Source organism: Amblyomma mixtum, chromosome 1, assembly GCF_055824585.1.
Source record: "Amblyomma mixtum isolate Tamu chromosome 1, ASM5582458v1, whole genome shotgun sequence".
Lineage (NCBI taxonomy): Eukaryota > Metazoa > Arthropoda > Arachnida > Ixodida > Ixodidae > Amblyomma > Amblyomma mixtum.
Genome location: NC_143012.1, coordinates 136,505,917 through 136,578,005, shown reverse-complemented (window position 1 = coordinate 136,578,005; position 72,089 = coordinate 136,505,917). Strand labels below are relative to the sequence as shown.

At 47.5% G+C, this 72,089-nt stretch overlaps 2 protein-coding genes and 1 pseudogene across 2 annotated transcripts; 1 reads left to right on the top strand and 2 right to left on the bottom strand.

The window, feature by feature from the left end:
* Window positions 1-29,299: 29,299 nt before the first annotated feature.
* Window positions 29,300-69,516, bottom strand: LOC149367689 (uncharacterized). Its single transcript, XM_089556905.1, has 10 exons — window positions 69,381-69,516; window positions 58,310-58,470; window positions 56,720-56,848; window positions 55,601-55,712; window positions 47,202-47,304; window positions 46,988-47,112; window positions 44,075-44,155; window positions 36,369-36,440; window positions 31,210-31,331; window positions 29,300-29,537 (listed from the first exon to the last, which is right to left on the bottom strand). The coding sequence occupies exons 2-10, from the start codon at window positions 58,466-58,468 to the stop codon at window positions 29,409-29,411; spliced, it is 1,032 nt and encodes a 343-aa protein (XP_089413031.1). The 5' UTR covers window positions 58,469-58,470; window positions 69,381-69,516; the 3' UTR covers window positions 29,300-29,408.
* Window positions 51,703-54,109, bottom strand: LOC149367691 (uncharacterized; annotated as a pseudogene).
* LOC149367690 (uncharacterized protein B0403.1-like) lies at window positions 63,275-64,221 on the top strand. The gene has a single exon (XM_089556906.1). The coding sequence runs from the start codon at window positions 63,275-63,277 to the stop codon at window positions 63,983-63,985; it is 711 nt and encodes a 236-aa protein (XP_089413032.1). The 3' UTR covers window positions 63,986-64,221.
* Window positions 69,517-72,089: the final 2,573 nt, after the last annotated feature.

The following is a 72,089-nucleotide window of genomic DNA, read 5'->3' as shown; positions in this document are numbered from 1 at the left end:
TGCGGCTACAGAGATGGCGTGACATTCGGTAGTGAAGATGGATGCACACTGCCGAAACCTTACTATTTGATTCCAATCCCTTTGTACCACTGCGCTTCCAACATGAACACCTGTTTTTGAACCATCTGTATAAAGCTGTCAAAGTACTGTACGTTTCCTAGAGTGCAAAGAATACTTGCATTGTAAGTTGTGGACTTTGTCTTTTACGGATGTGTGTAAGAGCGAAATCACAGATTGCAGGAATATTGTACTATCACGGCAGTGGATCTCATATTTTCACAATACTAGGTAATGTGTTTAGTACGCCAAGATCCTGGCACATATCTTCAAATCGCAAGAGCAGTGGCCTGGCAGCCCCCTCTTGGTCGGTAAAGAGTGTTTTAGATTGGCATTTGATGGCTGTAGGGTAACAGAGATATTTCTGCAGTGACCGGATTTTTATAATGTACGAGCATGTGAGCATGGCTCTTCTGTCTGTAAGCGATGGTTCGTTGGTTTCTACGTAAAAGCTGTTTATGGGTGACGTCCTGTATGCACCAATGGAAAGACACAGACCTAAGACCAGGGAAAATCTTCACCTGGCTTACGCAAAATCATTACGTCGACTGGTCAAAGCTACATAAGCTGCATCTTAATGGGCCGGTTATTCGTTGTGAACAAGGAATCCGTAGTGGTTCTGAAACGTCAACTAACCCCCTTTTTGACACGGTCAGTGACCCGAGTTTACATTCTACTGTGCCACTACCTGACCAGACAGGATTCTGTCAAACCCTGGATTACATCAGACTGTGATGCCACAAGCGCCCTGCATCACTAGCGACGGCTTGACGCTCGCTTGGAAAAAGAAGAAGAAAAGAAAGGAGAGACACGAGGCGTGGCGCAAGCGGCGCGAGGAGACGAGCTCGGGGAACGGAGCAGGCGAGGTCACGGCTGAACGGCTTCTTGAACCCGGGTGACCAGGCCTGGGGAAGCTGTCCTTACCCTGTTCAGGGCAACCAGGAGCCTGCTGTCTCCTGTCTCCTGCCTGCTTCTCGCTGCCTCGGAGAGCGGGCGCCGTGCCGGGCACAGGCAGGTGCTGCCTGCCCGGGGATCCTACCGGCCTTGCTGTCGGGTCGCGCCTGCCGTCCCGTGGCTGGAACCCCCCTGCGGTGAAAGGGTGCCTTCCTGGCCGTGCCCGGGTGTCCAGACCTGGGCGGCCGTCTCCTCTCTGGCGCGTCGTCAGCGCCACTGGTGCTGGTGCTCCGCGCCCGACTTCCGGCCGCAGGGAGAACAGCCCCGCGGAGGTACTTGGCCCCGGCGCCTTTCTGGCCAGCGCAATCTCACACCGGAGCCACTCCTCGACCCTCGGCCACACAGCTCCATACCCATCAGTGACTGCTCCCCCGTATTAAGTAAAACTATTTTTGTTACAGCTACGGACGTGCTCGGTCTGGGACGATTTTTCTGGATCCTCCGGGGCCCCACCTCGGAGCACGCTCGAACCTGCTGGGGGCCTTTTCCCCTCACAAATTTGGCGTCCGCTACGACAGGACCAGGCCGAGCAGCGTTAGCCAGTTAACGAAGTCTGTGAGACAGAATGAGTGCTGCGGATTTTCTCGCGGTAGGAGAGCGCCTGGGTTTGCAGGGACGCGAGTTGCGCGAGTGGGTAGAGGAGGAATTGCGCAAGGCACGAGAAGAGAGAGTTGCCGATCGGGAAGCCACAAAGCGGCGTTTGGAGCTCGAAGCACAGAACTTGGCGCTAGGAGCCCAGAACTTAGAGCGAGAAGCACAGAATTTAGAGCTTCGAGTTAGACTAGCGGAAAGAGAAAATCCTCCTCCTAATCCTAACGCTGAAAGTGCGGAGCGCAGTGCCTCAACCATTTTTCCCATTAGCCCACATGGCCTGATACCAACGTTTAATGAGGGACGAGATGATTTGGACGCGTATTTGAAGCGTTTTGAACATGTCGCCACAGGGCAAGGGTGGCCGAAGGAGAAGTGGGCCACGGCCTTGAGCCTCTGTCTCGGCGGGGAAGCTCTTAGAGTCTTTGGTCGACTATCTCCAGAGGACTCCATGGATTATGAGAAAGCGAAACTTGCACTGCTACGAAGATTTCGTTTTACCGCGGAAGGCTATAGGGAGAGATTTCGGCAGAGCAAGCCTCACGATGACGAGACAGCCTCCCAGTACGCCACGAGGCTTTTCAGTTTCTTTGACCGCTGGGTAGAAATGCGGGGAGATGGCCGCACCTTTGAGGTGGTGCGCGATATGATTGTTGCTGAGCAGTTTATGAACAACTGCCACAATCGTTTAGTATTGTTTTTACGAGAAAGGGATTGTAAAAAGGTTGAAAAGATTGTTGAGGCCACCGACCATTTCCTGGAGGCTCAGAGACAGAATAACCTTGCAACTTTCAAAGACCGGAGTGAGCAGGGTTCAGTGAAACCTACCAACACGGTTCCCAATCCCAAGTCGCAAATTCGATGTTTCATCTGCGAGCAGGTCGGACACAGGTCTTCCGATTGCCGTTCGAAGCCGAAGGCCCCATATTGCACATTCTGCCGCAAGTCTGCACACGACTTAAAATCATGCCGGCGCAGCAGTTCAAGTAACCGGGAGACATCCGCATGTTTCATGTCACCCCAAGGTTCTTGCCCTGATCAACAGGCGGAAAGAGAACGTTTGCATGTCCAAGCGGCAGATTCTGTTCACAGACCCACTCCGCCGATTGCCAGTATGCCGGTGGTGCACGGGGAAGTGTTTGGACAAGGAGTGTCAGTGCTGCGGGACACTGGAAGTAACAGCATCGTGGTGCGCCAGGCCCTCGTGCCCGAGGCAGCTTATACTGGGAAAAGAGCGACATTGATTTTGGCGGATGGTTCCACCATCGAAGCTCCTGAGGCGGAGGTGATCCTCACATCACCGTACTTTACAGGGAAGGCCATTGCAAGGTGCCAAAAGACGCCTTTGTGCGACGTGTTAATTGGCAATGTCCCGGGTGCACGTGTTCCTTTCTTGGAGGACTCAAATAATTGTTCAACAGTCTCGGCGGACCAGGGGACCAATTTTGCACCGGCTACGCAGGCCAACGCTCCATGCACAGCTGTGGCGGCGAAAGCTTCGGAGCCTATCTTGGATCCCTCTCAGAGCGCGATCCACGTGTCTCGACCGGCGTTCCGCAAGAAACAAGAGGACACTAGCTTAGACGTGTGTCGGAAGAAACTGGGGACAGCCTTTTCTAGGAAAGCAGAGACGACCCACAACTTCCATCTGGTTGACGGCGTATTGTTCCTGAAGTATCAAGTGTGTCCTGGCAAAACAATTGACCAAGCGGTGGTTCCGAAGAGCTTGCGCCCTCAGGTCCTTGTGCAGGCGCATGAGAGTGCTCTCGCCGGCCATCAGGGTGTGAAGAAAACTACAGCGAGAGTACTAGCTGACTTCTACTGGCCAGGGGTACAAGCCGACATCAAACGTTTTGTGAAGTCATGCGACGCCTGTCAGCGGACTGTGCCGAAAGGAAAACTTGGCAACGCTCCATTAGGACGTATGCCTATTATTTCCACACCTTTTGAGCGGGTGGCGGTAGACATCATTGGACCTTTAACTCCCACCTCATCTAGAGGGAACCGATACATCCTCACGTTGGTGGATTTTGCCACCAGGTTTCCCGATGCAGTAGCCCTTCCTGCCATCGATTCAGCCACTGTGGCGGAAGGCCTTCTGGAAATGTTCTCCCGTATTGGGTTCCCACTGGAGGTTCTTTGTGATCGGGCTTCGTGCTTTACATCTGCACTTATGCGAGAAGTGAACGATTTGCTAGCTATAAAACATTTAAGTTCGACACCATACCATCCCATGTGCAACGGGCTTGTGGAGCGGTTTAACGGGACCTTGAAGAGCATGCTACAGAAGTTGTGCCAAGAACACCCCAAAGCATGGGACCGTTATCTTGCTCCACTGCTCTTCGCCTACAGAGAGGCACCACAAGCTAGCCTGGGGTTTTCCCCATTTGAGCTCATCTACGGTCGCCAAGTCCGAGGGCCAGTCACCATTCTAAAAGAGCTCTGGACTGCCGGAAAACTGACACCGTCAGAACAATGTATGGTTATGTGCTAGACCTGAGGGAGCGTCTAGAAGGCACGCTGCAGCTCGCACACCAAAATTTAATGAGGGCGCAGAGGTCGCAGAAGATGTATTACGACAGGCGCGCCTCTAATAGGAAACTGAAGGTTGGTGATCGAGCGCTGATCCTTCTACCCGCTTCCCATAACAAGCTGCATTGGAAAGGACCTTTTGTGGTCACAGGCAAAAAGAGCGAAGTCGACTACTGGCTTGACGTGGGCTCCAGCAAAAAGTTGTTCCACATAAATATGCTGAAACGCTATGAAGAGCGCCAGCCAGTTAATGCTCTCCAAGCGTCATCGTTCGTGGTCGTTGAGGAAGTGGAGGCAGAAACTCCAGTGCCATCCTTCAGTGCGAATCCTGGTCCTGGGATTGGAGCTATCAAGCGAGCTCAAACTTTGAATGAGACGCAGTTAGCCGCATTAGATAGATTGCTGGAGGCTCACAGCGACATTTTTTCAGAGGTTCCGGGCCATACTAATTTAGTTGAGTGCCACTTGGAATTAACGACGAGTGCACCCGTCAACACCCCGCAGTATCCCTTAACATTCGCTTTGCGTGAGGTTGTCGAGAAGGAGGTTGCAGACATGTTGAGGCTTGGGGTTGTCGAACGCTCCCATTCCCCTTACAACTCTCCACTTGTCTTAAAGAAACCTGACAAAACGTATCGTGCGTGCATTGACTTTCGTCGGATTAATAGCATATTGGTGGACGATGGCGAGCCCATTCCAAGGACTGATGTTATGTTTGACGAGGTCGGCACCAAGCCGTTTTTTTTCAAAACTAGATCTCACCAAAGGTTATTGGCAAGTGCCACTCAGTACTGCGTCCACGCCAGTTACAGCATTTTCCACCCAATCAGGCCACTATCAGTTCGCCTTCATGCCCTTTGGGATTAAGACCGCGTCCGCAATCTTTACCCGCCTTATGAGAAGCCTTCTGGCAGGTCTACCTAATGTGGTCCATTACATAGATGACGTCTTAGTGGCTACCTCAACGTGGGAGGAGCACTTGAATACTCTCCGCGAATTATTCAGGCGCATCAGACAGGCCGGCCTCAAAGTAAAACCTCAAAAATGCGAGCTTGGTATGAGCCGCGTGGTCTTCTTGGGACATTTGTTGGGCGACGGTGTGATTCGCCCAGTAGAGTCAATTGTCACCAAATTGGAACAGGCAGCTAAACCGGAAACTAAGAAGCAGGTTAGGTCTTTTCTAGGTTTGGCTGGGTACTACCGGGACTTAATACCTCACTACGCTGCCAAGGCCCAGCCTTTGGTAGAACTTAGGCGGAAAGCAGAGAGTAATCATGTGTATTGGACTCCCGAGCGCGAAAAGGCATTCGAAACCTTGAAACAAGCTCTTGCATCCCGACCAGTTGTGCGGGCGCCTGATCTCGCAAAGGAGTTCATTCTCCGTACCGACGCCTCTGGGAAGGGTCTAGGTGCAGTTCTTTTGCAAGAACACGACGGTACGCTTCATCCTGTATCGTATGCCAGCAGGCAGCTTCTTCAGCGCGAAACACACTATTCCGCCATCGAACGGGAATGCTTGGCACTAGTCTGGGCGGTCGGCAAATTTCATATTTTCTTGTATGGTCGCACTTTTACTATCCAGACAGACATTCAGCCCCTTCAATGCTTGACGCAGGCGAAGCATTTAAATAGCCGCGTGCTACGATGGAGTCTAGTGCTACAGGAATATTCTTTCCGGGTTGAACACATTAAAGGCTGTGATAACGTTGGTGCAGATTATTTAAGCCGGTCATGGCCCTGTAAGAACTCTGCCGCCGTAACGTTTTTTTGACTGGTCCGGTAACCAATCTTTATGTGTGAACTTCCTTTGGTGGTGTCTGTGCAGTTATGTTTTGTTGTGTATTTTGTGTGTGTGAAACACTGTCGACAGCCAGTGAACGGTGGTGCGCGTGAGAAAGTGTTCTGTGTGGTGTGGTGCAGTGCGCCGAACAGTGTTTTGTGCAAATTTTTTTTTTTTTTTTTTAAAAACTTCTCGAAGAGGGGTCATATTTGTGATGCCACAAGCGCCCTGCATCACTAGCGACGGCTTGACGCTCGCTTGGAAAAAGAAGAGAAAAAAAGGAGAGACACGAGGCGTGGCGCAAGCGGCGCGAGGAGACGAGCTCGGGGAGCGGAGCAGGCGAGGTCACGGCTGAACGGCTTCTTGAACCCGGGTGACCAGGCCTGGGGAAGCTGTCCTTGCCCTGTTCAGGGCAACCAGGAGCCTGCTGTCTCCTGTCTCCTGCCTGCTTCTCGCTGCCTCCGAGAGCGGGCGCCGTGCCGGGCACAGGCAGGTGCTGCCTGCCCGGGGATCCTACCGGCCTTGCTGTCGGATCGCGCCTGCCGTCCCGTGGCTGGGACCCCCTGCGGTGAAAGGGTGCCTTCCTGGCCGTGCCCGGGTGTCCAGACCTGGGCGGCCGTCTCCTCTCTGGCGCGTCGTCAGCGCCACTGGTGCTGGTGCTCCGCGTCCGACTTCCGGCCGCAGGGAGAACAGCCCCGCGGAGGTACTTGGCCCCGGCGCCTTTCTGACCAGCGCAATCTCACACCGGAGCCACTCCTCGACCCTCGGCCACACAGCTCCATACCCATCAGTGACTGCTCTCCCGTATTAAGTAAAACTATTTTTGTTACATCTACGGACGTGCTCGGTATGGGACGATTTTTCTGGATCCTCCGGGGCCCCACCTCGGAGGACGCTCGAACCTGCTGGGCGCCTTTTCCCCTCACACAGACCTATGTTATGTACTGGATCCAGTTATTTAAGATACGATGGTCTCGCTGACCCATAAACTATACATCCATAATCTAGGTAGAGCGTACTACAGAGCTATGAATTTGTAAATGCAATGTCTTAATGGAACGCTAGTGTTTTCGGGAGAGTACTTTAGGTATGCGCAAGGATCGGGAGGCCTTCTTTTTGAAAGAATTAATGAGATCATTGAGAGCAGGCCACTAAACATATTGTGACGAAGACGAAGCTGGCAGTGGCGCGGGACGGAGCGCCCGCGCTAGGCTAGCGGCCATTAAATCATCTCATAGCCATGGTTCACCACGTCTCGTTCTTCGGCTGGCCGCCGCGTAACATTTGGTGTGAGGTGCTGGGGTCCCTTCATCGGCATCCTGGTCACGGAGCTTCGGCGTCCTGGGCCTGCCGTGGACGTCGGCCGTGAGTACCTGGTCAGCCGTGCCCCAGCCCGCCCGACCTGAACCGACCTCGACGCTCACCCCAGCCCCGTCCCCCGCCCGGACCACACTACACGACGACCGAAAACCCGACGGACCCAAGACCCCACTGACCCAAACGTGAAGACACCGTCCCCCTGCCTCTGCCGTTCGGTGCGTCCAGAGACCTCGGCCGTCAGCTCCTGGCACCCTACGGCCCGGATGCTTCGTGGACCGGGACTCATTCTCTCATCTTTCTCATCGTGGCGGCCAGCACTGCACCATCTTCTACATATTGTTCGATCCTTCACTTAAGACCATCGCCATTTCGCCGTCTGTTCGTCACCGATCGGTACGATCACTCGGAGGCCCCGGGTAGTGTGACGAAGACGAAGCTGGCAGTGGCGCGGGACGGAGCGCCCGCGCTAGGCCAGCGGCCATTAAATCATCTCATAGCCATGGTTCACCACGTCTCGTTCTTCGGCTGGCCGCCGCGTAACAATATTTATTACAAACGGAGGTTTCAAATAAATATCCGCGAGAGAGCCAGAGCAATCAAACACCAAATTATTCACCGCGCACTGTCGTAGATCGACATCTGGAGAGTCACGTTGTGGCCGTCCCGAAGACGTGCGCCACTCCCTCGCAGATCTGTGGGTTTGCCGAACAGCGGGCTGAGATGACTCGCTGCAACGTTAGCTAGGTTCCCGAAGCGACGTTAGTGACCTCAACTTATAGCGCAAGCCGCGTATATCTGTTGCAACGCGCCAAAGCAGGCGCGCACATACACGTAGCATTTACAGCGCAAGTGTCCTCTCTCCCTCCTGCCTAGACGCGCGTCGTCATTGGTCAGGTGCGGCGGAAACGTGCGGAACCTTGTAGGGGCTTCTCCGCCGGTGAGTCACCAACGCCTCCGAGGGACGAGGAGAGGATGAAGCGAAGTGCGCGCAAGGTTGCACACTCTCAACGCGTTAAAGGGGGGAGACTTCTCCAGGATTCTCGGAACAGTCGATGCTGTGGCGCGCGCACGCTTCCTTCGCACCGCGCCGGCTTAACAAATATGTCGCCGATTTTCGTGGCGCATGAGCTCCTCAACGCGTTTCAGTATTCTCCAATGGTTTCTACGGAGAAGGGGGGGGGGGGGGGGGGGGGGCGCACCAAAATTCGCCTTTTTTTTACGATTTTAAATCTGTGTAGCGTCGTAACACGGATTGACATCGAAAATGTTTCTCGGTTTTAGATACCCTAAATATGGTGTTTAAGAAAGTGTGTCACGCTCTGGCATAGCTAATATTGCCTAACATATTAAAATGGCGCTTGGTAGCTAGTTAGGCTGGAGAAATGGATAGGGTGATTTCACGTAAGATCGAAGAAAGCGAGGCTGTTCGATGGCTTAAATTTATTTCAATTTTTATATATTGTTGCATGATGACTGGACAGAAGAGGTCTGCAACTGGTTTTGCCCCATTTTTTTTCTAAGCACCCAAAATTAACAATGGCACCCCAGTCGCCGAAGCATTATAGAGGGGATTGGGTTTTAATAAATCGTAAAAAACAAACTGCGGGAACACAAACGCATACAAACGCAATACGATACAAAATTTACGAGCAGTGAGCTACCACATATTACAAACATTAGCAATGCTGATCATTGCGCAATGAATAATTGGTAATCGCTCTGTCTCCGGGGGAGTTAAGCCCTCCCGGGCTTAGCCTCCCGGATGGAGGGCTCGAGCCCTCCATCCCCCCGCAGTAGGCCCCTATGCTAAGGCAGTAGAGACTGCATGTCCATCAGTAATGCTCGGAATCCATAACTTCTCGCATACGTCTGGCAGGAGTATCAACAGTGTATACTACGTACTGGAACTTGACATTCAGTTCCGGGTCCGGCTCCAAGGCGACATTCCATTCTAGTTCGAACAGGTTCAAATGGCTAAGGACCAAAACAATTTGATTGGTTTTTGACAACCTTTTTACGCTGTTTGCTTTTCTGTGTGCTAGTGGTGTGCAAAAAATGAAGAATTTGTTTAATGTGAGAAGTTTTCACTGACCAGTTTAATTCACTGTCCTCGGCAAAGTATGAAGTAAAGTGTAGGAATTTACGCCAAGAGCCGCAAAATTAAAAGAACGCAAAATTATTGTAAATCGGCTGTGTATATGCCATAATTCATCTGATCAGAGTCACAAGGCGAAAATTTTCTGGATTTTGCATCTGTCGCAAATTGGTAACACGTCCCCGACTGCCGAAGGGGAACGCCATCGCGTGCAGGTTCTAACAAGACAACAAACAGATCAAACAAAACAAAACAAAACGGAGCCGTAGTTATAATTTCAGTTCAGTTTATTTTCCTTAAAGGCCCCCTTGTATCGAGGGTATTACATAAGGAAAGGAGCCAATAAGAAACGAAAACACCAAGAAAAACACACACTCAACACGCGTACAACACTACACATTAAAGCAAAGAGTTCACCAGATATGGAGCGTCCCAGGTGAAGCGGGGATGCCTTGCTGGCAGAAAGGACGCGGGTTGATGAACTGCGACGCGTCGCTGGCGTTGCGTCGAAGGAAGCGGCGGAAGGGAGCTAGGTGGTAAGGAGCGGAGAGGAACACAGGAAGGCGCCGATGGACTCCAGTCAGCCGACCCAAGAACTTGGCAGCAGCAGCAGGACAAGCGTAACCAAGAACCGTCGACGGCGTCCCGAAGTGCCATAGGCTTATGCAGGCTATCCAAGGAAGCCTCTCGGCAGCAGGGACCCTCAATCTGTCAGCTGCCACCTCCAAACTTGAAAGCGACGCAGGAGGCTTACGTCGGTGATCCAAGGGAGGTCCCCAGCAGCACGGACCCAACGTCCGACTGGCACCTTTCCGCCACGTAAAAACTTGCCAGTCAGCCAACTCACCCCACTAGCACACCTCCACATGTATCTTTTGCGCCCCCCCCCCCCACCCTCTACCACAAGGTGTAAGAATGGGCACGCACCCCCTTCACCGGCCAACCCCCCACCCAGCAACAGACTCGAGGGAACACTGGCTGTCTATCACCAGGAGCTTGCCAAACATAGTTTTTACCCATAGCATTAAAGGCCCCGTTACTCCCAATAGCGTGATCCCCCGGAGACGATGACATTCTGCATATGTGGGAATTCACACATTACACTTGGGCCTCAGTCAAGCTGCTTGAGCAGCTTTTAGCCCAGGAGACCATCGAGCTTCTTTTCTTACAAATAAAATTGATTGATTGATTGATTGATTGATTGATTGATTGATTGATTGATTGATTGATTGATTGATTGATTGATTGATTGATTGATTGATTGATCGATCGATCGATCGATCGATTGATTGATTGATTGATTGATTGATTGATTGATTGATTGATTGATTGATTGATTGATTGATTGATTGATTGATTGATTGATTGATTGATTGACACTATCGCGTCATATATTCAAGGCGGAGCTTATGTGTCCCCTCCAATTTTATTATATCACCTCTCCAACATTGCCTTTGTAATTCTCTTTTTATAATGTGGCGGACCAGAAGACGACAAACTGTGCAGTGTCATGGGCGGCAGCGGGAGCGCCAGGCCATCACCGCCATAAAAGTCATGTCATCATCATCCTTCATGTTCCGTCTTCATCGGCTTGTCGCCACGAAAAAATATGTCGGGCCCCTGTAGCTGAGTAACTTTAAAAACACAGCTGATCGTGGCTTTTCGCTAGTACATTGTGAAATTAAGATTTTGGCCTATGCTGTTGACGTAACATTTTTTGGTCTGTAAACGAGTGAACCCATCTATGACAGAGGAAGATAAAATTCGCCACGTCATGAAGGGCATCGATGATGGCGCGTTCAACATGCTCGTGGCTAGGAGTCCGACCACCATCGCAAAGGTATATGAACTTTGCCAGTTTCGACGAGCTACGGAAGCAACGCGTTTTGGTTCGCCACCCTGCTGACGCGTCACTCGCTGGACTGGCCGCGGACCCCGACTCCTCATACCTCAACGTCGAAATCAAGAAATTTGTCCGCGAGGAGGTTGCCCGCCAGCTATCTCTCCTACCCTCTCTACCCGAACCATCATGTTCTCTGGCGCCACAGCTCAAACATGAAATCCAGCGACAGGTCTCGGAAGCTCTTCCTTCCGGCCATCCTCCAGCTCCTGTCGCTGTCCCGATGGCGCTTTCTCAGGCTGCCCTAACTCCACCTGCCCCGAGTACTGTGCCGCTGAGTTATCCTGACGCTTTCGCGCCGCACCCCATTGTGGCGGTGCCTCGCACCTACGCCGAAGTTGTGGCTTACCCAGCACCTCCACCAAGTGAACAGTGGATTTATTAGTTGGTCACGGCGACCAACGCACGCAGCGGTTAGGTCGTAGCAAGACGGCAGAACCAGCCGAAGGAAGCAGCTCCAGCACGAGCCTCGCGCCCGAACCACCAGCGATGACGACGAAGTGCGGCACCGCGGAGACGTCCTCTTCTTCTTCTTACAGTTCTGATAAAAATAGTACGATAAAAAAGCAGGCTTGGATGTGTTGGGAACCCTTCGCGTCTGCATGGGAACAAATTTGCAACATCTTCGTTCCGACAATATCGCAAATGCTGCATTGTGCGGGGAAGAAGGTGCATGCGCTACAAGAAATTTTGCAACTTTTCTGGGGCGCTGCAAAGGAAGCATGTGCAGCAGCAGCAGCGGCCTTACGCAGCAGGAGCAGCACCAGCCGTCGAAGACGATGACGCCGAAGTGCCGCCGAATTGAGCTCCATTCAGCCTGAGGACATCATCATCATCATCATCATTGAGCTCCATTCTCGTGCCGGCATCAGGCGCCGTTCGGCCGCACGCCATCTGACAGTCTAGCACTCCGGCCAGTAAATCAATCATTTCCTTCATCGAGCCGGCCCCATAATTTTTGGGTGCGACAAACTGGTGGCTCTGGACGTCCGCTGGAACACCCGCTACCACCATGGCCAACGCCGACGACAACGCCTCCGCCATGCCCGGTGACGGACCTTCCACCGCAGTCTCTGCGCTCTCCCTTCGCCTCGCCCAGTTCTCGGCAGCCGATCATCAGCTCTGGCTCACTCAGGTCAACAGCTAGTTCACTATTGACCGCATCACCAGCCAGGCGCAGAAGTTTCATCACGTCGCTGCGTCGCCACCACCCGAGATTGCCGCCGAAGTCCGCGACCTCCTCATAACTCCGCCCGCCTCGGCCCGTTTGAAACGTTGGCTGCTGAGCTCACCAAGCGAACAGCCGTCTCGGAACTTCTCCGCCTGCAGCAGCTCATCTCCTCCGAAGAAATGGGGGCCCACAAACCTACACAGTTGCTGCGGCGGCTCCAGCAGCTCCTGGGCGACAAGGCTGCTACCTTCGACCATGCATTCCTGCTTGAGTTCTTTCTTCAGCGCTTGCCGTCGTCGGTCCGCACAGTGCTTGTGCCCGCCCTGGGGTTGTCTTTGGAGAAGCTTGCTGAGCTGGCGGACTCCGTCATGGACGTTTCCAACACCGCAATTTCTCTCGGTGCAGTCTTGCAGCCTCCCACCCCCGCCATCATCTCTTCCCTCCTGCGTGGACCTACAGAGCCTCTACGACGACTTCCACGCCCATATCACACGTCTATCCGACCAAATCGCCGCACTGTCGACTTCCAGCTCTCACTCGCCTTCCCGTCGCCAGACCTCACCTCGCCGACGCAGTGCTACCCCACCTCTGCAAGGCAGCGAGTGCTGGTATCACCGCGCATTTGGGAACGCAACGTGTCGGTGTACCCCTCCCTGTCGCTTCCAGGGAACTTCCCACGACACCACTAGAAGCGGCAAGTGGTGTCACCCTAGAGATCAGCCGCTTATTCTTCATTCGCGACCACATCTCGGGCCTCCGTTTTCTCGTCGACACAGGAGCAGTGGTGAGCGTCCTCCCCTGCAGCCTTACATCATCACCTTCCCGCCGTACTGGCCCATCGCTCCAAGCCGCAAACCTCACCCCCATCGCTACGTACGGCGAACATGCTCTTACACTGAATTCGAGCCTCCGACGTGTGTTCCGATGGGTTTTCCTCGTCGCGAACGTACGCTACCCAATCCTCGGAGCTGATTTCCTGCGCCACTACAATCTGGTGGTCAACATGCACAGCAAGTGTCTCGTGAACGCCGCGACGAACCTCTGTCCAGGGCCTCCGTCTTCTAGAACCGCTTGCCAGTATACCCAGCCCACACCAGTGCGCCTACGACATCATTCTGGATAAATACCCTTCTCTCCTCCGTTCTTCCAACTTCTTACTGCCCATCAAACACCAGGTCAAACAGTGCTGTTGTGTCCCCTTCCTGTTTTGTGCCGTCGTTGCGCTGTAATAATGAATGTAGGTAACCAACTCGCCCAAAATGTTGTATTATTGTACCAGGTCACGCATCACACTGTGACCACTGGCCCGCCCACACATGCTCGAGCCCGTCGCCTTGCTTCAGACCATTTACAGATCGCCCGCAACGAGTTCGAACACTTGCTGGAGCTCGGCAATATCCGACCTTCATCTAGCCCGTGGGCGTCCCCTCTACACGTGGTACCGAAGAAATCCCCAGGAGAAAGGCGGCCCTGTGGCGATTACCGCGCCCTTAACAACGCTACCGTTTCGGACCGTTATCCCCTACCTCACATCGCGGATTTTGCCGCCGCGCTGCATGGCGCCACAATTTCCTCTTAAGTCGATCTCGTCAAGGCCTACCACCAAATCCCTGTATAACCATCCAATGTACCCAAAAGTGCACTCATTACACCATTCGGCCTCTTGGAATACCTCCGCCTGCCATTTGGCCTCCGCAACTTTGGACAGACATTTCAACGCATCGTTGACACAGTTACACGGGGTCTACCTTTCTGCATGGCCTACATCGATGACCACCTCGTATTCAGCCGCGACCGGGAGCAGCACATGCAACACCTCCGGCAGCTGTTTCAACGCCTCCGGCAGCTGTTTCAACGCCTCTCTGATTACGGCCTGATCATCAACAGGAGAAAATGTGAATTCGGCAAGTCGGAGCTCGATTTCCTCGGTCACCGTGTCAACCGCTCCGGCATCCGGCCTCTCCCATCAAAAGTCCAGGCCATTAGACTTTCCGCAGCCTGCCTCAATCCGCAAACTCTGTGAATTTCTCGGCCTTATCAATTTTTATCGCCGTTTCATCCCTCAGTGTGCTGCACTCCTCAAAGCATTGACAGACATGCTTCAAGGCAAGAAAACAAACTCCGCACCACTGACATGGTCTTTCAGCTGCTCTGGATTTTTTCCAGGCCGCCAAAGCGAAACTGTCCGACCCAGCCTTCCTTGCCCATCCGCGCCCTGATGCACCCCTACGCCTTCGACTCCGGCGTTGGAGCCGTGCTACACCAACTCGTGGATGGTGCTTGGAGCCCTCTATCTTTTTTCTCCCGCAAGTTTTCCGCTGCCGAAAGCCGCTACAGTACATTTGGCCGTGAACTTCTTGCCATGTACATGTCCGTGCGGCATTTCAAGCACCTCCTAGAAGGTCGGCAGTTCCACATCTTCAACAAACCACTCATTCTTACCATCAAATCCGGGAGCGGTAAATTCTCGCCTAGTGAAATTCGTCACCTTTCGTACGTGGCAGAATTCCCGACCCACCTCAGACATGTGCAGGGTTTTGACAATGCTCGGCGGACGCTCTGTCGCGTGTTACTGCTTCCCTCGCCTCTGCTACTTCGTCACCGAACCTCGACTTTGCCGCCCTCGCAAAAGCGCAGCAATTGACTCAGAAGTTATGGACCTTCGCAAGGAGCCTGGCTCGCTGATTCTCCGTTAAATTCTCCTCCCTTCGTGCCCCGTCCCCATCATCTGCGACACTTCGGCCGGCACTCCAAGCCCTTTAGTCCCCTCTGCCTTTCGTCGTCTTGTCTTCGACGCCCTCCACGGCCTGTCCCATCCCGGAATTCGTGCCACGCCAAAAAATGTTTCCTTCAACCTAGTAAAAACTGCCCTTTCTCCCGTGGTAGCGAAAGAGTTAAACTGAGCACGACCGAGAGCGGCGGGCATCCAGTTCGGCGACCGCTGAGCACGCTGTTGCTACGCCGCCGCCGATGTCATTCAGTTCTTTGCGGGCGCAAGTCAGCCCAAGTAAAGACTTTTGTTTAGAAGCCGTTTTCGCTGTCTTCCTGCTCTCCAGTCTGCACGCAGTCACCACTACGTGACAATATGTATATGTTACAGAATTCCGTAGGATGCAGATAATGGGCAGGGGGTGAAACTTCATATACCTCCCAGCGGCCACGAATTACAGACGGTGGCGCCAATTCCTCCTCCTATTACATTCACAACGGTTGGCGGCGCAGTCACGGTGTATTAATCGCCATGACAACAGACGCCCGAAACACGGGGGCGCCGGGGGCGTTCGTATGGCACCTGCTTCAATCCCGGACTGTTCCAAAATCGAGCGTGTCGTTGTCCTCCTGCTCTGTTGGATCTGCTCGCGGCCGCACGCCCCGCTTGCTTGGGTTTTCGTACACCCTTCCTTTGCTGTTGTAGCATGTTAAAATTGGTTGCTCTGCTTGTCAATGGTAACCGCAGCGCTGGGTGTTGTACAGAGAACAGAGAACGTTTATCCTTCCCGTTAGTTTGTGTGAGATTTCTCAAAAGACACTGCATGTCTGTTTTGCAGCATTAATGGGTGTCCGGATGGGGGCTTATAGGGTTTCCGCCCCCCCCCCCCTCCCAAATTTTTTCGAACTGTCACCGACCGCAGCATGGCCGACGTATATATCGCGACTTCTGTTATCATAGTTTTCTTTTTGTCTGGGTCGTCTGTCTTTCCGTGTGTAAAGTTTACTATCTATGATTGCGCAAGATGTTTATTTGCCTTGGTAGACGCGTTATATAGAGTGACTTTTGCTTAGATACGTAGATTTAATGGAGACATACGGGTATTTAAATATCTTGTAGCGGGGTTTTGTGTATACATGGTGACTATTGTTTCCAGTGACACTTTTTTGTCCTTTATCAAGTTGTATCTTCGCATTTCTAATACTTCATTTTATCTTCACACTTCTAATGGTATTTTGCCTAACTCCTCGTTTATACATGTGCTCGCTGTTCCGACTGAAATTTCGGTGCTATTACTCGCAACACATGACCGGTGACAACTGTTGCTGTGCAGTACACTGGAACGAAGGACAGCGTCGTTGAGATTTTTTCCTGGCCGTTGCATACGTACAAAAATGTAAAGGTTCTTGAACGACAAAGGTTCACAAATATTTGCCCTCTACTTGCTAATTTCATGGCCTTTACGTTTTTCATATTAGCGGCATGCACTGCTGTGCTGGTTTCGGACTGATATAGTTCTAGACTTCGTGTGATAATTTCTTATTAAATACGCAAAAACATGGAAGCATTGGTATCAGTTATGTATGCCACGATTTTTAAGACATACGAATACATTATTTTAAAAAAAAACACATATCTCACTTGTCTAGACAGTGCGTAGACATTGTGTATCTAATAAACAATGGCATTGTTAATGGCAATGCAGTTTTTATTTTTGCATTTGATCCCTCCACAAATTCTATGAGGAGGCCGCGCTGCAACACGAGCACACCCCCCCCCCCCCCCCCCCCCCTTCCCGAACAAAATTTCTGCTTTCAGATAGAGATGAGAAGTTGAGCTACAGCCAAGCGAGCAGACCTTTCGAATTACTCGCCTCTCCAAAAGCGGCACTTCGGCCGTTGGCACCTCGGCCACAGCACCCTCAACACGGCTCTTGGACTCACCAGCTGGTCAAGCAATTGCACCCTCTCATAGGTTTTTATGCTTTAATTCCTTGGCCTGTCAGCAAACTTAAGCCGTGCACAAGGTGGGCCTCGATACCGGCGAATTCAACGCGCGGCAGCAGTCCTGTACGTCGCACACGGCGCCTTCGCTTTCCTACGGGTTGACCTTTTCACAAAGTGGAACCTTTTGAACGTTCCCGCTCTTTTCTGCTTTGCGCAGTTCACGGAATACCCACTCACTAACACGGTGTTACGGGTCGGACAGAAATTATCTGCCGCGAGACGCGGAATACACTCGCATTTAACACATCACCAGCTATTTAAACGCTACGGCTTGCTGCGGCGGCCGCGCGCGCGACCACCAACATGGCGAATGCCGCGCCGGCCGCTAGCGCCCCTTGCGGATGACGTCATGTTACTGTGTGCACAGTGAATGCATGTAACTTAATGCATGCACGATGCAGCTTTACAATTGTATATAATTGAAAAAAAAAATAGTATTTATGTAAACACGGGAAAGCAAACCAGTACCACCAGTACCAAAGCAAACCAGTAATAAAAAAAAATAACCACAAGCTATTTCGGGTTTGACGGCACTGTCATTCTAAGCACAACATGCACGACTGAAGTTTTTATTTCTCTTTTATTCACAACTGCTACAAGATAGATTTATCAAAATACATGTCTTTTTCACAGTCACGTTCCTTGAGGCACAAACACGCACGCGCTATAACAGAATACTCCTGCCGTAACGAGACGTACATGCGTTCTTACTTTTCCCTCGTAATCCGGGAATGGAATCGCCTTGATACCTGAATTATTGCTGCAGATACAATATCTCAGTTCCCGTCACGGATAGACTCAATATCAATTAACCAATGACGCCGTCTCCTTTACATATTCAAACGACTCCCAACACTTCAATAGATTGATGATATGTTCGTGAAGGTTGGTTGGTTTATGGAGTTTAATTTCCCAAAAATGACCTACCTCTTCATGCACACTGTCAGGCAGGAATTTTCGCCGACGACTGCGTAATATATCGAAAAATTACTAAAATTACTCGTTGCTCACGCTTTCCTCCCACTGCCGAAATCACTCAGTATGAATAATGCAATAATTAATTATCTACCGCACATATATTGATAACGGAGAGTGTATGTCATGTCCTGAGGTAATACACAACGTTTGAAACGAACAGCACGCTAACCAGGAGTTTAATGTGGCCACCCCTTTAAAGAATTTTTTACTCCATCCCTCAGGACAAGCTGTTAAAGTGCATTTGTGAAGTCATTGACGGTTATAGACAAGTTGCTTTTCAGAATGCATCGGAAATTTCTGTAGGAAGCTTTCTAAGCCTGGTACAAACCGAGGCGGATCAACTGAGAGAGCATTGTTAACACTTAAAGAAAACATTTGGCAGAATATAGAGAAAAATGTCTTTACGCTTGAGTGTTTCTCGATTTCTGCAAAGCATTTGATTGCTTAGATCACAATATTCCAATCAAAAAAGCTATATTCATGAGGGATCCGTCGAAAGCTATTGCCACTAACTAAAAGCTATCTTTGCAGCAGAACTGCGTCTGTATGTATCCATAATGGAACTTCTGACTTTCTACCAATACGCCTTGGCGTACCACAGGGAAATGTGCTGGGGCCCTAACTGTTTAATGTATTCATGAATGACATTGTTAACACAGACAACATCAGTTTATCATATATGCTGATGACACTACTTTGTCTGTGGCCCTGATGCTGAGTGTCTCATGATGAAGTGTACTGTTACTCTAGAAAAATTATCAGTTTGGTGTTGCTTAAATCGACTTCAATTAAATGGATCAAAAACCAAAATAATAATACTTCGCTCTAAGATTAAAGTTCTACACAACAGTGGTATGTTAAGCTTTGAAGGAAAGGTATACTGACATTGTCAGCGAACACAAAACATTAGGAGCATATTTTTCGTATCGCTTGACCCGGGATGACTATTCTGAACACCTTAGAAAAAAACTTTTGAAGCGGAAGCTTCTCTACGGGACCTTGTGCTTCGATTGTCGGGTGTCTAGCCGATTTAGCGGTGAAACCATGAAAAAGAGAAAAGGAACTCGAATCAATATCCATGACAGGAAGTTGAACCCGCGGCTACGCGAATAGGGTTTAAGGACCGCTCACCGAGGCCACTAGGCTATTGCTGCCCTTTTTTCCTTCGTGGTACTTATTATACCAATACACTGTAGCGCAGCAAAAGACGAGGACACAAGAGACGAGAGACGAACACCACGAGCGCTAACTTCCAACAAATTTTAATCTCCTGAAGCATCACATTTATACGCCGGAAAACGGTAATCACATGTGCGAACAGTATCAATTCCTCAGAAAAACAAGCTCTTTATCTGAGAGAAGAATGGAAGGTGTGCTTACACACGAGCATCCTGACCTATTTATCTTTTCAGCTTCAATGATTTCGCGCGTTACTCTTTCTCTGCTTTTTCCTATTACGACACTTTTATCAAAAAAAGGCTTACAGTGTCGTAAGCCTAAAAAAAGTGTCGTAATAGGAAAAAGCAGAGAAAGAGTAACGCGCGAAATCATTGAAGCTGAAAAGATAAATAGGTCAGGATGCTCGTGTGTAAGCACACCTTCCATTCTTCTCTCAGATAAAGAGCTTGTTTTTCTGAGGAATTGATACTGTTCGCACATGTGATTACCGTTTTCCGGCGTATAAATGTGATGCTTCAGGAGATTAAAATTTGTTGGAAGTTAGCGCTCGTGGTGTTCGTCTCTCGTCTCTTGTGTCCTCGTCTTTTGCTGCGCTACAGTGTATTGGAAGAATGTACCAACAAGCCCAAAAAGCCACGCTACTGTACTTATTATAGATGGTTATGTACAGAAAGGATATATAGGTGTGTGTATACACACAAAAAAAAATCTATTTAGAGAGCACCTAGGTAGGCGCTAGGTGGCGCAAACTTGATAGAAACAGAACTAAAAGGCCGGCAAGGATATACAGCTTATCAATAGCAGCCAACACGCCTGGTGCTAAACTGCACCACACGCGCTGCGCTCTGGAGAGCGTCGTCTTCACCAACTTCCATCTGCTGCTCCGTCCCGCAGCGACTAATGTTTCGAAATCAGGAACGAATCTAGTTTGCGCGAGATGCGCGAGTTTGAGGTTAAACCATGAAAAAGAGAAAACAAAATTTAATCAATATCTATGATTGGGAGTCGAACCCGCAGCTACGCGAGCAGATTTCATTTAAGGACCGCTCAGCGAGACCACTACGCTATCGCTGCAGAACACTCGTTTCATGCTAAACTGCGCCACACTTTCGCGCTGTGCATTGGAGGGCGTCGTCTTCGTCAATTTCCATCTGCTTGGTCCCGAGGCACTGCCTGCTCACCGTCGTCTTCCATGTAGCACAAAGCTGTGCTTTTGCTCCGATTCGAATGTATAGTAAACATTCTCTGTAGTTCTTCTTCTTCGGTTACAGGTGCGTTGTCATGATGCCCCGACACTTTGCCTCTAAAATGTAAAATGCGAATTTATTACGCACTGTTCCAATCACATTTAAATTATTGCAGTTCGGTATGGGCTACAACTATAGAGACTAACATGAATAAATTGTTCATAATAGAAAAAGAATTCATCACGTTGCAAATCTTGAAAAATCGAGTCCAGTAGAAAAAGCCTTCCAAGCACACTCTATCATTGGCGTAGATAACATTTATCAATTTTGACTTCTGCAACTAATATATTTTTCCCCACCCATGTCAAAAATTATTTATCAACTTTGGCCTCGTTCCCACGAAACACAAAAAGTGCTTGTAGAAATCTATAAGTCATCTACGCCAAGATGTTCTGACGTCTTATAGAAGCATAACCAAGATTTTATATAGCCGTCCAAAGTCTTGAAGTCCTCCTGTAGCCTAGGCTAATGCAACGCTATCTGTCGGCTACAAGAGGTTTTTGTTGACATCTTGTAGACTTTTAACTGATACCTTGTTTAGCTCTAAAGAAGTGTTTTAGCTCTTCTGCAGCTGTGGTATCCGATGCTAGTAGTTGGCTAATAGAGGTCTTACCTAGCTGTATATAGATGTATTTTAGGTATTTTGTATCGGGGCTAATCTAATGCTGTTCAATGAAAGGCACTTTACGAAGAGCCCGTCCTTGATGCCTTACAAGCAATAAGAACTGAAGAAAGTACAAACGTCTTCCATGCTTGAAAGACAAAATGTGCATTGAGGGTGTGCAACAACTTGTTGCGTTGCTGTCTCTTGCCCCTCTTGTCTGACATTTGGCTTGTTGTCTGCATACTAAAAGTATATTTGTTTCAGCAGAAGTCTAGGTGCCAGGTAATTAATTCATCAGATAATGCAGCAGTTTCTTTTACAACAAAATTTTGCATATCAAGAGTGCAGAAGAAACTGCTGCATCATTTCATGTACTGACAGCCTGGTAGCTAGACTTCTGCTAAATGCAAACACTCCTTTAATCTGTAGACAACTGGCCAAATTCGAGGCAAGAAGGACAAGAGAGCACAGCAACAAGTTTTCTCATACACCCTCAATACACATTTTTTCTCCCAAGCATGCATGAGATCTGTACCTTCTCTTAAACTGAACTCGTATTGCTCGTGAGACATCAAGATGAGCTCTTTGGAAAGCACCTTAAAACTTTGGCTGCTGCGTAAATATAAGTAAATTGTGCAAATCTGACAGTCTTGCAATGCTTACTGCAAGATGAAAGCTTTGGGCAGGCAAACTGTGTTAATTGAATTCATTCATAGTAGAACTACAAGCAAAATTCAGACTAAAGAAAAAAAGGAGCCAATGTAGTTGGTTCTTAATGCAGGCTCTGTTCTGGGCGCAAAAAAAAAGCAAGAAATGGCTTCAATCAAAGAATCAAACATTTTATTGCCTCAGTAATACATACCTGTTTCTGAGGATTAAAAAAGTGACACGTTGAATCAAAACACGTGACAAATACCTCAAGAGAACAAAGTGCCACATGGTAGGAAACTTTGAGAGCTGTCTGCCATATACATGGTAGGCACCAGGCCCACGTCTCCCATTATGACTCCAACACCGATGTTTGCAGTTCGCACTCCAGAGCGGGCATAAAAAAGGCCATGGATACTGGGTGAACAGAAAAATTAAGGGCAACTTTCAGCACTCAATATTTTTTTCTCACTTAAGTGCACGTAAGCAGACGAAAAATACACAAGACAGCCAGCAACTAATAACTGAACCGCAGGAGGGCCCGGCAGGCCCTCGCCGCCGATGATCTCCGCGGCCAGTGTCCCAGAATCTGGAACTCCGTTAGTGGGCGGGAAGCGATGGGTTCCAACGCAAGGCGAAGAGAATGTCTTGCAGAACTGTACGCTGGGCAATAAAGCTCCTAATTAGCTCAGTAAACAAGGGCGGTGTGTGCTTGTCTGTGGAGGGAGGGGGGAGCACAGTCCCCATCAGAGGTATACAGCCCAAGAAGTTCGCCTGTGAGGCCTGCAGCATGCCTCGTTTTGCATTCTGCCGAATTTCGATGGAGGCGAAATTCTAGAGGCCCGCGTACTGTGCGATATCAGTGCGCATTAAAGAACCCCAGGTGGTCGAAATTTCCGCCGCCGTTCACTACAGCGTCCCTCATAGCCTGAGTCGCTTTCGGACGTTAAGCCCCAAACCAAACCAAGCTTCCCCGCTCCACTCAGTCAAGGTATGTGACGTCACGAAGGAGTATGCAGCATACCTGGGATGCCTCCTGTCTGTCTTATCAACGCGGCGACGGAGCGCACCTCTGGCCGGAGCTCTCCACGGTGGCGCGCGCATGCGCAGTGCGGCAACCACCCTTCTCCTCTTCGCAGAGGCGCGCTCACCTGCTGGAATGCCGCTACCCTCCTCTTCTGCCGTGACTACCCTCTCCACTCCTTTGCACAGCAGCGTACGTGACTAGAAACACACGTGGATCTTTAGAGGTCATATTGCAAGGGTCATACGCTGAAGCTCGCCGAAGGGGAATAGGAGTAGAGCTATCGCTCTAAAACTCCCAGACTCGCGTCCTGGGAGCAACAAAACCTCAGCTTCAGGGTTAAATACTAAAGTGCCGCAGCGTGACAATGCATCTACAGAACATGCCACCACTTACCGCGAAATCTCCGAGAGGCAAAGCGCTCACGCAGCATCGTCGGCCCGACCGAGAAGGCACGCACGCAGCAGCAGTTCCCAAAGCGCGCTGACAGTTTTCGCCTTGCTGCCAAAACGCACTTTGCCAAGATCAACTCTACAAAACGCGAAAATGAAGGAGTCACATAACCCGCGTACTACGCAGACAAGTGCAAAAAAGTAACAAGACAACAAGCAGCAAAGCTGAACCACCGCCGCTGCCTGCACAAATGCAAAAAGGTTTCAGCATGGCCCTTGATTCATACGCGTCAACGAGACCGATAGAGCGCGCTAAAACAATAGTTGCTATATTTACTGCAAGTAAAGTTGGCCCGTCGTTTTTGTTAAGCTACTAAACACTCAATCAAGTTAATTTATGGGCATCATCATAATACTTTTATTCTTTACACTGTAGAATATTTTTCGACGACAGCTCGTATTTGGCGTCCTTTCATTCGCGCCAGTTGATTTTAGGTCGCTGAAATTACGTTTTGGCGAGTGTTTGGTTTTTCCTAGCGCGACGAAGTGGAGTAAATTTTATGACATTTAATTTCTAAAATTGAAATCCACCAAGCAATTGATACTGTGGTTGTAGCAAATTCTTCGTATTGCCTTGACCGCTCATTCAATTGGCCATGGAAATTGGTGCCGGGCAGCTTTTTTATCACATGACGAAGCTTTCATGGATGATTTAAATACGCCCCTTTCAGTGCAGTGGGTCAGATAGCAAGATGACGCCCAACCGCCCAGAGGGTTCGTATTTTCATTCCCTGTTTTTACCGTAACCGTGCATTTTTACCATAACGGTGCAGAAGTCTGCGAGGCACATGCTCCCGCGCACAAGGACGCACTTCCGTCCGGAAAAAGCGATATTGCATCACTGACTGTAATTCTGCCCGCAGTGAGTGCATGGCCACTCGCGAGACAGCGTACTGATATCACCTTGGTGCCCCCTTCTGGCTTCTTCAGGATTGCCGCCGTCCCGTGTCCCCCGGCTAAGCAGGCGGCCGCCCCGACGATCCGCGGGAAGGCCACCAGGTCAGCTTCGGTCTTATTGTTTCGTGATTGATTTGGGGTCGTGCTTTGCTGCATATGCACATGACTTAGCCGTGCGTGTAAACATGTTGCGGAAGGGCACAGATGTACTGTCGCCTTGACCCGACCATATTTGTCACCCTGCGATCGTCCAGTAATTCGTCCTAGTGGTTCTTCGCCTCGAGAATACAGGGGAGAGCATCGTAGAGTTCGTGCACCTAGTGCGTGAAAATCGCAACTGGTCTAACTGGTTTAAGGAACAATTTCCCAGTTGATTCCAGTTGGATACCAGTTGGATGCAACTGGAATTCAGCTGGTATCCAACTGGAATAACTGGGAAATTGTTCCTTAAACCAATTTGACCAGTTACGATGCAAATCACGTTTCTTGGCTTTGTGTCGAGGAATGCCATCTGCTTCCGGCCTATACAGCAGCGTCCGGAAAATATACACTGCGTTTAGGAATTCAGCCGCCTTCTTTCAGCAAAACTTGTTTTTGGGACAGTTGGTAAGCCATGCTTTCAGAGGAACCAGCATTGGTACATACTCATTGTCGGGATTCTGAAGCTGTGGAAGCAGGCTGCTTGCCACAATTTGCAAAAACTTCAGTATTTGCGGGGAAAAGAAACAAGATGTCCCGTGAAATACTGAAGCAGTCAACATACTATCGTTAAAGCAAAAATGCATAAGCAAGCCTTCAATTTCGCTGTAGGAAAAAGAACTTGCCTATCTGACAAGAAATTTGAGGCATAAGCTGCGCAACCTTCCCATCATGTCTACTGTTTTTTTCGGCACTTCCGTCACTTTTGCGCACTCCCTTTTGTTGTTTTGTTGATCTGTGTGTGTAACTTGGCCTCAATCTTCAGTAGTCCTTTCAACTTTTAAATTTTTGCCGTGTTACTTTTTGGCCCTTCAACTCATCTTTTTTACATTCTTTTTATACCTCCTATCGTTTTTAGCCTTCAAGACCATGTTTTTATCTTCGTTGGTTTATGGCGCGTTCCTTTTTGGCCGTTGTTAATCACATTTCTTTTCTCTTTCCTTGATGTGTTGTAAAAAGAGCTCGGTAGGTTTTGCTTGCTTTCTGCCACACTTTTACTTCAGTCATTGTCCTTTACAAAAATTGGTCTTGCTCTTCTTGTGCGTCATTGTCGCTGACAGAAATCTGCGTACGTTGCAATAGTTTTCCGAAATAAGGTTGAAAGTTCAGCGCCTCTGTCCGTATTGTCCTTCTTCCTTGTACTTTTTTTGCGCTGGTTCCTCTGAAAGCCTTCTTTCAGCCCGCACTCTTCCCTTCCGCAGGCCGAGGTCTGTGCGTGCAGTGTTGCCGGGGTGATTATTTCTGACGCTGTGGACCCTGCAGTGTTGTTCGGCCTGTGCTGCGCTAGCTCGGAGACCGATACTGCGCCGTACACGCCGTGCTTTTACAAACTCCTTTCCTCTTCATGTTTTCCAGGCGACCAGCTGATTCTCCGCCCTGGGCTGCGGCCGCTGCCACGGGCCCCGGCGAACAGAATCATTGCGGTCCGGGAGGGAATCCGTCATTTCCTAGCGTCGTCAGGACCAATCGACGCTTAGACCTTCTGCTGGCCATGAGGGGCTTTATACAAGTCCCCCCCCCCTCCCCATACCCACCTGTTTTAATACGGTTTAAATAAAGTGACACTGCATGCGTGCACACTACTTGTCCTTGAACTTGACTGACGGGAGCCGGTGTATGTACATTAACGAACACCTTTGTGCAGACACTAAGCTCTTACTGAGTAGAGCCCGAAAGAAGAAAGACAAAGATTGGAAATGCATCTGGGGAGGTAAGGGCAAAATCCTGATGCGGAAATGTGAGAAGTCGTAGGTCCTACACATCGCTTCACAGGAAGACTTGGCAAAGGTCAAAAATAGTATCGTTCTGGAAAATTAAATGGCGTACACAATTTCTCAAATAGACCAACTCGTAAATAATGGGAAAACCGTTTACGAAAGCTTACGAAAAAATCTTAATGAGTTGACTATATTTCGCGCCACAGTTGCACTTTTGATTGATTGCTGTGAGCGAGACATGGCTGAGAGAAAACGAGGCTATCTCCATCTCAGGGTTTACTATATCCTCTCCCCCACGTGATTCACCTGCTAGGGGAGGCGGAGTGGCAATATTTGTCAGATAGCATCGCATTCCAGGTTTTCTCAACAGCCTTTGTCAGTGACAATGTTATAGAAGCACTCTTTATCAAACTGGGAAGTGGCTTAATAATGGGCGCGGTTTATCACCATCCAAGTTCATCACTGATGTGTTTCAGTGAGAAGTTTGAAACATCCCTTGGCCTTTTGTGGCATGGGAAAAAGAGTATCATTGTTATTGCCAGTGACTTCAACATTGATTTGACCTCAGACACACAAAATGATTACACACTCCAGTTGCAGTCTTTCCACATGCATAATTTGATTACTGAACCTACTCGTATTACCGCCCACACAAGTGCACTCATTGATCATGCGCTTTGTTACATAGATGACTGTTTCTGCTGGTGTATGTTGTGACCCGATTGCTGACCACTTGCCCATATTTATTGCTGTGCAGTCAAGAGATACTGAAGTGTCGGATCATAGCTGCAATAAACTGTGCAAAAAAATAAACCATGCCCTTTTTCGTAGCCTGCTAGAACAAACAGATTTTTCTGCTTTATATGGCAGTAATGTAGACGCAGCATTCAACAATTTTATTTAAGCTCTTCAAAGCATAATAACAAAAAGTACTGAAAGTACAAGTGTAAAAAAATACAAGAAACCTGTTTTCCCATGGATGACACGATTCATTCTTAATGACTTAAAAAAAAAAAAAGAGTCCTCGTATAAGAAATGGAAACAGAATAACTAATGACTGCTACCTGACCCAATTTAAGCGCCTTAGGAATAGCACAGTATTCATAATGAGGAAAAGGAAAAAGGAATATTATTATTTTCTCATCCAGCAAGCAAACGGCCACACAACCAAAATGTGGAATGTTGTAAATGATGCCGTCTGCCTTCGCTCCAAGCAGCACGTGCAACTTGATGCGGTTGACCGGAATGTAGTGGACACTTTCAACAATTATTTTGTACATTTAGGGCCTTCCTTAGCGCAGCAGCTCACACCCACATCTGGCCCTGGTTCTTTGGTGCTTTGTGTTGTGTCGTGTTGGGTTCAGAGGCGCATAAGCATCCAAGTCTATCATGCGCCAAGCTCAAGGTGTAGGAAAATTGACTTCTGTAGAATTTTACTAAAGAACGAGAAAAATCGGTGGTGTAAAGAGCTTAAAATATTAGTTGCTACAACACTGTAATGCTGGAATAGAAATTTTGGAAATGTTAGTATTAAAACCTTTAAAGAAGGTCGAGTAACCTGAGTGGCAGTTCTTGGCTGGGCAAGGATCCCGGGGCTCCCAACCAATCAAGTAAACACCTCAGCATTCTTCTCGGGAATGAGAAGACGGCTGAGGAGTATAAAAAGTGAAGCGAAGCTCTGGCTCAGAATTCATAGTCTGTCAAGAAAACCTGCTTCTTTTAAAAAGCTAAAAACACACGATATGTCCACGATTGCACTGTCGCTTAAGACCAGTGCAGGGTGAAAAGGAATGCGTTCATTGTAAAATTGAGTGAAGTACTTTTTTCTCATTTTTTCAAGTTTCACACGAGAATAAAATGTGATTAATTGTAAGTTCATGTCCTCATTTTTCGCACACTGGTGCATTTCCGCCGTTGCAGCAGAAAAAGACCGAACTCCAGGGAAAGAAGACCAGTGCACTCCGGACTTGGCCAGCTCTTCGGCAATCAGCAGGCACTCGGACCAGATAGTGCGGGAGATCAAGGAGGCTGCTGAGATAGCCGGGCTTGTTTACTTTTTTGAGGGGAATCCCCCAGGGTTGAGTAAATCTGTAATACGAGAGTAAATTTTTTAATTACGAAGTTGCTGCAGAAGCTGTACATAGCTTTTCTTTGTTAAGGCTGCAATTCCTTGTATGGTTGCGCTTGGGTGGATGCCAATGAGTAATCACTCAATTATTACAAATTTACTGAACCTTGGGGGATCCCTCTAAAAACTTTTGACCAATACAGTTCCCACTTTGAGTTATTTATCAATTCGCTCTCGCCCTACCATAAGCTTGCCGTCCCGGTTAGCTCAGTTGGTAGAGCGACTGCTCCGGTGAAGCGGTGCTAGTGGGTTCGAAAACTGGGCCAGGACAAACTTTTCTCTAACTACAAAGTTTCTGTGGAAGCTGTACAACCTTTTTTTTTGCAGCCGTACGGCTATGCCTGGGTGCCAGTGAGTAATTACTCGCTTACTGCGATACCCAATCCATGTCCCGAGATTTTCCAGGCTATAAAAGCTCTGTTTTCACTGAGAGTTGCCTCTTTGTCCTTTGAGCATGGTGATCCATCAATACAGGCCGGGCTTACCGTATTTACTCGCATATAGGTCGACCTTTTTTTTTCCCAGAAATGTTGCCCATAGTTAGTTACCGACCTATATTCGTGACACAGGTCTTCATCATCATCAAGCGGGTGCACACAGGGAATTGCTGTGTGTACCCGCATTGCTCTTTCGCTCAATTCTGTGGTCTTATCATGGTAGACAGCTTAGGAAGCGGTACATTTTGGCGTTCTGGGCAGGAGCAGTGATAGTAAAGCACGGGAGGTTTTGGAGGCATACCACATAATAAAAAGAGGAAAAAATTGTGTCAGCGTTACGTCTGTGAATGGTTCTGTTGATTGCACATCACGTTTCTTTCTGCGCATGCCTACGCTTCTGTATATTTGCTCGCTTTTCAGAGATTAAAGTCAGATGAAGTGTGCGCTTCCCCTACGTCGTATGTGCATGTTTTTCAAAAGACATGGGTCGACTTATATTCGAATAATTTTTTTTTTATTTCTCGGTGAGCCCAGTGTATAGGGGTCAACCTATATTTGTGGCCGACCTATGCGAGTAAATACGGTAGTTAGTCCTCAGTGTCTCTTCGACTATTTCCGTGGCTCTTCATGTACTAATGGGGCTCGCTTGTTTGCAGTCAAGAAGAAACATGGATGAGAAAGTGGAGATAGTTTCTTATTTGCACACAATATAACACTTAATAAGGCTGCACCCGAGGCCAGAGCAATGCTCGCTCGGGTGGGAAGCATGGCACTCTTCTAAGTCAGAACAGGGGCCTCTGCATCGAGTTCAGCCGGGGCCGAGGCAGATCCCCAAACATCTCGGTGCCATCGCACACACTGCGCGCAAGGGCCTCGATGTCAGCACCGATTCGGTCGTGATCCACGGCAAACTGCAGAAAAAAGAAAGGGGGGGAGAACAGCACATGATGTGTTTGCACAACCTATTTGAGCCAGGCACAGAGTAACTTTACTGTGCAGGATTCCGAAATACGTCCGTTAGCCTTTTTTACTTTTTGGACAAGGTTGTTTTCAGTCTTCTGCTTTTAATGCACCTTTTGGTTCTTTTATCGCTTTTAAATTTCTTCCTATTTTTAATGGTCTTTCTGGCCTTTTAGTGCATTCTGTTCACTTGTCATCTCGCAGTGTTTTTTGTTTCTCTTGTACTGCCTGTTCGTGTCATCCCTTTTAAGCGTCATCCTTTTAATCGCCTCTCCACTTGTCTTAAAATTTCATCATGTTTAGTTTCCATTTTTTGTTGCCTCCAAGGATCACCCTTGCCATCATGTGTCTTTTCAACTTTAGTATGTTATCTTTCGGTCGCGTGCAAACTCAGCAGCTGTTACCCATGTCTTCCCGCCCACTCTTCGAACATTTATATATGTCGCTCCACAATAAAATAATCAGTTGAAGTCAGCGCTGTATTGTCTTCCTTCGTCCTTGTCTTAGAGGAGTGCGCTGTGTTTTTCCCCAAGATGAGCTACCAACTAGCCCGCTCTTCCACCCTTGCAAGCACATGTAAGGCACTACGTCAGCGTGCACATTCCTCAGCAAGAGAGAAAAAAAATGGCACCATGACTACCAGTGCCACTAATTCCACCCGAAGATAAGAGCCCCCTGGTAGCCTTAGCCACCCACTCTATTTGCAGAGATTAGCAGATTGTGGGACAAAGGCCACACTCTGCCCAAGAAAACTGCATACGCTAATCACGTTGTCCACGTCGCTGCCTACTACAGTAAAACCACGCTACTGTGCACTCACCTAAGCGATAATTCCACTTAGAATGAGACCGCAAGAACTCTGAAGGACGACATAAATGGACAGGAAAAGCGCTTATCTTGTCCAGTTCTGCCATCCTTTGTATTGCACTTTCAAAATTTGGTATGCTATACCAACTAAACTAAGAGACAACTTTGTTAGGCTGTAAGGTTTGGTTTGGTTTATTAGGGTTTAACGTCCCAAAGCAACTCAGGCTATGAGGGACGCCGTAGTGAAGGGCTCCGGGAATTTCGACCACCTGGGGTTCTTTAACGTGCACTGACATTGCACAGCACACGGGCCTCTAGAATTTCGCCTACATCGAAATTCGGCCGCTGCTACCGGGATCGAACCCGTGTATTTTGGGTCAGCAGCCAAGCGCCGTAACCACTGAGCCACCGCGACGGGGCTATGGTTGGAGGAAAGAATGATGAATGGTAGGTGTTAGTTTTAACCTATGGCATTACAATTGCTTTGCTGTGCTTGCCTCTCGTTTTCCTGGATTCGTTGAAGTGCATGTAAGTGTGAAAACTTATTTGGGCATGGTAGTTGACAATATTGTACATCATTAGTAGGTGGTGTAGTTTATAGCGCATTTCTAGCAACGGGAGCCCAGCTCGTGTTCTCAGGTCTGAAACAGAGATACTTCTATGGTAAGCATTAAAAATGAATCATTGAAGTGCTTTCACACGACAAGCGTGTTGTCAGTCCTCAAGGCCCTGAAATGCTGACACGCTGTGCGAGGGGACCGATCCGGTGCAGGCAGCAAGCCATGCGAGCAAGACTGGAGGGGGGGGGGGGCTTACCTCGTGGTCGTCGTCCCGGGGCCGCCACCCGGGCATGTCCACGGGCAGGGAGTAGGCACAGTGGCGCACGGCAGGCTCATCCAGGGCACTGCTGCTGCTGCTGCCACCACCACCGGCGCCATCTGCACGCACGCACGCACACACTGCTCTACACACTGCTATTCTAGACATCGTTCCCATTCACGACGACTCCCTTGCTGCCCTTAAGCAACTTAAGGCTGTCCAGCACACATTCCAAGTTACTCAATCCATGCACCAACTTTGCACAAAATGCCCCTGTCCTGTGCGTATACACAGGATTCACAGCCATGCCCAGGATCCCCATAATATTCATGTGGATGAAATGACACACCTTGACACATCAGACATCCCACTACCTTCCCCTCTTCCCCAGATCCGCTCCTGTCCCATGTTTCCGAGAAACAGGCTTTGCGTCAGCGAACACGCGCTCTAATTCCTCCGTGTTCGTACCCTCTCCCGAGTCTCACTCGGGAGGAGGAGGTATCTGTGCACCAGAGTCGGGCAGGAGCGGCTCCTGCCCAAATCCAAAAAAAAACTGAAGATTATGCCATTCACAGTCGCACGTGATTACAAAACAGCTTGTGCTGGGCATAAAATTCTGTCAAGTAATAACCCGTTTCCCTCCACCATCTTTATACCGCGAACTTGTGTCAGCTGGAATCACCTTCCCTACGACATCGCAGGTATTTCTGATAATATTGCATTTCGTAAAGTCCTTAATACCGTATTTACTCGCATAATAGGTGCACCCCTAGTTTGGTCGCGAAAAATCAGATTTTTTTAATTTCCGCGCATAATAGGCACACCCCGAACTTTGCACTGTGATCAATACTGTATTTACACGATTTCAAGCCGACGCCTCGCCGCCCCCCGCCCCCCAATCTTTATTTTAACAGTTTTTGCTGAACTGACGACTAGTCCTCACTAGCGCTGCTGCCGTTGCAGCTGCTGCGGACCCACAGCATGTACAATGACATGCACACAGTTTTCAGGGATGCTCACCTTAAACGTCTGTTCAGAAAGCTTCATCTCCAGCCAGAAACGTTCCCGACTTAGGCCCACGAAAACCTCGGCGCTTGGAGTCGCGTACGAAAATTTAGGCACGCCGCAGACGCAACTGCCGCACTTCTCGGCCACGTCGAATTTCCAACCTGCCGCTCGCTTTCCGTGTTCGAGAGCAAACTCCCAGCCATGTAGCTATTAAGGTGCTTGCCCGTCGAGCTAGAACAGCAACGCTCGGCGGCAAAGCCACAAAACACGATGAACTTAAATGCTACCGCAGATCCCGGCACTTGATAGCAACAAAAAAAGCTGGAGCTGGTGATGCTGATGGCAATATGGATAGCGAAAGCTTGCGGCGGAGAAAAACGTTGATGATGATGATGACCTTGGCCTCAGGCGCCCTCCGTGGGCGGCGTCTGGAAGCTCCTGTGCGCGTGTGTGGCCTCCACGATCAAGCGCCCGTTGCGCGCAGCCGGAGCCGATCGCGGAGGCCTCGGCGCGTGCATTTCGAAGGCGATTCCCGCTTGGGTCGTGGAAAGTTTCGGTGCGGCCCTTACACGGATCGTTTTTTTTTAATATTTTCTTCGGGAAAACGGGGTGCGGCCCGTACATGAGTGTGTTTATGCGGTATGTTCAATTTTGCGTGTCGAAAAATTTCCGGAAATTTTACCCCGCGTAATAGGCGCACCCCGAACTTTGAGCCAGATTTTCTGGAAAAAAAGTGCGCCTATTATGCGAGTAAATACGGTATTTCTTTCTGAGTATGTGTTTATTACTGTATAAAAATTGCCTTTCACTGTCTACACACTGTTTTAACATATCCCCACTGCATTCCTGATCTCATTGCCTTCCTGTGTTTTCACTTTGTTACGTATTTCTGGTTTATTTTTGTTTTCTCTCCTTCTTGTTGCTGTTTAGCCTGAATTTTTTATGTATCCCCACTCCCCTCTGTAATGCCTTCGGGCCTTGAGGGTACAATAAATAAATAAATAAATAAAGGCACACACGAAGTGAGCATCATTATAATTTTAACTTACCCGCCGTTCACAACACATAAAGCAGGCGATTATTAACATATACTGGTACAAAAATCTGGAACGCTCTTCCAGTAATGGTTAAAAGAAGCCCAAATTTCTCTCTCTTGGTAAAGGACACTATCTATAAAATTAACTTTCAATCTCTTGCCGAAATGTAGTCTACTAAAAAGTGTATTACTTGGTTTGTATAGAATGACCTAATACTCTTGAATCTGTATTTATGTATTATTCAATGCTGGTAACGAACGTCCTCTGTTGTCTTTTCCTTCATTTCATAGGTTGCATATGCTTGCTTCAGTTGATTGCAGTTTTGTGTAATATCTTCTAGATATTGTGTAATATTGTGTGATATTTTTCTTTCTTATGTTGACACCTGGGTATGCTATTTTGTGCACTTATTGCATGGGCCCGAACTAGCAGCTTGCTAAGAGCCCAGATGCTTTTATCACCTTGTTTTGTATAAACCTCATCCAAAGTGAATAAACTGAAACTGAAACCTTAGCCGCGGTGTTTGATACATACTTGCACTCCTTATCCCTGCAACGCCCGGGCATTGAAAACCTCAGATGAAAGCCATGAATTTTCGGGATTTCATCACTATAAGGTCATTTCAGCGCAGAAGTGTGAAAAACTTGGAGATTTACCAAGGAAAAGGCAATTACAGCATAGTTGACTTTACATAATCTTCATAATTTCCAAATGCCGAAGATCATCAAACTGCGTGCAAATACCCAGGTGCATACAGTAAATCGGGAGCAAAGTTCAAAACTTCTCTATCCCCTGCCAATGTAGCATTACTACTACAAATTTTGGGTTGTGTTCTGCCATTACGCTTAGATTTTGCACAAAGTTTTCTTTCGGCAGACCTCCAGTGTCTCTGGAAGCTTACACATTGCCCTGGTATGGATAAATACGTTGCAGAAGATTGTTACTTGAAATATGCTCGCAATTCACGCACTGATGTGGGCAAAACTGGAATTCGCATTTTCAAGCTCTTCATCACCTTTGATGCATGGGGCATTACGGGGGTAACACGGTCCTCATTTCCCGGGAAAGCTTGCAGCTGAGTCCAGCCACACTTCTGCGCACTTTGCGCCTCTTTCGGTGGAATCATCATTCACTGCCTCTGTGCTTGCTAGCATCCCTGGGCTAAAGCAGAACACGTGCTCTGGACTGACATCCCCTGCTGTGCATCTCTCCTTGCCGCTTTAGTACTGTCTTCTTCTCGGCTGCTATTCTTGATTCTTTTTTACATCTGAACCGGCATATCTATGTTAAATTTATTTATTTATTTATTCAAATACGCTAAAGGCCCTCCGGGGAGGGTATTACGTAGAGGGGACACACGAACCACTTTGATGACAATTTGTTCAAAATCAAAGGTGCAGAAAAAGAGAGAAAATTAAAATACAGACACCATTTTTGAGGTACAGAAAAAAATATAAAAAAAACAAAACTACAACAGCAGTACATCGCAACAAAAGCTAAAAAATGCAGACAGCTGAGATTAAGAATACAAAAAAAAATCTGAAAGAAGGTAGCGGTATTCGAGGGAGCAAAAAAGAAGGATTACCAACTCTGTAAAGATACTGTGGTGCACAGGTGCGTCACATTCTGATGTGAGTAAGCAGCATTTTGTGAAATTTGTCTGGGTGAACCTCGGCAGCAATATCAGAGCGGTAGCAATGAATGTCTATCACCTATAGTGCAGGCTTGCCACAAGCCTCCGAGGCCCAAGTGGCACTGCCCAGTAGCTGGTAACACATCCGGCACATTCCATCATGAAAACAGAGGCTATAAAACATTACAACGTTGCAAGAATGCGAGAAAAAAGAAGACAAAACTACGTGGCACGCTCTGTGAGTCCCAAAGGAAAACAACTGTACACGACAAGAAGAAAAAAATTTGTAGCGGCCAAGGTAGGGACGGCAAAGGTGTTCACAGTATCTAGTGCACACTCTAGGCAATGTAAAGCAGTCATGAGAGCGAAGGCCTGAAGCACAAGTATACGGCCTGCAAAAATTGCTTGTCCAGTCAGCAATGTAGCAGTGTGGGTGACATGACTTGAAAAATGTTGCACAAGAAGACATGGCTAAAAGTGGGCATCCGTCTGTCCTTCTCTGCAGCCCTCGTCTTGTGCAGCACTGTGTTTTTGAAGTCCACAAAGTTACACTTTAAGTGCAACCGCATCAGTAAACAAATGGATAAAATCATCGCCATCAGCTTGACTATGCCCGCTGCGGCCATCGTATCCCACGAACTTCTTAATCTCGCTCGCCTACTTAACTCCCGTCCCCTCCTTTACCTTCTCTTGGAATCCAGCCTGTTACCCTTAACGACCATCAGTTACCTTAACTTCCCAGTTAAGATAACTGGGAGTTTCTTAACTGGGAAGTTAAGAAACTGCCCTGCCCAAGGCCATTTCTTCCTCTTGATTTCTACTAGGATGTGATTAATCTGCATTTCTGTCCAGCGTAATGTTGCACTGCATCATACAGATTTTCAGTGCATTCTGTGGTGAGTTTGCCTATGACCGGGCTAGCAACAGCAACATGGCCGACATTCCGCCTTTCTGCACTTCACAGGTGTTCCTGGAGTCTTTTCTTCTGTGGTCAGCACTTGCTGCCAATTTTTTCACCGAGCCATTACAATTGTGAGGCATCACCGAACCACCACGCTGGTCTTGACCTGCTGTACCTGCTGTCCTGCTGCACCCACCCAGACAAATGCGTCCATCCTACGGTGCATATACGTCACCTACGATGACGTTGACTCCCAGCACCTATTTGAATTCCTGGCCGTGCGACACCGTCTTTCAGAGGGCACCGGAGATGCAACAGCAACCTGGCCTACATTTCGCCTTTCTGCACTTTGCAGGTGTGTAAGCTTTTTTCCTTGTACGCTAAGAGAAGCGATGATGTCTGCTTGTTGCTGCTCCCATGCCCACAAGTGCTTCCTTGCTTCCACAAGCTATCCTCCTCTTCTTTCTCCTGGGCTCTGAATCTGATGCAGCAGTGACTGCTGCAGACTGCACTTTGGTTGGCTACCCAATGTGGCTACTCCCGTGCAATGGCCAAAGTGGCTACTGCTCTTCCTCACCGTCCGAGTCCTCCTCTTCCGAAGATGGGAAAGCTGCCTCGTCCTCGTCAAATCCGTCCAGCCGGAACATCTCTGCGCACAGAGAAAGGAGACGCCTGTGACACACCAACCGAGGAACCGACAGCACTCCTCCCCACAAAGGGGCAGGGGGGAAGGGAAATGCCTTCTTGTGGTGCAGAACTGGGCACAGGCAGGTGCTAGTTTTCGAGTACCTTTGCAAGGGGGAAACAAAAGGCAGTGAGATGACATAACAGCCAAGTTGTTTACTCCTGTGCATGCATCTCTGCGACAGACACGGCATGTAATCAGCACCTACCCTGAGAAAATTCAGGGGGCATTTTCGCTCTCCAAAGTGCTGCAAGGTGAAAGCATTTCCTGGCGCACTGTTTGTTTTCTTTATTTTTTTTCATAATTATTATTTTTATTTTTCATTTTTGTTCCTTTTCTTATCTTATTTATGTAACCCATGCATCAGTGATGCGCCTTTATTCATGCTCAAACCCTGAGCCTTCGTGGCGGAATGGTAGTGTCTCCACTTCAAATGCTGATCTACAAAGGCCCTGGTTCGATTCCCAGTCTCTACACAGTTTTTTTTAAGTAGTGACGCTGAAACGCGGACACATTTGTTAACATTCCTTGGTCATGACAGTATGAGGCATTAAAGGCTTTCGCCTTAATAAGGGAGCGTTTACTCAATGCCATGTAGCCGGATATGCTTAATAACTCTTCCCTTTCTAGACCCTACGGGCTTCCCTTGAATACAATATAACCTCACTCAGGGTTCATGCTCGTTCCAAGCTCCAAAATTCAAGGGTTTTCAAGAACTTTCAAAGAGTCACCAGTATTTTCTTCAAGGATGAAAAAACACGGCCACGTAACAAAACAATATTTTTTACGCATCAAGAATGTAACTTTAATTGCACAAGGCACTTTTTCCAACAAAACCACACAAGCTAAGTTGCTCTTCAGTTGTAGCTTTCATGAATGGTCAGTTTCCTCTTTTTTTTTTTTTTTTTCACCTCAGCTTTGACACTGAGAAGGCCTTGTGCTTTCTCTTCAGCAGTGTTCACCTACCCGTTGGCCTTTGTCACCCACGTCAGGTCATTAGTAGCTTCTGTTTTGTTGCAGGAGCAGTTAAACCAAGCAACCCAGAAAAGATGCTTCCAACTTTTTTTTTTTTTCTGGTCGTGAAATAAACTTCTTCACCTAGACAATGTTTTCTATACAGCTGCTTCTTTGCACTTTCAGCCGCCTCCTTCTTTCGAGCTTGCAAAACAGCACAGTAATGATTCCTTGCAGAAGCCACAGACGGCCGTGATGTGATCTACAGAAAGAATGCCATGTGTTCTGTCCAGAGCATCACAGATATCTGCTTTGATGTATAAGAAATTCTTCTCAAATTTAGATTTGTTTCCCTTTCCTGGGGTTTAACATCTCCTAGTGACTTAGGCTATGAGGGGCGCCGTAATAGAGGGCTTCAGATAGTTTCGACCATCATCATCATCATCATCAGCCTGACTACGCTCACTGCAGGGCAAAGGCCTCTCCCATGTCTCTCCAATTAACCCTCTCCTTTGCCAGTTGCGGCCACCGTATCCCCGCAAATTTCTCAATCTCATCCGCCCACCTAACTTAACTTTCTGCCGTCCCCTGCTACGCTTGCCTTCTCTTGGAATCCACTCCGTTACCCTTAAGGACCAGCGGTTATCTTGCCTGCGCATTACATGCCCTGCCCAAGCCCACTTCTTCCTCTTGATTTCGACCTATATAATGCACTGACATCACATACTACATGGGTTATACCATTTTGCCTCCACCGAAATGAAACCGCCATGACCGAGATCGAACCCACGTCTTTCGGGTCAGCAGCCGAGCACCGTAACCACTGAGCCACCAAGGCGGCTTCTGAAATTTTCCGCGGCAAATTGCTTATTCATGCTGAATCCCTGCAACATGCTCCCATGCCCTTGGCTCAGAATGGACAACCGTGTAACTCTCCACAATTCTAAGTACATAGAACTGGTCTCAGCAGTTCATAATGAACTTTTCAGCAGAATCAATTTTGCCAGAACCGCTAAGGATATAATGCCACCACTTCCAGACTGACCAAGCCAAATTAATATTCAACGGTTTTTCCATGTTTTCAAGAACCCGCATGGACCCTGCTCCATGGCACAACTTCCCAGTTCATGCACTCAAAATTACAGGTAATAACAAAGTACTGCTGAGTTCACTATATTTCTTTTGGTTAATAAGTTCCTGATTTCCCGACTACCACCTTCAAAATTTCTACAAATTCTTATCGTTCAACCACAAAAGCGCAAATATATGAACGGGTTGAAACTGCGAGCATGCAACATGAAAAGCTGGAATGCAGCGGCAGCAGTCACCCAACATGACGGCTTCTCTGTTAAGCACTTGTGCAAAGGGGCGAAGCATCTAAAGAAAAAACACATACACGTGAGTGCACGCACACTAAGCGTGCTAACTCATTGGCAGGCCGTTTCCGCGTGGACGCGACATGAAGAGCAGAAAACCAAACTGCTTCTGCACAGTGCCTCTTGCATACAAGCTCTACAATGATGCATTTGCATAAAGTATTGTATGTCTTTACCATAAAGACTTCTAAAAATTTTCCCGCGTAACCACTGACTCATTTCTCGTGAAACTGCGCACAGAGCTTGAATATTGCAGCAACTTTTGTTTCGTATTAAGTTCGACAACAGTACTTACTCGCTTCAGCCAGGCATGATGCAAACCCATAACTGTTTGCAGCGAGATCAACGAACTAAAAGCTGCCAGAGCTGGCAATGGCGGTGGTGCCATCAAAGGGCTCGTGCACTTTGCAACGCTTGCCTTGGTGCCTTTCCTGTCATGGTGCTTTTCTGTGCAGACAACAGATGGTGCTACCATCACCTTTTGGTGAAAGCCCAGTGCTGGCAGCTTTCAATCCCTCAATCTCGGCACAGCTGAGTACAGGTTCACATTTAGCAGCTGCTGAACTAGGTAGGTACCGTCGTCAAACTTACTATGAGATGAAAGTTACTGCAATACCCAAGCTCTGTGCACAGTTTCAGTGCAAACAATCCAGTGGTTGAGGTGGCAGAAATTTCAAGTCTTCATGAAAACGATGTACAGTCTTTGTCAAAAGTAACCAGGCTACATGGTTTGCTTCTCATTCGTATAACAGAGTCCTCATGGCTTCCCTAAAGATTAAAAAGTGCTTTGAAGGTGAGAACAGAGGTTATTCTTACCATACAGAGATTTAGAACTTGAGGGCCGGCATAATAGCTTTAATATACGACTGAGAAGAAAAACGTGCAGCCTGGTTACTTTTGACAAAGACTGTACAATACTGTATAAGTGGCCTGGTTCTGAGGAACGCAGCTTGAAAAGAAACAACACTGTGACAGCCAGCTGGCATGGCATGTTCTCCACAGTGCATCGTTGCAATGGGGTGAACCATCTGAAAGCAAAGCAGAAGAGATCCTGGCTAGTTTTGTCACTGCCGTCGATGGACTGGACGCATTGTAAAGTTTAATTCTGTGACCATAAGAAAAAGAGATGTTCACACCTTGTGTCGAGAAATGTTAACTGACATATCTATGAAGTGAAATCATCCACAAATGACTTTGCACCTCATGCAAACGTTGCATGTCTCAAAATTAGGTGGTTCTCATTTTGCTTTCTCCAGGACGTTTTTCACAAATTAAAAGAAAAAAACGTATCAGCAAGGTTCTACTGTACTAACACCGTTCCCAGAGTGAGCTATTGGTCAACTGTGCCCTGCCGTCATCTGCTATCCGTCCTGGTTACAGGTAATAACACTTCACTTCAGCTGCAATAGCATGAATGCAGCCGCATTCAAATGTATAATAATTAAAGAGTAACTACTACTCCTGTACTTCAAACCTGTTCTATTTGTGGGAATTCCCTAAAGACGGACTGGCATTACCATCTGTGCCCTAAAACGTCATCTTCATCACGCTCCTCAACATGTTAAGTTACTCGCCTATAAATTGTTCGTCAGGTCAAAGTTGGAATTCGCATCACCAATTTGGAATCCTCATCAAGCTTATCTCATTAATTCTCTTGAGGCCGTCCAAAAGTGTGCGGCCAGGTTTATTCACGCATCCTATGCTTCTGACATTAGCGTTTTTGCATTGAAAACGGCATCCAGTTTACCGTCCTTATCACTCCGTTGTCGCACTTCCAGCTTATCTTTATTTCATAAAATCTTCAACAGCCCCATGCGCACCGCTCCTTATATTCTTCCTCCCCCAGCACGCATATCACTCCACACCAGTCATAATTTTCATGCGGCCCCGTCCACTCTCGCGCACTGTCACCTTCACCAATTCCTTTTTTCCCCCGAACAGCTGCAGACTGGAACAGCCTTCCAAGCGACATTGCCACCATCACCTGCTCATCCAAGTTCAATGAAAATGTAACAAATTATGTACAGTTGCAAGAACATTTCCTTTATTAGTTACCACCCCTTATGTAATACCTCAGGCCTTTAAGGAAATAAAATGAAATGAATTCTGCGTACATTCATGCCACAAGTTTTAAGCATCATTATAGCCAGCCTGACCCAGTGGCATAGTGTAAGGATATATTTCGGGGTTGACACCGACCACCCGCCACGGCGGAGAGCACACATACATAATGTTTGTGCTCCAGGACATGCACCGACTGCAGTGGTGCAGGGGAGCTGTGGGGTGTGATAACCGGTTGCGAAACGACGGACGCAGCTAAGCAGCATGCCCGGCTTTTGATGGCATTTCGAGCTGTGTATGTCTATGTTTTGTGTTGCTAGAGTGCATCCCAGTGCATTTACGTTATGATTCTCTGCTTCTACGCTGCAGTGGGTACCATGCCCAAACAACTTCTGCTAAAACTAAGCTGTTGTGTTGCAGTTTTGCACCTGCCGCGGTGATCGTTACGCAATTTTCTGTGATGGCACGTTCAGAGCTTGTGGACAGTTGTCGCAGCCTATGCGCCTAGTGACTATGATGTATAGGTTGTTGTGAACTGCAGCTGGGTGGGCCAGAAGCTGACTCGCCACGATTGCACGTAATGCGTGCTTTGCACCCAACTCTAGTTCAAGATAGCAGACTTGCGTGGATCGAATGCCGCTTTTCAAAGCTCCTTCGTTGCAAGCTCACCTAGAACTGTGACCCAGGCTAATCCCCACAGCAGATAGGGCATCACAACCCAGAGACCATGTGTGTTATGTAGTTATCAGTTCGGCATTGAGTGGATGCATTTTTCTGAGAAGTCTACCCATTCATCATCCAAAAAGACAGACGGAGCGATTGTCAGAGCGACTCAGGCTACGAGGGACGCCGTAGTGAAGGGCTCCGGAAATTTCGACCACCTGGGGATCTTCAACTTGCACTGACATCGCACAGCACATGGGCCTCTAGAATTTCGCCTCCATCGAAATTCGGCCGCCGCGGCCAGGATTGAACCCGCGTCTTTCGGGTCAGCAGTCGAGCGCTGTAACCACTGAGCCACCGCAGTGGGGCTTGAGACTAAATGCTTTTTGCGTCCAATCTTGTGACTACAAGAAATCACATCTCTCAGCTGATATCTTGTTGTACTAAATTTGTTTGTTACACAGAATGGCTATTCAGGATGCATTTGATTAATAAATGTGAACTGTCCACAAGTGGCACACAGGCTATATGAGGGTAGCCAAAGTGGATGGCTCCAGACTTATTAAGACCACCTGGGATTTTTTAATGAGTGCTGACATCGCAGAGCACAGGGGCAAGCCTTACATTCTGACTCCATCAAAATGAGGCCACCGAAGTTGGGAGTGAACTCATGTCCTCCAGGACAGCAGACGAGCACTCTAACCACTGAGGTATCCCGGGCCCAAAAGTACGGAGGTCACGGTGTTCGTAAGGTGTTCCACTGGAGTGGTTTATTCCATTCCCTTGTCTTGTGGAAAGTTTTATGTAGGCCAAACTGGACGTTGTGTCAGTGACTGTCTAGGGGAACACGCCCTAAATTTAGGAAAGAAAGACGATCAATACAAGCATCTTGTTGCACATGTAAGTAAATGTGGAGCATGTGTGGCCCGGTTTGAGGAGACAAAGATTCTTGGTAAGAGTAAAGACAGAACAGCACGGATAAGCCTAGAAGCCTACCACATACGAAAACTTGGCAGCGAGTGCATGAGCGAACCTTCTTTATCTCTGTTCCAGGCTGAGATTGACTGTTTTAATGCAGCTACCTGTTGATTCGATGGGAAGATAAACGGAAGTGTGATGCCCTTGCCTACCCGCGCATGCGTTCGCAATTTGATAGCTCTGACACAACTCTTGTTTTTTTTGTCATCTTTTCTGTCATGATCCTTCAGCCTATAGAAGGTATGGCTTTCGACGAATAAAGCCAGCTGACAGTAATAGCGCTTATGTGTGTGTTTCGTCTCTCTTGTCTGTGTCTTTGTTTGCGCTATAACATTTCTAATTCAAGATGAACTACTGACTCCCCCAACAGGAAATTTTAATGTTGGCAACAAAACAAGTGGCACTACTTATGGTGGTCAGGACCCTCCCTTGTCTGTGTGTATTGCTCTTCACTTTCCAAAGAACCTCCCATATAGACACATTAGATGCGAGATTGCACAATAGCACAGCAAATAATTTCGGTTGGTGATCTCATGTACCCCACCCCAGCAGTTTGCACCCACCATGCATTTTGGTGCCACAAAACAAGGTCGTATGAAAGGCATAAAATATGCCAGCAACATTTATAACGAATGTGCATGTTTGAGATCTCGCGAAAAAGAAAAAAAGGCATTACGATTGCAACACAATTTCAACATAATTGAGCCAACTACAGCCAAGGGCTCCGAAAAAACTTGGCGGGAGGCCTTCATACCCATGTTCGTAAAGAAGAAAATGCTACAGCATTTAGGTTGCCACTACAGTGTCTACTGTGAGTGTCTAATGTCAACTCTTGTGGTCTTCCCATCAAAACTCTGATTGGAACTGATTCCACTGCCCTTATATGATATGCAGGAGTCATCACCTCCTACAATGTTCACCTACCATTGGATTGCCATATGGAGGTTGCACTAATTCATCGCATTAATCCACCTCAGTTCACCCAATAAACCATTTTGTGGGTGGGCCTACTTCCAAAATTTTGGGGGCTGTTGGGAATTTTCGGGGGCGGGCCAACATACAAATATCGAGGGTGCTCAGAGTTTTTCCAAATTTGGCGATGCCCTGTGATGGGTACACAGGAATAGAAAAACCAGCAAAACAGGACGTGTTCACACAGCGAAGAAATACACAAGGAACGCGTCCTGTTTTGCTGGTTTTTCTATTCCTTTGTGACATGCACCAACTGGCCCAACAAGCTGCACTACTTCAATCCTATGATGGGTCCACTGATGGTCAAAACCCTCGTGACCAATCAGGGAATTTCGTGACGGAGAAGTCAGAAATTTTTTGTGGGACAACAGACTAAATGCTTTCACATTGATGAAATGGAGGAATGAATTTAATGACACTCCCCTGTAATGCAACCGAGTGTCGCAGTGACAGGAAAGCACAAAGGCAGCCTCACCATTCACCCAGACCAGAGCAGGCCCTGCACCTTCTCCCTTCTGTGTACACCACTGTGCACACAATGCTTTCGTGCATGGCCTGCAACGCGCAGCAGGACTACAATGCACAGAGACCCACCTCCGTCGTGCTGTGGCCTGGAGGCTGGCTTGCGCTTGGGGTTGCCCGTGTGCGCCACCGGCCGCGCCTTCACACCGGCCACTGCAAACAGCACCACCAGGGGGATCAGCTTTGCCCTACGCCATCCGCTATACTCCGTTTCATACACGGCAGGCAACGCTGCGGAGGTTGCTGAAGTAGTGCGTCCGCGAAACCATACTACTCCGCCACGTATCATTCGTTCTTCTCCAAACTCCAGTCATTGTTTGGACGAATACCAAGAGTGGGATAAAAAGATGTGGTAGCACTGAAAGTCGCGGTCGAAGCTGTGATACGCTCAGTGTTCGGGCTCTCTGGCCACAATTTTCAAGGAGTGTGAACTACTTTTTTGGGCGCGGATTTAGCAGAAGCGATTCACCCTACCAACCGTGTATCATACTGCCACGTGTACTTTTTGCTTCTCGAAATCTCGACGAGTCGCAGGACGAAAATGTGGCAAGAGGTAAAACGAAGTCCAGGAGGTGCCAGTCACGGCACTTAAGAATTGTCGCTGCGGATTATGCTCGTGTTCACTTTGGTTGTATGGCGAACTACTTTTTGCGTGCGGACTTAGCCTGCACAAACAGGCGCACTAGCTTTGGCAGTGTTGCCTGCTACGCATGAAACGGAGTACAAATATCTCTATCAGCTTAGCTGGGAGAGCGACTACCCCGGACAGCCAGAGGTCAATCCCTGGATTAGGGCACAATTTAATTCAACTGCGAACCTTCTGAGGGAGCTGTGTACAAACTATTATTATTGCCATTAGCGGCCAGCATCCACTTGGGTGGATGCTAATGTGCAGTTGCTCCCTCATCTCAACAACGACAGAGGAGCTTGTGATTGGCACAAACCGGTGCAGCCCTTCATCCATGGGGTGTGGGGATGCAGTACCACCTCTAAAGGGGAGGCGCCAGGGAAGTGGAGGCAGCCGAAGATGCTCGTTTCTGGGGAACTGCGTTGCTTCCAGCTGCCCCTACCAATTCCCTTGACATTTGTCCAGAAAACGTACAGCGGAACCCCAATTATGCATTCACGACACGACCCCCATTTTAGAAAGAATTGGTGTGGTTCCCGAGAACCTTCCATAGGGATAATGCATTATAAGCCTCGATAATACTATGGAAAAAAAAATGCACGACCAAGATTCGCAGCACTGAAGAAATGCCAGCAAGTTCTAGTCCTAAGCTTGCAAAGAATTCTCCTGCTCAAACTACTGGCCTGTTCAGGCTCAAACACCAACTGTCAGGCAACGGTCTACGATTTCGATCAATACCACAGTGGACTCGACAGCATTTCAGCTATGACTGGCCTTCACCAGGAAGCCGTCTTTTTCGTGCAAGTAAAAAAAAGTCAAGCCCTTTCTAAGCACCTCGCCAGCCATCGCGCCTTGCTAGTGCTGCCGAGCCCACACTGCTGTCGCACGACTGTCCTGGACTGCAGTTGCATTATTTTGAATTTGCTCACGCAATCTGGTGATATTGAGAAGAACCCTGGTCCCAGCCACAACACCCAGGCAAACTCTGAGAATGAGGTACCTTCTAACCGATCATCTGCTACCAAAGCATCCCGGGAACTAATCGCAGCCCTTCAAGAACTAAAAACAGGTCAGCCAACATTGTTAAATGAAACAAGGTCCATAAAAACAAAACTCGCCGAAAATGACGAAAGAATGACGAATGACGAGAAAGGCTCACAAATACTGAAAAAGAATAAAACGCATTCGCTGAAATCAAGGCAGCCGTCAAACCCGTTCAGCAGCTCTCAGCGAGCAACTTTGACAAGCAGCCTTGATGATACTGAAGACAGGGCGCGCCGTCAAAACTTGCTATTTTTTGGGCTGACCAACGACAAAAGTGAAACCTGGGCGCAATCTGAAAAGAAAGTCATCGAGTTTTGCTCCTCACAGTTGAAAGTTACCGTCCAGCCACGTGACACCGAACGTGCACATAGGCTTGGGCAGTATCAAGACGAAAAGCAAAGGCCCGAAATCGTCCAATTCTTGCATTTTAAAGATAAAGAAGTAGTTCTTGCAGGCAGAAAAAATTGCGAAAGATTTAGCATTAGCATCGCCAAACATTTCTCCCCTCGAACTTGTTCTGCCTGAAAACACCAGCTACAATTTCCCAAATTTGAAAATATCGCTAATAAACTCTGGCACTATGCCCTAAAAGTTGGTGACAAAGTCTACAAATTTGATCACGAAACCCAAAAGGTGATACAACATAAGCCATAGCAACCCACGTCAGCTCACTCTCAAAACTGCAGTGAAATATCAATCCAATCCAACATTAGAAGCCTTCTGCCTAAGGGTGAGACATTAGGCAGCCTTATCAACACATCCGATGCTAACCTTATAGTATTTACTGAAACCTGGTTAAGCTCATCCATTAACGACTCTGGAGTTCCATCTTACTTATCTCATTAGGATTAAATGTAGGTGAGTGGCATCACATGTGACAAATATGATTTCTAGAGGGGAATTTATTGGGCCGCGAGTGCAGAGCAAAGAGGGATAAGCAAACATTGGTGGGTCTCACAGTATACCACATTGCACAGCTTCTCAAATAAGCTGCTCCTCTCGTCTCAACACCAATTTTCCCACAGCCAACTGTAATATTTCGCTGATTCTACACAATCAAGGCAAGTTCTGATGTTTAATTATTGATCGACATCGCAGACCTTCATAAGCTACCTTGCGGTTGGCGTTTCAGCCCGAATATGCTAATAGTTCGGGCAGAAAATTTTTACAACCCGGACCAATAAATACGGAATGCTAAATACGGAATACTAACCTGGTCGAGATGACGGACCAATAAATACGGAACACGCTGTATTTTCTTGGTGACCCGAACCGATAAATACGGAATGTGCTGTATTTTCTTGGTGACTAACCTGGCCGAGATGGGGGAGCTGAGTGATGCTGGCCGCTCAGCAGCACCTGGCAGAGAGCATCCCGATCACGTGCTGTGCGCAACCGCAGCCGCTCCAGGGCCTGCGCCTGCTGCTCCTGGTAGAGCCTGCACAGGACCATAACAACACCAGCTAGTAGGTGCCAACCAGCAGCACAGCCAAGGGACGAAGAAAGTGAGGAAGCAGCCCCCCCCACCTGAGCCGTGCCTCCATTGCCTCCAGCTCCTGCTGCAGGAACTGTGCAGCCAGCTGCTGCACATGCAGGCGGACCAGCACCCCTTCCTCAACCTCCCCTGGACCTGCACACAGCAGCCATTGCAGCCCCAGTGAGCGGCAATTTCAGGCTGCTGAAGAAGCACAGGAAAGACAACACACAGCACTGACTTTCAAGTGCGTCCACAAAACTTTTTTCAGGAGGGGGGGCACCCGAAGACTCGGGATGGGGTAGGTGGTAGGTTAGCACCAAAAAGGAACTATTTCTGATCTAAACTGCAGACATGAAACAAAAATTAGAAACAGCGAATTAGTGCTAGGCTTGGAGAACATACATTGGATTTTATTAATGAACAAAGAATTAAAGTAAATAAGCAAAATACGAAAAGTTACTATCACTTAAGCGTGCTAATCAAGCTGTGTAGTTGTTTCCTGCTAGAACATTAATAATATCCGTAATCCCGAGGGGGTGGGGGCAACGGCCCCACCCCCCTTGCCCCCCCTTCCGGACGCCCATGCTGACTTTCAAACCAAAAAAGCCAATGGGGATAGCTGGGACGCCGCGGCGGAGGGGTCTGGATTAATGTCGAACATCTGAGGTTCTTCAATGTACATTGCACAGCAGCACGTGGGCAACCTTTGGCACTTTGCCTCCATCAAAATGTAACAACTGTGAGCAGGATCCAATCTCGTGACCTTGGGCTCAGCAGACAAACACACCTCTCAACCCAAATATCCACCTGAGAAGTGAGGGAGGCCCAGTGAGGAAGTTAGGCCTGAAAGGAAGAATCTCTGCAGGTCATGCGAACCGGGTACTAGAAGAACAAGGCAGGCAAGGAGCACAAGCTGTTTGCTGGCAGTCCCAAGGAAGGCCAGCCGTGCAGGTAAGAGACCGATTCCAGTCTGACCCATCTGCCCCAGTACCAACAACACAAGGAAGGTCACATCCAATCACTGCAGTAGTGCCCTTCAACATCTGTCTGCTGCCATAATTCACATCAGCCATGTTCTCCTTCTGCAGGCTTTTCTTTTGCCACTGGAAACAGCGCTCTGTCAAACACGGCTCAAGAGTGCTGCCTAGCTAAGCATGTCGCAGGACTGCACTCCACTCCTACTTAGGCACTAACACTATGGCTGCCCGACATAGTGCAAGGAAATTTGGACAACCGGTTCCATAAACCATCAAGAGCCGGGACGGCTTTGCCGAGCTCAACTGACAAAGAATTTGCTCTGTCTTCTCCGGGAAAGCAGGGACCAGAATGTTGGAAGCAGTTCTGTATAGTTTCTGACATCATTCCACAGCCCACTCGGCACAGTGACTTCCAGCTTCCATAATCAGATCACCAGGCTGCTTTCAGCCAGATTCCCCTGCTCGCTCATCACAGCGAAAGCCGAGAACCTTCTCCAGAAGGCAAAGAAAGGCAAGCGCAGCTGTGACCTTGAGCGCTTGCAGAGTAGAAAGCTGACAGTGCTTCCTTACATGCACAAAGTCGCCCACAATTTTAAAAAACTGGCAAACAGGCATGGTGTTCCGGTGGTTTTTTCGGCTCCAAGAAAGCTTGCTGGGTTATGCCCCAGGATCACCAAGGAAAGAGCCCCACGGAGCGCATGTACAATAAAACATGCGGAACAGTACGTCAAATGTGCCACAGGCGTGGTGTATCAAATCCCGCTCAAGTGTGGACGCGTGTATGTCGACCAAACTGGACGCTGCATCAATGAGCGCGCAGGGGAGCATGCTCTTTCTGTTAGAAAAAGACACGGGGTGAACTTGCCTGCCCATTCCATTTCATGCTGTGGTTGTGAGCCAATGCTCAAATACATCAAGATTCTGGGCAAGAGCAAAAGCAAAATAGCACGCGAACTTTTAGAAGCTTTCCACATCAGAGAAAAAGGCGGAAATTGTATTAGCGATACCTCGGTCACCTTATATGACCAGGAAAGGAATTTTATCCGTAGCTTTCGCTGACCTATGCAGGCCTGACTTGCTATCCCCTTTCCCCCACTCCTTTTTTTTCCCTCTCCCTATTCTGTTTTGCACGTGTGTATGCTGCATATATATTCTGTTGCGAAAGCAATAAATCTAGTTGATAGTTTGCGCTCTTTCTGTCTTCTGCCTCTTCCTGTGTATGTTGAATTATTCGTGTGCGCAACGCCATCCCAAGAAAGCTGTGCACCAACTCGCCCAGCAAGAAGTTCTTCTACATTACAGTGACTAAAAGGTCACTTTTTGGTCTCTCCTGATCCTCTGGTTCAACAGGAGCTGCTCTATATGACATTTCCTGTAACCAACCATCACCGTGCAGTTTATTTCTTGTTACTACCGAAGTAGCATTGGTAGGCAGGAAACACAGTGCAATGGTGCTAAAACTAGCCCTGCAACAGCAGGCACAGCCGTTGTCTGCGATGAGGCAGATATAGCAATTTCGGCCTACCAGGTCTCGGTTTCAGGGCTTGAGCCACTTGGCAAAAAGTTTGCAGGCCATCCACGCTCTTCGATTGGACCTGTACGTCGCCGGAACCGAAAGCGCATTCTACATGCACCGCGGAGACTTGCTTTTTCCTCCGGGTCTCTTTGCTTTGGCCCAAACATCAGCCTTGTGCTTAAATGCTGCTCAGCACGCTTCTTGGAATCTAGCACGCTTTGGCGACTTCCGATTTCTTTCTCACCTCGTTCAACCCGCTTCAAAACTTCCAATTTCAGGAAAACGAGGAGTTGCTGCCAATTCACGACTGCCACCGTGCGCACACAGATACAACGAAAACCAGGCCAAGTTGCCAATGGTAGCACGATGCACCGTCTGTGCGAAGTGCATGACAACGCGGGCACAGCGTGCTAAAGATACCTATTCTGGTTGGCGGGGTATGCACCTACCTCCTACGTCACAGGAAATCTACGTCATCATTGGTCTGCGTGCGAAGCACCGATAGGTTCATGCGGGGTAGCTAACCTCCGGAGATGTGCTGATGGTGAAAGCCAGCTTCTTAGTCGCCCGGTACTGCCCAAAGTTATCTATTGACGGCTAATTTTTGTACAATGTAGCCATACATTTTGCTATGCGCTGGCATTGTAGCTTTAGGATGCTGAGAAATTATTCAATACAACGAATAACTCAATCTAACCGAGTTCCAATATAGTCGGGTTCAACTGTGCCTTGCAATTTTTCTAGTCATCTGGTAGTTTGGAAGTGCTAAGGAATTTATGGCAGATTCGACCTAGGTACTTGCTGCAGGGTTTAGCATATTATTTTGAAAATGCATTTGGAATTTCATTGGGACCACTTGCTTTTTTACCATCCACAGGGAGCTCAAGATTAAAACACCAGCATCGATAATGAAGAGGATCAATTTTCAAAAATTGCATAATTCTACCCCGTGTGCAACAGTTACCCATAGTGAAAACCAAACGAAAGAAATCATTACGCATCTTTGCTTTTCTAACCTTTTTCTTCAACTCAGAAATGAGAGCTATCATAATTGTCAGCGCTAGAATGTTTCCCAAACCGTTGCCGATTATTCATGAGGAAATTCGGAAGTGTCACCTGAAGGTATTGCTGTTCGGCCTTTTTTACTTTTTGCTCAAAGTATGAAGTAGCGTAGCACGCTAGCCTTCTTGTTTTAAGTGCGCTTACTCCTTTGGACCTGGTGTTCTGACTAAGCTGTTTAACTCGATGTTTTGCCCGAAAGATGTTACGTGCAATCAAGATTTTTTTGGAGGAGGGTGTTTTGATAAAAGGGGCATACAATAACATATGCAGTGACATCCAATGTTCTTAAACAAAAGCCATCGAGTATTAATATCTGTATCTGTGCTGCACCACAGTGAAGAAAAAAAGAGTAAAATTCATATTCAAGATAGTTAAGGGGAGACGCTCCTCGAAAAAAACTTTTTTTTTTTAAGTATGAAGTTAGGGAGCTGAAATTTGCACAGCTGAAGCTGATCTTCTGTTATGAAATATGTGATCAGTTTTTTGATATCTACAGTAGTTCAATTTTTGTGCTCTATGAAATGTATAACAAACTCCTTTTTTGTGCACACAATTTTTCTTAGTAATCATTATGACAGAGCATTTTAAAACACCCTGGGTAGTTCATTACAAGCCACAGAATGTTGAAATCTAGATGGCATTATTTTTGTCTGCATCCTTTTCAGCCAAAAAATTCATGAAAATTAGGGTGTCATTTTCTTTTGTACTTCAGTCGGTTGGTATGATATTATAATAAAGATATGGTGAAATTAATTACATAAACAAGATTTTCACACTCTATGCACCCCAAGGAACATCTGTGCAAAATTTCATTAAGATCCAAGAAGTACAAGAGGAAAAAATTGTGTGCACAAACTTCAAAAATGGGCAAAAACACCAATTTGAGAAAAACTGAATTGAAAGTTTATTTGTACACTGGATGGCAAAATTCTCAACCAAACCGCATGAAATTTGGTGGTAAGGTAGTTCAACATGTTTGCCACTGGTCCCGCAAGACTAGAATTGTCCTGCAGCATAAGTTTCGCCTTCCCGGTTCTTGCAAAGAGAGCCCTCAATACGAGCTCACTTCACCTGGCTGCAGCGATGGGACTTTGCTTCAGCAGTCAGCTTGGCAGACATCTTCTTGATTCTCCTCTGGTCACTTTCCAAGCTGAGTCTGACCAGCTCCTTTGAAGGGAGGATTCCCAGTTCTTCCAGCACCTTCTCGAAGCTGGAGTGGCCCCTGTTGAACCACAGGACTGCAATGGCAGTGGCAGTCTCCACTGCAGTCCGTGAAGCAAATCTGCTCTTTGGACAGAGCATCCAAATCTTGCTGTTGAGGGATTCAGCAGCATTCTGCGTCTTCCCTCGCAAACAGCGGGTAAGCAGTTTGGAGTCTGTTAACCGCTTATAAATTGGCAGTACTGCTCTTCCTTGTGCTTTGGTTAGGAGGGGGGTGTGGTCTGGAGCTGGTTCTCCCAGAGCTTCAGCTCTCTTCTGCCTGCACCACGACTCCTTCCCATCAGGGCAAAACTTGTGGCTGCTTGCACCATTGCTGGAGCACGAATGGAGGTATGATGCCCAAATTCCGCAGTACATGCCTCTTAGGCTGCCTCGGTTGCTTGTTATTGCAATCTGATAATAGTTTTGCAGCTTTTGGATGGCCTTCTCACCAAGTTTCTGTCCACGTGGCAGCGGTGTTTTCAGCTTTCTTAGTGCAGTGCCAAGACGTGGTTTGTACAGTCCTCTTTGGTCACTGCTGTCAGCCCGTAAACCTGAGCTTCGGAAACTGCAGCATATGCCTTGCTGTCACCATCACTGAGAAATGTGGTGAACTGCATGTTGTAGGACTGCGTCCTGCTCCAGATGCGTAGTGCTGCTTCAGTGTCCATTGCATGTGAGGTGCACTCAACATTTTTCCATACTTCCATACTTCTTCCTCTTCATCACAAAGTACTTTGTGACTGCTACAGCCTTTAACAGAGTACACTGCGGGGCCAGTTGGCCATACATAATCTGAACGAACAAACATAGCGTTTAAACAGGACACAGAAAGATCAGGACAGCCTTGGCAGTAGTTGGTCAGCACTTCAAAGTCTAGGCAAAGGCCAGTGTCCAGAGAGATGGCAGTGCCAACACCATTGTGGCTCTTGTGCCTGCACTTCTGCCAGGTCCCATCGAACATGACCGCAACGTCAGTCTGCGCAGTTTCCAATGCGGTTATCCGCCTAGCTTCTTCAAGATTGTCGGCGGCCGCTTTGGTGGCAGCGATGTGTATTTTCTTCACTATGCTGTGGAATGTCTTGTGATGAAGCGGCTTTTGTAGGCCAAGAACGCCACAAAACCGTGATCGTGATCGTGTCCGACACCTATGGAGCGTGCAGCGAGCACGACTTTCACATTGATAGTGAAGCTATCGCGGGGGCTTCCACTGCAACGCTCCGCGTCGCTGCCTTCACCGCTGTTGGTATCCGTACATAGCGACGTATACGCAGCAGAAATTGCCGTTGCCGGGCATGCTTTGTTTGAACACCTGAGCTCCAGGAGAGAAGCGAGGCCTTTCCACTTGTTCTCGACCTCAATCACCGTGAGTTCGCACTTCCCGCACACTCCGCACATGGCACCGCTAACGAGACGGGTCAGCGCTTCCACTTCGCAGATAACGACGCTTGCACCGGTTCTGCTCTCCGCTATCTCTTCATCTTGGAACGCTGCCAACTTCTTCTCCGACGCGCTCACGAACTCGAAAGCGTCACTGATGAAATCACACATGCTCGACGTCGCAGCGCTGGAAAGCGTGCTGCCGTTCTGCTGGCGTAGGGGGCTTGCAGCGTTCGTCGCGTTCGTGGCTCTCCTTCGCTTCTGCTTGCGCTTACCCTTGTACGGACACGCAGTCCGGCTCTTGCAGAGGCGAAAGTTGCGTTTCTTCTCGCAGTCCATCATGAAAAATTTCTGATAATGAGAAGAAACGCTGAATAGCCGTGCGAGACGATGCAACGCGAGCGGATACGAAACTGATGGGGTGGCTCCACTGCACGGCGACAACCAATGGCGGCCTCGGGTTCGCGTCACGTGACATCAGGAGCGTCCGGAAGACACGAGGAAAAAGCGTTTTTTTCATATTTTCCCCTGAAAATACGAAACTGACTGATGTGCCAGTCGAAAGAAGGCTTGCCCTACTTTTTGCGAGAGGGCGCAATGGTGGCCGGCGCCGCTGCCGTGACCGACGGCAGCTCAAAGATGGCCAAAATTGGGCAGCACGCGCGACTTTTTAGGTCACCGCGGCTCATTTAGACGCGTTTTTAGCTAACTTCTCATACAAATCTTGCTTTCATATTTTGCTGCATGAAAGTAGGATGTTCAAAGATGCTAAAACAATCGAAAACAGAAAATTGAAAATTTTCAAAATAATGCCGATTTTTCGACCCGCGTCTCCCCTTAAAGGTGCATTGAAGAGGAATCTGAACTCATCTTTTTGCCACGGGAACTCAATCTACACATTCCGAGCATTCTTAGAAGCTTCGACTTATAGCCCTGTGTGGCCGATTTCCCTGATTAAATCGGATTAACGTCCGGCTCCCGCCCTTTTCTTTCGAATTCTCCCCCGTACGATGGGTGGAGTCGACCAACGCATGGAGTGCCTTTCAGCCAGCACCATGGAGGCTTTGCTTTCGCTTTATTGTGTTCTTTAATTTTCCGTGAACAAATAGTTTCATTCGCAGATAATATAGCCGCAAAATAAGCCCACAGAAATAAAAATACGTGCGGACTATTTGCTTCTACGGACTACTACGTATTACTCCGCCGATGGCAGAGTGGCAAGCCGCCACGGGACAGGGTGAAAGGCACTCCACGCGTTTGTCGACTCCGCCCACCGTACGGGGGAGGATTAAAAAAAAAAAGGCGGGAGCCGGACGTTAATTCGATTTAATTAGGGAAATCAGTCACACAGGGCAGTAAATCGAAGTTTCTAAGAATGCTCGGGACGTGCAGATTGAGTTCCCGTGGCAAAAAGACGAGTTCAGATACCTCTTCACTGCACCTTTAAGCATGCTTGCACCATCAGTTATGCTGAACTTCATACGGTCGTTAATATGGTTCCAGGCATGACAGTAATTCCCAGGGGTAGTACGCAAATGGCAATGCCATGGTCACACATCCCTTCAATGATGTCAGTCTGTGTCTGGTCCGGTAGAAAATTATCATTGAGAAATAAGCGATCAACTATTTTTTTCTGAGCATTTTGTGTACACGTAGGACATGAAACTATTTGGCAAAGGCTAAAGTTCAACATTAAATCGACGACTGCACAAGTCACAAGGGATGAGAGGTTCATGTTAGTCCCATCGATTTCAGTTAGATCAAGATCACCTACGAGCATCACTTGAGAACTGCAACTGCGAATGTGGTGCTGCATTAACAATTATGCACTCGTGCCCTGAAGAAGGCCTTCAGTAAACACAACCTACCAACACAACCAAACGAGTGCCACTGGTTTGTAGCTTACAATAGATGGCCTCAGCCCCATCTACATCTGGCAGGATGATGACAGAGAAGTGCTGTTTTACCAACAACACTATGCCACCGCCACATGTCTGGTGATCTTTATGTACTACTAAATAATTTGCAGGGCCGATTTCATCATTCGACATATTTTCTTGAATGTTCCAGTACCTTCCATTGGATCATCCACCTTAATCCACCTAACTAATCCCCACTAGTCGACCTTAATCCATATTCTGCGATGGGCCTACTTCCAAAATTTTGGGGGTCCTGTGGAACTTTTGGGGGTGGTGCAACATCCAGATTTAGAAGTGCTGAGATTTTCAAATCTGGCAGTGCCCTGTGATTGGTGATTGGTAGACATGCCACTGCATTGAGAATGCAGCACTTTGTGCAGCTCGGCTGCCCCTACCTTGTGAGCTGTCCTCCTCCCCTCCTTCTCCGGTCAGTGGGGGCAGCAGAATGTGGAAGCAGGGCGAGTAGTCAGCTGACGCCCGCAGTGCCTCGATCCGGCCGGCATCCCCCTGCACAACAGCGCCCCCAGTGAGTGTTGTGGCAGAGCACAACAGTCCATGCACTTGTGCGAGACACTCAAACTCATGGATGCGAGAGCTAACTCCCAGCCATGTAGGTATTAAGGTGCTTGCCCATCGTGCTAAAATTGCAACGCTAAGTAACAGCACATGAAAGCCACAGCAACAGTGAACTAACACGCTAACATGCTACTGAAACTCCCATGCCTACAAAAAGCTGGAGCTGGAGATACTGTTGCTGATATGGGTAGCGGGAGCTCACGGCTGAGAACAAAGTTGCCGCCATCCGTGGACGGCACCAGGAAGCCCCCGTGTGCATGCGTGGCCGCTGTGATAAAGAGCGCCGCTGCTCACAGCCGGAGCTGATCACAGAGGCCAAGGCGCGTGCATTTAGAAGGCTATTCCTGCGTGGGTCATGCATAGTTTGGGTGTGGCCCTTACATGCGTTTATATGGTATCTCTCAGTTGCTTTGTCATGCGAACAATTATGTTCATTTTAATTAGTTGGGGTTGTAGTAACAGTGTATATTTCATATGTATGTTTATTGCTGTATGAGAAATCTTGCAGTCTTCCAATAAAACTTAGTAGAGCAGAACGTTGGACCAGTTGGTGTAGCGACATATTCAAGAAAACTTTGCGCAGAATGACACAAGACGGAGGGAGAAACACGTACACACACACGAGCGCGATTACTTGCAACTGTTGAAAGTTTGCGCTCGTCTGTGAGTGCGTGTTTCTCCCTCCGTGTTGTGTTATTCTGCACAAAGTTTTCTTGAATACTTCCAATAATATTTTTTTTTTATTTCATTGTGCCTTTCACATTGTTTTAGTATGCCAAAACTGCGGCGCAAAGTTTCCTTGAATACTTCCAATAATATTTTTTTTTTATTTCATTGTGCCTTTCGCATTGTTTCGGTATGTCAGGACTGTGGCTATGTCATGACATGCGTGGTGGTGCCCAGTGAGGTGGCCCCAGCAGCTGCGCCTGTCTCCCTACCTCCAGGCTGGTGCTGAGCAGCAGGCTGCCGTCCGAGGAGCCCTGTGCGTACACGTCCCGCTGGCAGCCCAGGCAGCCGTGCACCTCCCACTCGCCCACTGTGCGCACCCGCTCCAGGAAGGCATGCCTCTGGAACACACCACCAACCAACCAACCTCTGGGGTCAGTCACACTCCTCCCGGAGAAGACACCAGCACCTGGAGCTCGGCCCCCCCCCCCCCCCCCCCTAAAATTCCAAGGGACTCCCAGAATCGTAGAAGTAGACCCACCTGAGAAAATGAACCAAGGTGGATAAGTAATGGCTGCAATAAGGTAGATTAATTTATTTATTGTTCCTCAAAGGTCCCTTTCGGGACAATACATGAGGGGTGGGGATAACACGGCAAAAATAATTTTACACATTAATACAAAATGGACAGAAATTACACTGACGAATAGGCTTCCTCGATAGTGGTCTTGAACAGTCGATGATTCATGATGGTGGCAGCAGAGAGGTCATTCCAGTCACGGGCAGTCTTTAAGAGAAACGATTGCTGGAATGTTGTGGTATGTGCACGTTGAGGGTAAACAGCGTTCGGGTGGTTATGGCGGGAAATGTGATGTGCACGTGGAATTAGTCGGCTGGCTTCTGGAATATTGTGAAAGAATTTGTGAAATAAGCAGAGACGTGCTGCGTTCCGACGGGTGACTAGTGTAGGCAATTGCAATCGTGATTTCAGACCTGAGATGCTGGTATGATAGGAGTAGTCAGATGAGATGAACCTCGCAGCACGATTCTGAACTGACTCAATGGTATTAATTAGGTTAGTCTGATGGGGATCCCAGACAGAGTTAGCACATTCAAGTTCAGGTCTGACGAAAGTCTTGTAGGCGAGTGATTTGAGAGAACATGGTGCTAGAGCAAGACTGTGCCAAAGATACACAAGGACACTGTGTGCAAAGTTAGTTATGTGAGTGACATGTAGAGTACAAGTTAGATCACAAGAGATATATATGGACGCCCAAGTACTCTTTGTAATGATTGACCGAAGAATGAGCGGATTAGTGAATATTAGTAGGTGTATTAAGGTGGGACACCTGGTTGGATGAAAGTTAGGTGGGTAGATGACATGAAGTTTGCGGGGGATAGGGTGGCTGCAGCTGGCAGACAGCTCATCGCCAGCGAGCAGTCTCGTAGTGGGAACACTCTCCCGTTCCGTCCGGCCTCCGAGTTTCCCTCCTGCCTTGGTGTGGGAGAACATTAGCTGGTAACCGTGCTGGTGAATTATATGCCCTTGATTCCTTCGTGTATTTAGTTGATAGCTGGCGTTATTGTTGTAGCAATAAATGCCTTGTTTGTGTCAGCCAGTGTGTCGTTCCTTTGTTCCCGCAGAGCAAGGCCCGCCGTGGTTGGCTTGCGCTCGGCAGCGTACGCAATCATGAGGTGGGGTCCAGTGGCGTTGAACTGTGTCAGCCGCACTTAACCGGGGAAAACGTATTTATCTCCCCAATTCAAACCCCGCAACCCTCAGTGGCAAAACTTTCTGCACATCAGCATAACCACAGGTGACCATTCCGCAACTGTGTAAGTTAAGTGAATGGAGTGAGCACCTTGGTGATGCCCTGCGGTGAGAGCTTGGCGCAGGTGACCCCCGCCGCGAAGAAGGGGTCGTGCGTCTCGGCCGGTGCCAGGTGGCGCAGGTCACACGGCTGCACCTCCTGGCAGTGGACGCTCCAGTTGAGGCAGCCGCACACCCGCACCCCCGCCATGGCTGCGTCCAAGAAGAAACTCACTGATATTATTACATCATCGGGGATACCCAGAGAGGAAAGCTTTGCGAGCAAGTGTGAGTGCGGAACACGGTCGAATGCCTCGGAGAAGTCTACAAATATGGCGTCAATTTGAAAGTTTTCGTCCATAAAGTGAAAGATGTCACGAGTGAATTCAGCCAATTGAGTTTCGCGGGAGTAGTGTTTTCGAAAACCATGTTGATGGGGATAAAAGAAGTTTATGGAATCGACGTGGCTCATTAGGATGGATGATATAACATGTTCAAGTAATTTGGAAGGGATGCTGGTTAAAGAAATAGGGCGATAGTTAGAAGGATTTGTGCGGTCACCCTTTTTGAAGATCGGTACAATTTCTGCTATTTTCCAGTCGTCAGGGACGGCTCCGGATTCTCATGATTGGGCAAATATTAGATGCAGTATCTGGCATGATACTACACAGGTATTTTTTCGCACACTCCAGGGGACACTGACACCAACAGATGTTCCAGTGCAGCTGTTTCCATTGAAAACAAAGCTTTTCGAAAGGAGTTCCACAAAAAAATGTTTTCACACGCAAACTCCAGTGCGTAGTTCTACGTACAAACGTTAGCACAGAATTCAGACATTCACAAGAAAGGTGGACAAGACAAGGTGCTTGTCCACCTTCGCATTGTCTTGCCCACCTTCCTTGCGAATGTTTTTTATTTATTTATTTTTATTTCGAACATACTGCTAGCCTCTTTCGAGGCTGTTGCATGAATGGGTACATGTTGGTTTTCTTTTTTAGGTACGTCACAAAAAAATTCACCAAGAAGGTTCACACAACTGAAATAACATTGTAAAAGGGATAATCATGGGAGGCAGTTTCAAAATGCAAGACGAAGTATTAACGAACACAAAAAAATGCACAGTGTGAAAAAATATTTCTTCAAAAAATTACGTGCAATGCCTTACTAAAAAGTTCAAATAAACAATTATGACAGGTGACAAAGAAAACTACTCAGAGATTCAGAGCTAACAACATTTGCAGGTAACATATTCCATTCCCTAATCGCTTGCGGCAAAAATGAATAAAGAAAGCTGTCAGTATTCAATTTATACTCTGTTAAATGGTGTGAGTGTTTCGTTCTGGTATTGCATTTTGGTGAAGGAACTAAGTAGCATTCAGAATCTATTTTAAGAGCACCGTTTAAGAGGAGAAAGACGAATTCAAGGCGAGAGATTCAGGTGCGGTTACTAATGTCTCGAATGTTGCGCTAATGGTATGTAGAAAACCAGCGAAAAGGACGCATTCACAAGGAGGAGAAATACACAGATGATTTTGACATTATGGAACAGAGGGGTGCAGTCAAACGGTCAAACATAGGTCAAACGGGTCAATGCGTCAACGACCGTATGAGGCAGCCCCGCACTTCGCTGCAGCCAGGCAACACAGCAAATCTTCCAAGACACTGCAACCACTGCAAAGACTGCACCCCTCTGTTCCATAATGTCAAAATCATCGGCCGCGGCAAAACACAGATAGAACGAGAAATCTTAGAAGCTTTTAAAATTAAGCAGTTAGGGACTGAATGCGTCAGCGACAGCTCTGTCAGGTTCACGGCAAAAGAGTACACTTTCATGAATGGGACATAGGTTGCCACATGTTTCTTCGCTCGCTTAATCAGTTTTGTGTTTCGCTGTTTTGATAGCATTTGTGGTGCTCTCGCGCATGTGCGCCCTGTTCTGATGTTGGCGAAGTAAAGAATTTTCAGTTGTGTTTCCAGCGTTGTCCTGTGTACTTCTCCTCCTTGTGAATGCGTCCTTTTCGCTGGTTTTTCTACATACCATGCACCAACTGGCCCAACAAGCTACGCTTCTTCAATACTTGCGCTAATGTTTCTACGTGTAACTATGCACCGACTAGCCCAGCAACCAGTGTTGCTGTGCGCAGACCCCCGAGTGCAGGCTACTCTGCCATTCACTTCCAAGGAGCTACCTCAGAGTCTTTTTGATGTTAGCATCACATGCTTGAATCAAATGAATGATGGGAAAATGAATATTGAATTTTCATATCAAATTTCAAACATCAGCTTGCCCAGAAAGATTTTTATAAAAACAGAAATTTCACTCAATTGTTCTTAAGCTCCTTTTTTTTTATTTTAGGCAGCAACATGCCCACAACAACAGCTCTGGTGCGGTAGATGGGACCAGCAAACACAACAAGGGCCAAGCTTAAAGCACAGTGCTCAATGTACATACTCAAGCTAGGGAAAATAACCCTTGCTGTGATGTGGCTGAAACACACAACTTCGCATTAACTGCTGCAACCTAAGGATGGCGCCCAGTTACGCATGTCGCAGCGGATCTTAAGTTTCACAGTGGCTGTACCAGAAATTGATGCTGCTCATTTATTTATTTATTTATTCAAAATACCACTAAAGGCCCTCTTTCGAGGGTACTACATAAGGGGGGGTGGGCAATAGAAAGGAAACTTGCAATGTGACATGAAAAAAGCACACAATAAAACACAAATCATTATACGCAGTCATGCAAATAAATTTCAAATACGAACAAGAAATATACAGAGTGCAGTAGCAACAACAGGTGAATTACTAAATCTAAATACATAGAGTAACATGCGCATCATAACATATGGGATGGCAAAGGATGGCACTACTAGAACTGGAGATGTCATTAGATGGTATCCAAAGCGGAGATCAGTTCTTGAAATTTAGATGTGTTAAAATTCGGTAGAGATATTGGATCGTAAGCGGTTCCATTCGATGATCGTGCGTGGTATGAATGATTTTGCAAAAAGGAATGTGCGGCATGGCGTGCGCTTCACTTTAAAAGGATGACCACGGCGTGGAAAATTGGCGGTAGGGTCCTGAAAGAAATCTTCACGCAGCGATGGGTGATGATAAAGTTTATGAAAAAGTGAAAGCCGGGAAAGCTTACGGCGGAAAGCAAGTTCTTTTAATTGAGCGCGTGCTTTCAAAGCTGTGACACTGGTATTTCGTGAATAGTCTGAATAAATGAAACGTACCACACGGTTTTCCAAGGCTTCTATGTTATTTATGACCTAGGTTTGGTCGGGGTCCCAGATGGCAGATGCGTATTCTATTTTAGGGCAGTGATGGTGTTTCACAGAATGTCGACTACATAGCTCATCTTGTGCCCAGTCGATCTTCTACTAAACTGTGCTCTCTCGGTGGCATTATAGGCATTACCCTGCAGAGTCTAAAAGCCCTAAGGCTGCAGGTCCCAGAAGATGCTTCAGCCACTATGATGCACCTATGACACGACGCCGCCAGTGTATTTTGCACCATAGCCTTACAGTTCCTATATGCATAATAACTAACCCAATGTGCAGGCAAAACAGTGTACAGGACATGAACTGCAAAGCATGATCAATGAAAGAAGCCGGAAATTCCTAGGAAAACTATCTACAATTACGCACGGGCGAATGTTGAGGGATTGGTTAGTGAACTGTCATTGTTCAGTGAGCAGTTCCTGGAATCAATATCAAGCCGCTGTCCAAATGACAACTGGAATATTCTAAGCGCTAAACTGAAAAAATTAAAAGAAAGACACATTCCAAAAATCACGCTCACAACGTCATCACAGAGCCTATGGTTCACTTCCAACGTCAAACGATGCATCAGGAAAAAAAAGCGCCTTTACACTAAGGCAAAACGTTCGACATCTGAGGATTACTGGAATAAATACCGTGCGCAGTCGAGAATATGCCAAGCAGAAATTAAGAGAGCCAAAGATAAATTTTTTAATCATGACATATCAACTTTGCTTAAAACCAATACTCAAAAGTTTTGGAAAGTAGTCAATCCTAAGCCTCCTTCATCTAGTCTGATAACAATAGTAAAAGACGGTGATTTTATTCAGCCGTCTAAGGTTGCCACCGAATTCAACCTATTTTTTAGCTCGGTGTTTACTAAAGAAACACCACTTCCCACATGTTTTAATGCTGTGAGTATAAACGTGGTCATGAATGACATCCTAATTACGCAGGAAGGCATTGAGCAAGCTATTGATCGCTTGCTGAGTAATTCAGCCACCGGACCCGATGACATATGCCCAAAACTGCTCAAGTTAACGAAATCAGTGATAGCTTCCATACTCGTCCCAATTTTTCAGCAGTCCATTGATACAGGAATTGTGCCCGATGCTTGGAAAATCGCACGCATTATACCTATATTTAAATCTGGAGATTCTTCTAGCCTTTCAAACTACAGGCCCATCTCATTAACAAGCATACCATGCAAAATTCTGGAACACATCATATCATCAGCAATAATGAACTACCTCAGTCAGCAGAACTTTTTTTTTGTCAACCAACATGGATTCTTGCGTGGCCGTTCCTACGAGTCACAGTTATTCGAGCTCGTGGCCGACCTGCACGACGCTGTACATCATTTAATGAGGATTGATGCCGTATTCATTGATTTTGCAAAAGCGTTCGACAAAGTTGCTCATAATCGTCTTATATTTAAACTTAAAAATCTTAACATAAACAGCAATGTTTTCAACTGGGTTGTTAACTTTTTATCTAACAGACAGCAGTTCGTGTCTGCCAATGAATTTTGCTCCGCACTAACCCATGTAAAGTCTGGTGTGCCCCAGGGCTCGGTGCTCGGGCCAATCCTCTTCCTTATTTACATCAACGACATAAGCAGCAACCTCACTTCTACAATTAGGCTATTTGCGGACGACTGTGTTATTTACAGAAAGATTACTGACTCTCATGACACTAATGCTTTGCAATCAGATCTTGATGAAATAGCTAAGTGGTGTGAACAATGGCATATGGAAATAAACGTTTCGAAAACGAAACTTGTAACATTTACGACGGCTAGAGTCACTGAACCCATCTTTTATTGTATCGGTAACATGGCCATTGAAAAAGTTCCTGCAATCAAATACCTAGGTGTCTACATTTCTTCTGATTTAACATGGCACAAACACATTGAATATATAACCACTAAAGCATACAAAACCCTGGGTTTCATTAGGCGTAGCTTGTACTTTGCAAATCAGGCGACCAAACTTTTAGCATACACAACTTTAGTCAGATCACAACTAGAATATGCCGCTTTCATCTGGAACCCACATCAAGCTTATCTTGCGGATAAACTGGAATCACTTCAAAATAAGGCTGCTAGGTTTATCACAAGGAAATACGCGCGCTACTCCAGCATCACAGATATTAAATCATCTCTAAATTTAAGCTCTCTTGGAAAGCGAAGACTTGTCACCCTGCTATGTCACTTTCACAAGATCTACCACAATCACTCGCCATTCACAGATTCTCATATCAAACCAGCACATTGCATTTTCCCCCGATTAGACCACTGCTTCAAAGTGCAACCCCAGATAGCTCACACTGAACTTATGCGTCATTCGCCATTGTTCCTTGCCATCTATCACTGGAATAAACTACCTGCAGAAATTGTTCTCGAAAACAATTACGAAGCATTTCTTAACAAACTGAAGAGCTTACTCTTTGCTGGCCCTTAATGAAATATTATCAGAAGTGTATTCTTTTTTAGATTGTCTTGAACAATGTGGTCCACGTGTGTGCGTGTTTTAAAATACTTTATTTATCCTGTTGTCTTCCCTATTTATCTGAGCTCATGTTTGTTTATGCTTTGTGATATTTTTCACTGTGTTATGTAATACGATTGCTTTATTGTTTTTCTTTAACCCCCTATGTAATGCCTGTAAAGGGCCTTTAGGGTATTTGAATAAAAAAAAAAAAATTAGACAGGCAGAGCAGAACGGTGGGGCTAAAAATTAGCATGCAGAAAACCAAAGTAATGTTCAACAGTCTAGCAAGTTTATATTGAAATGAATTTAAGCGCACACGAAAAACGCACACAAGAGGAGGAAACACACAGGACAGGCGCTATCCTGTGTTTTTCCTCCTCTTGTGTGCGTAGTGACAGCTGATCCGGTTCATGAGAGGGAGATAACTACAGAAGAATACGAATGGGGTGGAGTGCATATGGCAGGTTCTCTCAGATCATGAATGGTAGTTTACCAATATCCCTCAAGAGAAAAGTATACAACAGCTGTATCCTACCGGTACTCACCTATGGGGCAGAAACGTGGAGGCTAACAAAGAGGGTTCAGCCTAAGTTAAGAACAACGCAGCGAGCTATGGAAAGGAAAATGATGGATGTAATGTTACAAGATCGGAAGCGGGCGGAGTGGGTGAGGGAACAAACGTGGGTTAATGACATCCTAGTGGAAATCAAGAGGAAGAAATGGAATTGGGCAGGGCATGTAATGCGAAGGCAAGATAACCGGTGGTCCTTACGGGTAATGGAGTCGATTCGAAGAGAAGGCAAGCGTATATAGCATGAGATGGCAGAAAGCTGGGTGGGCGGATGAGATCAAGAAATTTGCGGGGATACGGTGGCCGCAACTGGCGAAGGACAGGGTTAAAGGGACACTGAGGAGAAATTTAAGTTGGCTTGCATCGACAGAATACCAGCTCCTGATTACAAAAACGCCATTCATACTGACAACAAAGCTCCTGTAACATAGAAAAGAGCAAGAACCAAAATACAGGTATCGCCGCCACAGGCCAAACTCGCAAGTACAAGCTTCATGGCGTCATAGAACAAAACAGTGTTGCTAGAACCAATAGTTCTAGCAACACTAGGACACGAGAAGCTACGAATCACTGAGGCGCAGCAAATGCATGCGCAAATCTCCTTGACGTCGCCAGATGGCGCCACGTACCCAATAGCTACGCGCGCTCCTGCAGCGCCGGGACCAATCAGCGCTTGCTCTCAGCGGTATGGGGGCTCCCGGTATTCCGCTAACGGTAACAAGGTACACGGTATGCTAAAGGCGTCTATTTGCGAGAACTTCGTTGACGACTTCGAGAACGGGATCCATTGTAACGCTGGCAAAACGCCGGTGCAAATGTAAACGAAGCGACGGCCGCAATAGCCGATAGATGCCTTCAACGTGCGGCCGGCGGTAGCTTTCTTTTCGGCTGCTGCTGGGCCGCACTGCTGGCCGCCAGAAATCACGAAGTCTGCGTTACGTCATGTGAATGTCATGTTTCACGTCACTTAGTTCTGTGTCGTCATAGCAGAATCCCAAGTTTGAATCAGAGCGGCGGGAAAAACTATTTCAACTTCGAATCCAAATTTCTTAGAAATAAATGCATCTTTCGCTGCCGGCCAAGTGGCAACAAAGCCATGAAATGCCGAACTATCGGATTTTGCTATAAAAAAAATATTAATAGAGCTCTCCTCAGTGTCCCTTTAATTGGAGAGACATGGGAGAGGCCTTTGCCCTGCAGTGGGCGTAGTCAGGCTGATGATGATGGTGATGAACCTAACACTAAAAAGCGCAAAGAGGCCTCCTTAACCACATTCTTAAAGAAGAAAACGCAACAGCATTTGGAAGCTGGCCTCACTCCCACATATTCCAAATGACCTCCTCAATTTTGGAAGTAGGTCCACCCCCCAAAATGAATTAAGGTGGAACAGTAAGCAGATTAGTATTTGATAATCCAACGGAATGCACTCGAATATTCTCGTCCTAAAATTTTCAAATCAGGCAGTGCTAATGGCATCACAACCTTTTCGATTAATCAAGGAATTTCGTGACAGAGAAGCTGGAAATTTTTCGTAAGATGACACCCTAAACACTACCGCATTAAAAAGCACTGGGCAGCAAAATCAAGCACTGACCTGCACAGGCCTGGCTATATATTATTTCAGAGGGGTGCTGCCATCTTGCATATTTATTTATTTATTTATTTATTTATTTATTTATTTATTTATTTATTTATTTATTCATACTGTCAACCCTCTGTATGAGGGTCATTACAGGGAGGGAAACATACAGATACAAGTGCAAATCTCTTCGGTAAAAAACACTCAATAACACAGAATTACAGATTTGCACAGCAATCCTCCAGGAACGTGTTCACACCTATCTCAAATTTGTCTACATCTGTTTGGTCCACAACATCGCTTGGTAGTTGATTCCAAATTTCTACTGCATCGGGAAAAAAGGAGTATGGAGAGACATCAGTACGTGTAATAATAGTAATAATAGGGAAGTGTAACATAGTGTTGTTTATTAACTTTGACTTTATCATTCATTGTCAGAAAAAAAAGTTTCAATTTCTGCTTTGTTCTTCTGTAATTTGGGCAAAAAACCGTCGATGTTGCAATGTGGGATCATGCAGTCATGCATTCACATGTGGGTCAATGGCAGCCATTTTCTTTCTACTGTGCTTTAATTTCAGTGCTACAGTGCACACGACGCAAAAAATTATTTCTTGGGTTGAGAGAAGCTCGCTAAGACGACAGGTCCGGAATTTTAGGTAGCAACGAAGCTGCAAAAACTCACTGTATCACAACAGTGCACTGGTGTGCCTGTGATTAGCATTGGAGTTTAGCGACCACTCATTATAAGGGAACTTGTCTTGAATGGCTTACTAGATCATTACGGTCTGACTGAACACACTGCGAAGAAAAAGCGCGACACGCTTGCAACACCTTTAGAGATGGCCATTTGGGTCTTGCCTTACTGACACCATTCAGAGTTTGTATTTGTACCACCCTGGAAAATAAACCAATTGAATTGATCGAATGTGTGCGCGCGGAAGCTTGCGGAGACTCACCGCATTGACACCTTCAGTGCAGACGCCCTAGGAATTATACTTGCTCTTCAGAATTTGCTTTTCTGTTTCACACCAATCATAAATGCGGCTGGATCGATCATGGCCGATCAATTGCTGGCGATACTGTTCACAAGGTCGTTCTGTTACTATATTGATCATTAGGCAAGACCACAATCGTAGGTTTGAATACATTCGGATATAAGCAGTGCATGAAAAGCTGTGTACAAACACGGTAGGCATATTTATTGCGGCTTGGGCATGTTTTGTTGGTGAGTTTAGTCCGCAAACATCAGAGTCCTGATTCGGCTAATCTGGTGTCAAAGTACAACAAGCCAGCATTCATCGACTGCCTTTTCTCTTTTTGTCAGCACGTAACCTGTGGATGTGTCACTGTCCAACTTTCCCCCAAGTGTGGATTTCAAGGCGTAATATTCTGCTCAAAAACATAAATAGCTCAAACATAACTGAAAGTTACTCCCCTTTTGTTTGTACCCAAGATAGAATGGCATTGTGTTTATGTCTGTCTATTTTCCACTGATGAAGTGTTCCAAGCAAACGAGAGATGGCAGAGAAGTCTTCCCTTTTCCTGTCATGTCTGCAACCCAACACCGCTCTTCGTCTGTAGGAAATTGATACAGCCAAAAAAAGCCTGCAACCACACTGCTGATGTGGGCAGCCATGAGCTTCACATGTTTTTATTCCCGATTTTTTCCCTTTCAGCAATTGCTGCATCCGAAGATGGTGCAATACTTCCCAGTGGATCTCAATTTTGACATAGCGCTAAATCCCCGAAGGAGCAAAAACATGACAAGAATGCGTGAAGCGAAAAGCTAGCACACTGAAAACATTGCACGGGCACTGGCGATCACACAGGACAGTTGGCGATGAAGTGGGTGCAAGGCTAAGACGGAAAATGGTCTCTACCTTCTGAAAATAGCAGAAAACTTTATTGGGTGTTTCATACAAGACCATCTGTGGCAGTAGGTTCGATCCTCAAAATCTACTTCTGTTTTCCTTCATAAGCCATGGGTTATTGGCTACCAGGTAAACGACTATAGGCACCTAATTTTAGTTGCGCGTTTTCTTCTTTATACATGGATCATCTGATGGCCGCTAAACAAATTATAACTGAACTTCTGATTGCCACTATTTCAGTTTCAGCTTCATCAGCTGAGCGATTGCTGTGACGCATTAGGAAAGTTTAGGTCACATGAGACATGAAAAAAACTGGAATATAACTACTGATGTGCAGTTTTAATTCAGTACAACGCTAAGGCCTGCCTGCTTCAAGAGCTTCAAGCAATCTTCCAATAATCGTTCAAATGTCAAACCAACAACGATTTCTAAAGGATATCACAAGCACAAAAGGGAGAACCAAGAGCGTGTATTAAGGTATGAGCTATGAAAGATGCCCAAACATTTTGTGGCCAAATACGAGCGAACTGCGCTTTACACGCCGAAGAAGCGGTAACCTTCACAGCATACTTCAAAAGTGCCCTTCACGGGACAATGCAGCAACAAGATCTAAGTTCACGGAGTCCCAACTCTCGGAAGCGATCAGACAGAAACGCGATCCTGGCGCAACCAACATTACACCAGCAACACGCTGTAGATATGCCACCGAATGGAAGCCTTAAATTAGCAGTTAAAAACAACGCTCTCGTTGTTAAGGCCTTGCGAGGCAACAATCGTACTCTGAAGACGACACCAAACCCCCTCTCAATGACAACCTGCGGCACTGATGGCGACACTAACATCAACCGTTCATGCACGTGTACTGCGGCAAGAGGGGAATTTTCCACCGTTCAAGAACGCCGCTCTGCACGAGCGTATCTCGGGTGGTGCACAGCGGCGTCCGCTTATCAACAGCGCCGCTGATGTTTTTACGTTGCCAGGCGTCCCATGATTCGCAAGCTCATCACCCATCGACAAATACGCATCGACTGTTTGCCAGTAATCAGGCGCGCAAACAAAGGTTAACTGACTGGCGCTAGCGCGTCTAGCGCAATGCACTAAACTCTGATTAAGGCATTGTGGATGCGTTTTCGTGCTAAGTTAGGTCTGCGGCTATTTGCAAATACTTCCAGGTCCGACAATGTGACCAGTGCGCACCGCACACAGGGCATTCTGCGAGGCGCTTTGGTGACCACTACAGATAGGCAGCCAGCGAAAAGGCAGCTGCACCAAAAGTGCGCGTGCTGGGGGGGCCGGCAACAGGCGATGCCGGCAGCGCGTGAACACGGGCTTCGCTCTGCTCACCGTATCCCGGAGCTCGAGGAGCTGCACGCAGCACGAGCACGCTCGCGACGGGAAAACGCAGATCGGGGCCGCTGTTTACCTACGACGCCGACCTTGGAGGTCACGTGACGCGCTCAGCTGTGAACCTCCGAGACGACCGCTGTCGGCTGGCGGTCGACTGCAGTCGGAAGGAGCCTCAAAGCCTCGATGTAGGCCGCATAGAGCTAATACGAAGATTTCCCCTGACTCACTTCCTGTGGACGGAGAGCAACGAAACTTTGCAGATATATTAGTCCTTCTCTACATAGGTGCCACCCAGGAACATACACTTCTCCCATCTTTTTATGCAACTGTAAACACCTCGCTTGTAGAAGCCGACAGGTTGCTCCAAAAGCCATGTTGTGACTTCAGTAATCAGAGTCTCATCTTCTGGAAAATGCTGGCCCTTCAAACATGACTTCATTGTTGGAAAGAGGTGGAAGTCCAGTGGTGCAGGGTCGCGTGAATAAGTGGATGCGGTAGAATTTCAAAGCCGCAGCAACATGCTTCCATCTGGGCAACATGTAGTTGTGAACTGGGACATTGTCTTGCAGAAGGCGGACACCTTTGGTAAGCAAGCCACGTCTCTTGCTTTTGATTGCCTCCCGAAATTTCCGCAGCAGTGAAGCACAGTATGCCCCAATCGGAGTCTCATTCCATGCTAAAATCGAAATTAACATCAAAAATAAAGTGGAATGAGAAAGAGCCTGCGCCTGTGGAGCATCAACGGGCTTAAACCAATCAAAAATCATGGCATCCTTCGCTAGGAAATCCATCCAGACTACTCCTTGCTGGTCCCTAAAGACTGTGAGCATATGACCTTGCCCGCCGAGGGCCTCCTTTGGAGGCGGTGAGTCTATGTGCTTCCATTGCATCGACTGGACTTTAGTCTCCGGATCATAGTGATGAACCCAGCTTTCATCCTGTGTAATCACTATGTTTAAAAAGCCTCCTGGTTTCCATGGTACGTGGTCAAAAGAGCCTGGGAGCATTCGACTCGATCCTGCTTTTGGAAAGGTGTGAGTCGGGGAACCCAGCGAGCGGATGCCTTACGCAGATGAAGATGGTCCTGAATGATTTTTTTCCACGGACCCCACACCAATCTTGACATCTTGGGCTAGGTCTCGAACGGTTACGCGGCGATTTTCCAAAATGGCGGCCCCCACTTGCTAGATGGTGTGTTCATCGATAGCGGAGTGGGGTCGCCCTGCAATCGGAGCCGTTTCCACCAAAGTCCGACCACATTTGAATTCACGATGCCAGTTCTTCACTACATCATATGATGGGCAATCCTACCCATAAACCTATTCTATCTCATTGAACGTCTCCCTTGGAGTGCGGCCTTTCAAGTACAGAACTTGATGACTGCTCTGTATTACACTGAATCCATTATCACACCTCACACCACTTCAGCACCTGTAAAAGAAAGTGAGCCAGGGGAAATCTTTATTGAACGCCCCTCGTATGTAGGCCGTCAGAGCCAGACTACTTCTAGTGCACCGTAACCATGCAGACCTTCGACTTCGGCCTTTCCTTCCTCCATGCCGAAGTATTGGAAATCTCCTCATGTTTTAGCGCATGCGCTGGGAGAAAGTCACGATAGCGGTTTTTTGGGTGCGTTTTTTTGGAAGTGGGCGTTCTCGGAGTCGCCATTCTTTCCATACGCTCGGTGCGGTCGCTCCCTTCCCTTATAAATCACCACATTAAAAAAAAAACAGCCGCATGACATTGCCACCACCCCGCAGTACCTTGTCGCCCTTATCCAGCGCCACATTTCGACAATTACAGACAGATTGCTTTAGTTCACCCTACCGTCTCTCACGCTTTCACCCCACCTTTCATCCTGATTGTCACACCTGTGGCGTGCCCAGATCCACACTTTTCCACTACCTTTGGGAATGTCCTTCCCCAAAGGCAGTAAGTACCCTCAACCCCAATCCCACACATTCTTCTTGGGAGGCTGCTTTTGGACCATACCATGGAGGAAAAAAAACTAAGGAGGGAGCATGACGTCACGCGGCCAGCGTTCGCAAGCCGAGTGTTTTGAAGTCGTTTTCTCCCTCAGTTTTTCGCTCTCCGAGCCGGTCCTTTATGTTTTGATTCCGGTATGTTTTAGTGCGCGCGTATGCGCGACCGGCGGCGCGAGCGTCTACAGCAAGGAAGTTGATCTACAGTTAGTCTGCCGCGCCAACCGGCGCATGCGCGCGCGCAGCGGGGCTAGACTTTACCGCACGCTATCACGTGCTGCGATCACGGGGGGGGGACACACTCTCTTTTTTTTTGCTATATCTTTACTTGTTAAGACTAGGCTTCAAGGTTGTCGCCGGGCGCTCCCTCCTCAGTTTTTTTTCCTCCATGGACCATACAGCCTGCCGACCAGAAATGCTGTTGTTGTGACTGAGAGAAGGATGAAAAGGAAAGTGTACGGTACGGGCCTGCCGACTGGCTCTTTGGTGGATCGCGCTTTATATGTGAAGCACAAGCCCGTGGACTCCAGGACCAGTAGAGGACCACCCTGGAAGATTTTTTTCTTCCTAATAAAAGTTGTTTCCATCCATCCCTTCTCTCATTTACTAAATAATGATTGGTTTTTGAGGAAAGGAAATGGAGCAGTATGCCTGTCTCACGTACATATCTCGGTGGACACCTGAACCGCGGTTTAAGGGAAAGGAGGAAGGTGGGAGTGAAAGA

Excerpts from the sequence above, each read along its gene's own strand:
- LOC149367690 (XM_089556906.1), top strand. The coding sequence starts at position 63,275 with ATGGAAATAAACGTTTCGAAAACGAAACTTGTAACATTTACGACGGCT.
- LOC149367689 (XM_089556905.1), bottom strand. The coding sequence starts at position 58,468 with ATGGCGGGGGTGCGGGTGTGCGGCTGCCTCAACTGGAGCGTCCACTGC. Across the intron at positions 44,156-46,987 it reads AGCTCCCCCATCTCGGCCAG|TGGCCGGTGTGAAGGCGCGG; the intron begins GTTAGTCACCAA and ends TGCTGTTTGCAG. Across the intron at positions 36,441-44,074 it reads CAGGCCACAGCACGACGGAG|AGATGTTCCGGCTGGACGGA; the intron begins GTGGGTCTCTGT and ends CTCTGTGCGCAG.